Source organism: Watersipora subatra, chromosome 7, assembly GCF_963576615.1.
Source record: "Watersipora subatra chromosome 7, tzWatSuba1.1, whole genome shotgun sequence".
NCBI lineage: Eukaryota > Metazoa > Bryozoa > Gymnolaemata > Cheilostomatida > Watersiporidae > Watersipora > Watersipora subatra.
This window is the reverse complement of record NC_088714.1, coordinates 56,815,485-56,887,573: the sequence shown is the minus strand read 5'-3', so window position 1 is coordinate 56,887,573 and position 72,089 is coordinate 56,815,485. Positions and strand designations below refer to the sequence as shown.

General features: G+C 32.8%; 2 protein-coding genes across 2 annotated transcripts; both read right to left on the bottom strand.

The window, feature by feature from the left end:
• Positions 1–24,268: 24,268 nt before the first annotated feature.
• Positions 24,269–24,823, bottom strand: LOC137400918 (CDKN2A-interacting protein-like). Its single transcript, XM_068087258.1, has one exon. It carries the CDS (start codon positions 24,821–24,823, stop codon positions 24,269–24,271), a length of 555 nt encoding a protein of 184 aa, XP_067943359.1.
• Positions 24,824–40,012: 15,189 nt separating this feature from the next.
• LOC137400917 (A disintegrin and metalloproteinase with thrombospondin motifs like) lies at positions 40,013–64,052 on the bottom strand. Its single transcript, XM_068087257.1, has 13 exons — positions 63,980–64,052; positions 54,396–54,601; positions 54,216–54,293; positions 53,295–53,454; positions 52,834–52,969; positions 51,830–51,914; positions 50,478–50,555; positions 49,699–49,835; positions 48,008–48,142; positions 45,161–45,334; positions 44,502–44,637; positions 42,899–43,009; positions 40,013–40,069 (listed from the first exon to the last, which is right to left on the bottom strand). The coding sequence occupies exons 1-13, from the start codon at positions 64,050–64,052 to the stop codon at positions 40,013–40,015; spliced, it is 1,566 nt and encodes a 521-aa protein (XP_067943358.1).
• Between the last annotated feature and the right edge of the window lie 8,037 nt (positions 64,053–72,089).

Genomic DNA, 72,089 nt, shown 5'->3' with positions numbered 1-72,089 from the left:
ACAGTTCGATATCCCATGTTTATATTTATACCAGTATCAAAAGGTACCAGTATCATGTTATTTAAAGTTTTGATGGGTAGCTTCTGGTAGAACAGTAACCTTTTTTATACTCACACATACACTTCTATGCAAGAATTTTTATTATTAATCCAACAGATTTAAGGTTTTTATTTTGTTTTCTCAGTTCGTATTAATTGTATTATTACCGAGTCGTCTTTTATTGCAGTTGTAGCAAAAAAACTGACTAAATTTAGCTATTGCTTGTTAATTATTTCCCATTTACATTTAAAGCCTGTTATAGTAGTTTTATTTTTCTACTATTTATTTGACCCACACAAAAACTTTTCCTCATGATATTTAAGTTTGAAATTTACAGTTGTTTGACAAAGTTTGAAAGCCTTTACAGTTGTTTTTATAACTATCTGAATTTATTTCAACTAATCAAAACACTTTTCTCCTAATACATGGTTTGAAAGTTCGAATGGCAAATATTGTTATATGTGAAATCCAAATCAATTTTTTGTCCAAATACTTATTTTATTACCTAGGCAATGCTAGGTAATACAGCTAGTATACCCATATATATGATATTTATATATGTACCTATATATAAACTTATATATATTAATTATATATCTATAAATATACAAAGAAAAGTTTGGTAAATTATTCAAAATATTGATTTAGGCCGGTCGACATAGATTTCTATAAAGTTGCTGATAGATCTTAAAAACCTTCGATACAATCTATGTATAAAAGTTTTGTAATTGTACTTGGAACATTTTACATATGTGAATCAACTTTTAAAATATTTAGTCTGATTACCTTTTTTAACATGGCAGCTGTTTATGCTTTTGTATTTGATCTATTTTACTTAGCTTTTTACAAATTTAAGAATAAATTTAGCAGTTGAATTTTAAAAGCCGGCCGAGACTAGTTTTATTGCTTTTTAGCATATTACTTTACTTTTTTAGACGAGTTGTTGTTGCTATCAGAACTTTCTACCAACTGGACAAACCACATAACAAACACGAAAACCATCAAAGCTGACTGGAAAGGTGACATCCTTACTATGATAGAACACCCACAAGATCCTACTCAGATGTTGGCTGCTACTCGTAATCAACTTGTTGAGATAAATGAGAATGGTGTGAGTAATACGTTGCATGAGATTAGTTTTCAGAGAGTGTCAGATATGATTCTTATCAACTCAAGCCTACTAAAACCTTCACAGATTGTAGTGGCTGTCTCCGACTATAATAATGACTGTGTTAAATTTCTGGAGTTTCTAACTGATTCTACAAACCTTGGTATGACAGTTGGAGATTGTGGTAAAGGTGAATTTGGGCAAGTTACCTGGACGAAAACAGTGCTTGATGACATTCGATTTGCTAAGCCAAAAATTTTAGCGGTTGCACATTTCGAAGACCATTTTAAGTTGATAGTTAATTGTAAAGAAAATAGCATCTTTGTTATCAGTTTCTATGCTAACGAAGTGTTTGGTTTTGTGTATGAGTCACCAACGCAATCAATGATCATTTCTTTGTCGGCTCCAAATGGTATTTTACAAGCAACGAGTAGGGATAATTTATGGACAGAATTAGCTTGGCAAGAAAACACCGCTTGCATTTTGCTCGATTCAAATGAGCTGCCGCGATCTATTCAAATAAATGGTTTAGTTTTCACAATAAACGACACTTTGGTATATTACTTTGACTCCACAGCTCTAAAAACTATCAGTCTAAAAGTGAATGATCAAACAAGCTCATTCGATGCCATCGCAGCATCATCTGTTGTTCAAGGTGGCTTATGGGGGTATAGTAATGATAACAAAGAATTCTATCTTTTTCAACCTGGAAACGCTCCAAATAGTTGCTACAATTCACATAAGAGATTTGAGTTTGCTTTTGTTGATTACCAATGTGGAGGCAATCCTAGTGTAGAGAGTGTAGTAGTGAACATTGAGTCATGCGCTTATTATTGCTCTACGATCGAAAAATGTCAGGTGTTTTCTTTTAACTTGGCAAGTCGTGTCTGCTCATTGTACTTTAATGATATTGAGGAAAAAAGAGAACAACAACTACAAACTTTGTGCTACCACCTATTTGACTGCATTTGAATTTAACATTTGACTTAAAAAAACGTTTAGATTACAATTGTAAGACTACCTAAGTGGTAAAAATAAAAAGGATGATTTTGCTGTTTTTTTTTCTAAAACTGTAATGAGAGACTATAACATTGGTTTAAAAGTTTTATAGAGCTGCAAATTTTTCGTATTCTTACGTCGAGACAGCTGAGATATCGGTTGATTAAGTTAAATTTTGATTCATATATTGATATTATTATGTCATTATCATATATCCTTATTTATTATTTATTTTTAATTTTCATATGCCTATACTATGCTGCTTACATAACTGTGCATATTTTAGTGATAAATAACTTACCCAGTTCTCAGGCAAAACAACAAACACATAAATATCCTTTTCAAACAAGTTTGAAGTTTCGGACTAGCTACAAAGGTTTAACAGCAGTGAATGTGTTAGACTATTGCAAGAAAACATTTGTAGCTTTATAAGTGTTGTGGTTTTTATATGTTTTATACGCATGTTGTAGTTGTTTAAATGTTTTATATGTAATAAATTAAATAAAAAATATTAGCTGTGTTCTATTACAAGACACTCAACACAGCCGTAGAAGGTATAAATATATTCATTGCAAAATTCAGTTCGCTTTAAGTTTGAATATTTCATATTTATCTAAATCATTATTAATCCTTGTCAAGCATACCTGTGAGTAGGAAAAAATGAAGTGCAACTAAACTCAGAAATTTGATTTACTTTCAGAAAACATAAAAGTTGTTTAGAATTTCAAATTTACTCTAAAATATTAAAACTGTTTAGCTATGCGACTTGAATCTTTGTTTGAATCAATGAACTGCTTAACAGCAGAAATCAGCATAACAATATTACAAATGTGAGAAATTTTGAGCAAAATGTGAATTTTATTGTGAAGTATTGAGTATAGTGTGATGAGATAAGTGAGATGAACAATGGAGTAAGGTTTGAACTGTGTCATGAGAATTGATGAGTATGCCTGAAAAGCTATAGCAGCAATAAAATATCACATTTTGCAAAGCTGTATACTCAAACCTCATACAATCTAGTTTTATGGTTTTACAGAATGCACTTGTGTGATTACTGCATTTATTTACCATACATATCTGTCGCCAGATCTCAGACACAGTAAAAAACTTAAACAAAATACAATGAGTTTTCAATTAAATAATTGGTCTTTCCTATCACCCTTTAAAGGCAATGAAAATGCTACACCCAAATAAAAAAAACTTAAGCAAAATGCGTGACCCTAAAGATTGGGATAGAATGGGCAAACAATTCTGGTGAACACCTGCTTTGGGATCAAAGTCCGTGAAAAAGGAAAATCATTGGGCAATGTCAACTTACTCAGGTGTATTTAAGCATGCTCAGAAACAAAAAGTATAATAGATTAAATTGTCGAACTATTCCAATTGCATAAAAATCAGTATAAAAACACAACTGATAAATTGAAGACAAACAAAAGTACGACCTTTTAAACAAACTTTGCATTGGTAATAGTAGTATGTAGAGAGCAGATCTACACAAAAAAGTGACGGATCCAGCGGGGGGATAGAAAAAAGGGTTGCGAATTAAATTGGCTAGGGGTGTAGATTGAATTGCGTGGAGTTGAATGAGATGTTGGGGTTTGGGGGGAAATTGTGGTGTAGAGTAGTGGGTTGAATTCGAGGGGGTATGGATCCGCTCCTGGCGTAATCGGCGGATTATCTGTGGATGAGTCATCCGATTAGTGGGGGATGAGTCATCCGATTAAACATGGATTATCGCGGGATTAGTCGGGGGAATCGTTGCGGATTAGTCGGCCGAATCGTCGCGGATTATCGGTGGATTAGTGGGGGTGAATATCTGGGACATCGAGGGCTGGTTGGTTTTCCGGAGTGGATCTCGCGGATTATCGAGGAGAGCGAGAGATTACCGGATGAGTGAGGGGGTTAATATCTGGGACACCGAGGGGTTGATTTTCCGGAGAATATTATATATTTGGTTGAATGAGAGATAAGTTTTTATTATAAAATATAAACTATAAATGTTACAAAAAATTCAAAATCATTCTGTCATTCGTTTTAAAAAGGAAAGTTTTGGAATACATCTTTCATCAATTTCTGTGTCACATCGAAGAACTAAAATAAGGCGAAATTCAATTTCGCGAAATTCACTTTCGCGAAATTCAATTTCGCGAAAGTTGACTATATAATGTGTAATTTCGCGAAATTGAATTTCGCAAAATTCACTTTCCCGAAATTGAATTTCGCGAAATTCACTTTCGCGAAATTCAATTTCGCGAAAGTTGACTATATAATATATATATAATGTGTAATTTCGCGAAATTCACTTTCGCGAAATTCAATTTCGCGAAAATCTGTTTACTATTTTCGCTTCATTGATTCTGTTGGATACGCCACTATTCTTCAATACCCTGTATAAGAAGCTTGCTCAGTGTAATTTTCCTTTTCATCACTTAGTCCTGCTCCTGATGCCTACTTATATACAGATTGAGATTTTGGGGCAATCGAGCGTTGATACCATAAGGCTTGAATGCTTCAGCTAGAATTCTGTTAGCCGGCTACTCGCGATTAAGTTCGTTGAGTGTCGCTGTGTTCAGGCTGTCGTGTGGACAAGCGCCTTGGCATTCGACCTGACTGTTTTCCTAGGCTTGCCTATGGAATTCTCCTGTTTGGTTTGGCTTAACCATTCCATAACAGTCTCTTGCCCAGTAAATAGAGGGATGAGCAAAAAAAAAGAAGGCCCAATGGACAGATGGAGGAATTGTACTAAGGTAGGTATAGGTAAGTATTCGTTTTGAAGAGAATATAAAGAAAATGAATATATGTATTGTTTTGAATAAATGTAGTATGTATCATTTATTCTCTCAAAGATTGATGAATGATAACAGGGTTCTCTTTACCAAAAGTAATTTGTCATGATTTTATCGAAAGATTGTGTGTTATATATCACTTCACAGTCTTTTCCATATTTTCAAGATATCAGTTAGAATGTGATGCGAGTAGATTCTGGTGTTATTTGGATTAGTTGGGGGAATATTTGAATGAGTGAATTTTTTTTTGTAATTATTCGAAATATTCAATTCGTTTGTCGTTCAGCTTTTGTCATTGGTTACATCATATAGATAGCAACTGAGAAGTTTTTCAAGTTTTGGATTCCATTTTAAGATTCGTCTCTTCTTGATGAACAGGAAAATTACATCAACCCAATTAGATAGATAGGGTAGAGGCGATACGTACATTCTCTGTTATTAACTAATGACGACTCGAGCAGTCCACCGTATTGTTGTAGTCAAAACGTAAACAAAAGCACGTGCTCTACCATTGTTGATGTATAGGATGCAGCTAATGATTGGATCAGCAAGCGTACGCACCTACTTCTGTTTACGTAATGGCTTTGCCTTTACAACCATAACTGAACTCTCGTCCTACCTCAAGTCACGTGATGTCGCCTATAGTCTGTCTATCTTATTGCGCAAATCTACCTTCATTTTATGAATAGTGAATCATAATCTGTAACTTCGACTTATAACCGAATAGAGCATTTGCAAAATCTCGAACACCACTTCAAGATATACTTATTTCAGAGTTTTATCAATTGGATTTGTTATCAGCTCTGACTCATTTAGTCTCCCAAGTAGTTCAGTGTCTTGTGCTCTGCATGGAATCGACTCAGATATTCTGCTTGGAGCGAGTGCAAGTACAATTCTTCATGCGACTTTATTGTTTCATACGGATGTCTCAGAATAATGTTAAATGAAACCGAATGATTGAATAATACCGAGAATGAGAATAAACAGTGCATGATGTAATGGTGTTCCAAAGAACTCAATATTCCTATGTGTAAAGAATTAACTACTACAACATTGTTGAAGTCAAATCAATATTTTTGAAAAAAAACATGTGATGTCTGACCAATTCCGAAGTAACAATAAAATAAACTTTTTTAGTTTCCAGTTCTACAACAATCGATTCCCATTCAAGACTATATTGATAGATATCGCTCCGAAGAGTTAGTTAATATTCCAGCTTCAATGAGTCAACAAGTGTAATCTTCAAAAATGATTCAGATAATCACAAGGAAAGGAAATGACAAATTTTGTTGTTTCTCCAAGACCTCATAGGAAAATTAAAGAACCAACTTCTTACCATAATATGGCTGTAATAATTACAAAAATTGAGTTACTTAGCTTTTCTAATATTGAATTTTTCATGAGTAATAGAGGATTTGAAAGAATTGACCACAGGTTATGAGTAACATAATTAGAAGAGCTGACTCAGATATGGGAGTTCTATGTGGAGATGAATAATTCCTGAATCCGAAGTAAAAGTGCAGAGGAAACAAATTAAGAATTCATCGCATGTAGGATTATGACTCAGATAAGCCACTAATCTTTTTGGGTTCACTATAAAAAGTATTCTTCAGTTCGTGATATTCATAATTCTACTATCGTCAAAATCTTGATTTTGAGATCACATTTCCAAAAGAAAGAAAATGGATAAACAACAACGATCTTTGCTGTAAGTACACTTTATAAATTCACATATCGATATCATATATTCATATTTTACATTGTTCTATTAATTATATTCTCAAAAATTACATAATTTTGATTTAGAGAGATTTCCACTGAGAACATGCTAAGAGCTGTACATGGAAGGGACGAGAGTGCTAATGACTTTCGAGAACTCCAAGACTTATCCACTCCGTCCATTTCCAAAGCGACATCGCATCCAAGATCTATATTCGATTCATTCGTGGAGCTGGAGAGAGTTAATTCTCCAGGAAAGTTCTTCGAACCTGAAACAGAGAACAAAATCATAGGTAAGTTTAAATGGGTTACTTTATGTAGTCATCAATAACTCCATCTAGTCAACTGATCTTGGAAAGGAAATATATTGTACAAGGAAATGTAAAACTAGAAGTCTCACCACTAATTTTTAATTTGTAAGTCAAACTTATATTAATACGATTTTAGGAACCAATATCTCCCAATTTATACCATCTAATCAAGTAGTTTTGGATGATGTATAGATTGTACAGGAAAATGTAAAACTGGCAGTCTCATCGCTAATATTCGAATTGTAGAAAAAGGGGATGATGAGATGTCTACACCATCCAGACAATTCTTTTGATACATGGTTCTTTGATATACTTTCTATATAGTTTTTATAGCAGTACTCTTGAGTACAAATGTTTTTCTGTCTGCCGGTGTGCTGGTACAACTATGAACTGTTGCTTAAACTTGTTTTAGAGTAAAGTTAGATCAATATTCAGAGCGTCTATTTAATAAAGTAGCAACTGTACCAAAACTAGATAGCAGTTTATTTTCTTTTTTTACTGACATTGTTCTCTATGACAAGAAACTTTCTGTATACTAACAGTTGAGTAGCAAGGAAGTATTTTAAAAGGTGGATGTTGGAATTCAATACAATACCAATACAATTGCAACAGTAAGTCCTTCAATAGAAAGATGTTTGTGGAGGATTGAGTATCTGTGTTCTCTATGACAATATTTTCTGTGTATTAACAGTTGAGAAACAAGGAAGTATTTTAAGAGCTGGATGTTAGAATTTAATACATGTTGACGATCGTGAATTTGTTAGTACATAAGCCGATATAAAAACTATGAAGCAACTCTGTGATTTGCAATAATTACAAAGATTAAGGTAATGCTTGCGAATATCCAAGAATTAATAAAGATGTTTGCTTTTTAAAAACCATTTTCTGGTGAGGATAATGTTTTTTCATATCTTAATCTAACAGGTAACATATTCTCAAATGCTTGTTTTGTAGCATTACCAATAAACTTTTTATTGAGATATTGATAAAAAATTGTAGTTGTTGCTGGGTTATTACACAGCAAAGACTACAATATTAACAGGACAATATAATAATATCACCATAGCGATATTTTTGTTATGCTGCGACCTATAACCTGTTTTACTAATGTATAACAAATTATAAACTAAATTATAATTAAAGCTGTAATAATCACCAAAGGACTTGGAAAGTTGACTTGTTAAAGTTCTTTTAAATACCGAGATGTAGCATCTGATTTGTTATCTTTTTCTATGTAAAAAATCATAACTAACCCAGAAAGATTGAAAATATTCTGCAGAAGGCTAAATAAAAAATATTAAAAACAATTTATGCAATCAGATTAACCTAATTTTCACTTTTAAGGCAACTGAAATGAACTACTGAATAATAAAACTACTATCATAAGTAACTGCTGATTCAGAGTTGGAGTTTTAGAAATAAAACTTCCTGCATCAAGAGGAAATCAAACAGATGAACTGAGTGATAGCAAAAAGGTCTAATTTCTAGTAGGTGAGAGCACAGCATTAATCAATCATAGCTCAGAGACAATAATAAAGATTTGTTAGCAAAACACTGCAGTAATATGTAATATTGTAGTATATAATAACCTTTAATCTACAGTAATTGTTTATATATTAAATATTAGTAGTACAGTAAGAACAACTAATATATGCAGTTAGCTATGATGTACGTATATACATTTAACCTACTTAACAAATATCTCTTAGAGCAACTTTCATATTATAACTCCTGTTACCTCATGCAAGGAAGTGCAACGAAGTTGTGAAATGTTTGCTCATTGAGTTTTCTGTTATAAATAGAGTAAATATAACTGCAGATTATGACCTTTATATGTTGATCTAAAATATAATCTACTATGCAAGTAAATAAAACAATGTTAGTCAAAATGGGTACTTTAATATCAGCTATCACTACGTTATTGAATATTAATGAGGTTTATGTGGTCATTTTTTCCTCGTCTCTCATTGCATAAGTTGGTTGATGATGAACAAGTTATTGGTGTTTTAAATTAGATAGTTACAGGGAAAGATGGACAGATACGACCCTTAATATAGTAAAGATTATTATCATTCTAAAAACTGCCTTCTCAATCAAGTGGTTGGTTGTAAGTGAGCCCAGGTCTTAGCTGAAAGTCAAAGGGTTATCACTTTAATGATTATTTCTACTGAAAAGTCTTCCTGAGGATCAAGGCAGTTCCTAGCAGCTCTGTTTTTTGCTTGTTTCAATAGACAGTTAAGCGCTGACCATAGCAGAATATAATATCAGCTAGCTAGATGTTGCTTTTAGCACTACAATCACTATTAGGTATCACTTTTGGTTAAACATTCCACACTCTTCAAATATCCCATCAAAGTTCTTTATACTTCTCTTTTTTATTATCATTTCTGATCCTGTTCAAATAGCAATTGTCAGCCATGCTACATACATTAATTAGGTCATAGCATAATGTCAATCACTTTAATCTGATCATCAGCTTATCCATTTAATGATGCTTTCCAATGAAGGGTCTTCCATAAAATCTGGGCAGTTTTTAGTAGTGCTGTTTTCTGCATTGTTCAGCCCGACTTCAGCAAGATATAAAATAAGCTGGATATTTTTTAAGTGTTCCAATCACTATAGGTAGCACTTTTGGTTGGACATTCCACAGTCATAGAAGCTCAAATTCTAGCTCCTTATACTTTTCCATCTATTTATCATTATTATTATTATTACTAGTATTATCATTTATATTATTTTTGATGATTATTCAAATAGTAATTGTTAGCCTTATACATACTTTAATGCTGCAAACAGTATAATCACATAACAATTTATTTGCAATGAACTTTAAATTTAACTAATTTGATGGAGGAAATCAAAAAAATATGTTTTTATTCAGACTTTTTGGCTGGATATGACCAAACGAGTTGATTCACACGTCCACGGGTTCTTCAACATTGGAAGTACATGAAACCATTAAAATACACTGATAACTTGGTAATTGTGACTTTGCGAAATAGCCTGTCTTTTACTCACAGGCTATATACGAGTATTATTCTATACTCCAAAGCCTAAAAACACTTTTAAAAGTACACATTAATCTTATTAGTAATGGCTCGTTTACAGAATTTCTTACTTCATACTCATTTGAACTAACAAAAAACTCCAGCAATAATAACATCAGCAAATATACTATGATTATAGAGAAAGTATACACATTGAAGTTGTTGATGATTACATGTGATAGTTTATACAATAATATGATTATGTAGTATATGTACTGTATATAAATGTGTATACAATTCGTAGTAGAAGAAATCTCAACAAAAAATCTATCAAAGGGAGACAATATGTAATACATTACAAAGTACTAGTGTGCTAGCAGTCCGTGCGCCGTGAGAGATCATCATATGTAATAAATATGAGCATAATTATTCCGAGAGACTGCAAAGTGCTTGAGTAGTGCAGCTGGTAGGGCACTTGGCTATTAAGCTGAATATGTGAGTTCAATACCTGTGTAATGCAATTTTTCCTATACCTCTGAGAGCAGATTTGGACATATGCACAGACATGGCTTATATTAGGCCTATAAAAAGTATTAAAATAGAAGTTTACAGTAAGTCCTGAAACAATACTACTGTACATGTATATATATATACATATTAAACATGGTGAGTTGTATAATTTATACATTTACAGAAAACTTTGAGTGAAAATGATCCCAATGATCATTGATAATACCTAATGTTGGTCAATACTAAACAACTGTTCATGTTGTTCAATCTCCTTTTCTAACTATGCGTCATGAAAAGCTAAACTATTAATTTTATCATTAAAGAAAAGTCTTCTTTTTATAACTGAGAATCAAAGCAACTAGTTTACAAATTATCTAATATTTTGTTTGTGTTTAAGTACCAAAGCTCATCTGATTCCTCCATTACACAAGTTGTTGAAAATGAAACAGGAAAGAAAGCAGGCCAGTACAGACTTCAAATTAAGTTTTGATCGGAGAAAAAACAAGAAACAATTTAATTGATTAAAATGCAATATTTTTGTTAACCACCGATCTCACCAATAAAAAATGATGTTATGGAAATATCAAGGATCCAAACCCCTTTACTTTTTATATACAAAACTTGTTTTCTGTACAATGTTTTCTGTCTAATGTTGTTACGATGTTTGTCAGTTTATCTTTTAAACCTTATTTATTGGAGCACACAGTTTAATTCATTTTAGGAGGTTTCTACTATCAATAACATTGCTTTGTATGATAAAATTGGTTTATTTGTAGATCTTACATTTTTTCAGTGCTCCAATTTTGGGTTTGTTTTACATCCACATTGCGCTATTATATCTTGTAGGACAAGTAAAAATATAACTAGTTCCATTGATTCCGAAGCAGCAGAACATATCTTTCAGGATTCTGACTCAGAACACTCTGAGATGTGAGTGAAAGTGACGACACCAATGACTGAGATGACGGTAACTCGGCATCATCTGGTCTGCTGTAAGGTCATCCAAAGTCTAGTTATGCTAGTCATATTCTATTGCTGAAAAGGTTGTAATGATATAGCAGTTGTTGGGGCTAACAAGAACATGCAATAACAAAGCAAGAGCAAACAACTGACACATTTTTGAGTAAAAATGCACGAGATGAAGATACACAAACGAACTTACACAAAGTTTAGGAGACATACTAGATTTTATCAGGAAGTGTTGATATTTTTCTATCATTGGCAATAGTTTTTGATGTTGGAGATGATTTGACTGATCCATAACAGTGGTGGATAATTTCAGAATTTATGAAGTTTACAATCGAAGTGAATAATAAGAGGTTCTTACTTTAACCGAATTATCTAATCCGTCTGTAAACCCTATCGAGATTATCGAGCTCCAACTGACTTTATATACCATCCCTTCCGTAGCTCATCTCCTATATCATACTACCACTCAATATATATTCGAGTTCTAAAAATAACGTATAATTCCATTGCAGACACGTCATTCTCATTCGGGAACGGCAAAGAAAGAGAAGACGTACGAACGCCAATGCTCTCGCAAACCGTTCGCCAACCCGCCGCCACCGAGCTCCCCATCAACCCCTAAAACGGCCCGGAAGAGCGACCTCTACCGGAACCCCACAAGTTCCCGTAAATCAAAAACAACCGTGACTCACCTCACACCGCGTGACTCACCTCACCTCATCACACCATGACTCAGCATGACTCAGCGAGCACTTCATAACCTTAGCTCCCAACACTCACACACCTAGCCCCCCCAAACTTTCCATCAGACAACACCATGCCCCCAGCTTCTCGGGCTAAAATGTACCCAAAATCTCACTTTAAGTGCAAACGTGTGTAGATCTGCTCTCTACATACTACTGGTAATGCAGCAGCCATTTAGTGATCATCCCTTTAAAGAGATTTAGATTCAAGAAAAATTATGATGGTATATATTTATGCTTTAACATGCACTACATTGTAAATCAATATAGTGGTGCATCCCCAAAATTCCTCAACAAACATAGAACTATTGATTGATATGCTTGATGTTTCATAGGTTTATTTTGAAAAAATAGCTCAATTTTATTAATTTTGAATCTTGATATTGATTTGATCTTAAGACTCAAATAATTTTTGTTTTTTTGCAGTTATGATTCATAAAGATTTAATAGTAAAGTAAAGAGCTACTTTAAAAAAATAAAGCAAGGAGTGACAAGGTAGAAATAAAATGCAGGCGAAGGTCGGCTAACTAGTGATGCTTAATAGTTTCAAAAAGACATTAATTATATAATAACACATTTTAAGGGATTTTAGCAAGTTTAGCATACGGTTACTTGGCACAAACAGTTCTTTCAAAAAGCTACTGCTTCTAAACACAGTCTTCTTTCTGTTGCTGACCCACTGAGGCAGCAACTTTAGTTCACTCAGAGCTGGGAGAATCTGAGTCGGAGTCTGGAACATGGAAAACCACAAACTGCAACGAAAAGAGAAAACTATTTTGATCTTTTCAAAACCCAACTTAAACATTTGATAATCAATTATTTATGTTATAGTTGCTCAAATTATATAAATAAACAATGGTGGATGCTAGTACAAAAATATAGTGAGTAATGAAAAACCTTTAGTTTATTTTTACTATCCCCTGATTGGCTGACAGAGAAATAATTATTTTTCTCTAATTAAACTGTCAGTTTTTTTTTATAATTATTTGCTTTAGTTTTTTACAATCTTTGACTAATACCAAAACCTTGATAAACACTTAAATGAACATGAGTTAACTTATACCAAGGAGTGCTACTGTTTCAAACAATGAAAATAATTTTGAAATAAAATTGTTAACCCTAAATCAAGTTTGTATGCTTCACAATTTCCTTTAAAGTGTTTGGTTTGGTAAAAGATGATACTGACAACAAGACTTGCTTACATGGTCAAAACATAGGCCTTTTTTATTAATCTTCGGAAACCCCAAAATGCATCTTACTCATTGCAATGTTTCCAGTAAACAAAAATGAATAAGTTTCTTAAGACCTAATGAATATTTGTAGTAATTTTTAGCGCATTGCTGATATTGCAAAACTGAGATTTGTTACAAAGTCTTATTCTTCCATATATTTTGACCTCTCCACTAAGAAATGAAATAACTAGTGAGTCTGCTTTCTGGCTGTGAGAGTCGCTCACTAAGTTCGCTATTTATGAATTGGAGTAAAAGCTCACAACTCCCTATTACCTGGCTTCAATTGCAGGTTATAAAGCCAGGAATATGCCCATATAAAAACCTTTCCCAATAATCTACATTTTATCAAAAATAATTAATTATTTATTTTTGATGAAATGTAATCTTATTGATTAATTATTTACTAGTTTTTAAAAATTTGACATTGATGGTGGTTGATTTTTTCCCAAAACTCATAGTCATGAAAATATGATATGATTTAATCCTGCTACCTAGCATTTGCGTGATTCTGCGGACTAAGATATAAACAAGCGATTTTTTACCACTTCAAGGAATGGTTTAGTTAAAATTGCTTAAGATCTTACAGTGCTTCGAGTAAGAAAATAACATACCACCTTTTCAGCAAAGTTACAAAGCTAATTTACTGGAACAAAAAGTACAATGGTACAGAGTACAATGATACAGAGTACTAGAGTACAACGCGATACTTATAAGTGCTAACTATATCAGTATTAAGACAGTAATGAAAAAGTTGGAAAGATATCTACTATATAAACGGCAATCGTTTGTTTGTTTGTTTTATTTCATCAAAAAGTATGAAAACAGAAAAAAAAGAAAAAGAAAAGAAATAATGATGAGGCCCAAACTGCGCAGTAGCATTGCTAGTCAAGGCGCTGGGCCACAAGTTAACAGCAAGCAGCCAGAAACTATTTATTCACCGCTCAACAGGTACAGCTTGAGGGCACGTCTAAAAGTGGACATACTCACAACCCTACGCAGTTCATCAGGCAGGGCGTTCCATTGTGCTGACTGCTGGTATGACATTCTGCGATGACCCGAAGCAGATTTAGAGGGAGGTAGCTTTAGATTTAAGGAAGAGCAGCGAGTGGGATATTGATGAATGCGATGTGATTTAAGGCTGTAGAATAATTGATGAGACGCGATGAGAGTTCGAAATTTATAGAGTTTATTCACAGTCAGTATTGAAGATTTTTGAAAAAGTGGGCGGGTGTGTTCTAATTTAGGTTTATTATGTAAAATCCTGAGAACTCGTTTTGTAGAAGTTGAAGTTTGTTTAAGTATTTACCTGGAGCGTTCCCCCAAGCCTCAATACAGTAACTGAATTTGGAATGAATCAATGCGTTGTAAATTAAAACCAAAATTTTGTGGGGTAAATACCTTGAGCATTTATATAAGAGTCCTAACAAAGGTCTAACACTATTAAAAAGTTTTTCTATGTGAACCTTCCATGATAAATTTGTATCAATGTGAACACCCAGAAATTTTACACTTTCGACTTGGTTTAAAATTTTACCATGCAAAGTTAAAGCGGTCTTCGGGAATTCATATTTATTTTGATTGTTTTCTAATATCATAAAGTTTATTTTGTCTACATTTAATGTTAGTTTGTTCATAGTACACCATTTTTGGATTTCATTCAGTTCATTATTTACTGCAGAAATTTGCTCATCTAAGTCTTTGGATTCTAAAAATAAGTTTGTATCATTGGCATACAAAATGGGAGTAAAAACTGTTAAAATGTTTGGTAAATCGTTAATATAAATTAAAAAAAGTGTAGGGCCAAGTATGGATCCCTGGGGTACACCACATGTAATGCTTAGTTCATCAGAGACAGATTGTCCAATAATGGTGACTTGCTTTCGTTGAGAAAGAAAGTTTTCCACCCATTTAATAGAATTTGAACTAAACTTTAGCTGTTTCAGCTTATATAAAAGAGTTTGGTGATCAAGGGTATCAAAGGCTGTACTAAAATCAAGATAGACTCCAAGTACGGATTTCCCATCATTAAATGCTTTTAAAATTTGATTTGTGAATTGAGTAAGAGCTAGTGTAGTGTTTTTATTTTTCCGAAATCCAAACTGGTTTTCATGAATCAAATTATTACTTTCTAAATATTGCATTATTTGTGTGTTCACAATCGTTGTCTGTCTGCGTGTTTGATTGATTGTCCGCCTTATAGAGTACCGTACGTTTTCGACTATTAGCCGTTACTAAGTATCTAGGGCGCATTAACGAGAATCTCCGGTTATTGCGCCTCATAACCTATTCATCGTTTGCCGTTTTCAAGACAAAATGACGTAATAATGACAACTCTACGGCTTTCTTTTAGCTACATGACACGCGATGCTTTTTTGTCCTCGACGTATTAGGGCTAATTTGTTTTCGGCAAAACGATATCGACAATAGACTCTCTCGATATTAGAATTTGGCGACTAAATTTTATTAATTCTATGAAACACGATGCCGTTTTTGTGAACCTCTATTTCTGGATTTTCTTAAGGTTCAATTGCTAAATCGCTGTTAAGGTCACTACTTTTCACGCGGACAATAATGTATTATCTCGAGTAGGAGTAACATCTATATTCTCTCACCTTCGATCAGACAAAGACACTACAATAATTTACTTTTACATAACATATCGTTGTAGCAGTATCGTCGTATTCAGAGTTTTGGTGGATATCTGTTGGTGGAACAGTAACTTTTTTATACACACTTATGTAAGAATTGTTATTATTAATTCAACATATTCACGAATGTTATTTTGTTTTCTCAGTTTGTATTAATTGTATCATTACTGAATCATATCATATTGTAATCGTAGCAAAACAGACTCGATTTAGCTATTACTTGCTAATTATTTCACTGTTACATCTAAACCCTTTATAGTCGTTTTATTTTTAAAGATTATTTGACCTGCACGAAACCTTTTTTGTCATTATATGAAGTTTATATGAAGTTTAAAAGTAGTTTGACAAAGTAAATTTGAAACCCTTCACAGTTGTTTTAGGTAAAATGGCAAATGTTGTTATATGTTAAATACAAATCAATTTTCTGTTCAGTGTTTTTTTATTACCCGGGCAACGCTGGGTTGTACAGCTAGATGTATTAGCTTACACACCTTTCCTGTTAAATCTAACCAGTTGGTTTTTCGTAATGATTTTCACATTTTACAACAAACATTTGTAAGATTGCGGTAAGATTTATCGTGTAAGATTGCAAGTATCAGTTATTCTCCACTATCTTATATTTACATACATTTACATATAGTAGATATTTAAATTCTCTTATCTCCACTACTTAATAACGTTGGATTTGCCGCTGTTCGTGATAGTGGGTCATGTTCATTTCCTTCAGCAGCCGAGTTACTAACTTTTTTCCAGCTACGAGTAGGCCTACTGTAACTTACTATGACAGAACTTTCACGAGTACTCCGAGCGTTGTGATATGCTATTGTGAAAAGAGAGCAGCTGCTATCGACTTACTGTCACCCTGCATCAGCCATGACTAGCTATACGTCGCCTGCTCAAAAGTAGGCACACGCCGAAAACTGTTTCTTCATACGCCCGACAGAAAAACCAAAAATGTTGTCTATCAGCATGTGTTGTGTTGAACTAAGGGAGAGAGAGGGAGAGAAAGGGAGAGAGAGGGAGAGCGAGGAGGGGAGGGGGGGGAGAGAGAGGGGGGAGAGGGAGAGAAGGAGAGCGAGGAGGAGAGGGGGGGAGAGAGAGAGGGAGAGAGAGAGAGGGAGAGAAAGAGGGAGAGAGAGAGAGGGGAGGGAGGGAGAGAGAGAGGGAGAGAGAGAGGGAGAGAAAGAGGGAGAGAGAGGGGAGGGAGGGAGAGAGAGAGGGGAGGGAGAGACGGAGAGGAGAGAGAGAGAGAAGGAGAGGGAAGGGGGGGGGGGGGAGAGAGAGAGGGGAGAGAGAGTGGAGAGAGGGAGAGAGAGGGGAGAGACGGAGAGAGGGAGAGAGAGGGAGAGGGTGAAGAGGGAGGGAGGGAGAGAGGGGAGAGACGGAGAGAGGGGAAAGAGGGAGAGAAGGAGAGAGAGAGGGAGAGCGAGGAGGAGAGAGGGAGAGAGGGAGGGAGAGAGAGAGAGGAGAGAGAGGGAGAAGGAGAGAGGGGAAAGAGGGAGAGATGGAGATGTAACTGCATATTTGGAGTTGTTTTACAGTATGAAAGACAACTCTCAATAAACCTTATGCTGCGCGTGAATCTATTCCTGTAGACGGGTAATGCAGCTAGTATATATATATATATATATATATATATATATATATATATATATCTACTATATAAACGGCAATCGTTGTCTGTCTGCGTGTTTGATTGACTGCCCGCCTTATAGAGTACCGTACTCTTCCGACCATTAGCCGTTACTAAGTATCTAGGGCGCATTAACGAGAATCTCCGGTTAGTACACGCCTCTATTATAAAACGTAACCTGCTATTCATCGTAGGTATGAACGATGAATACTGATATGCTAATAGTATGAGTTGTCTTCTCGATATATTGAGTCACCGATAACTCCTAAATATGAGCAGTATAAATAAATTACCGTATATGGCGGTCTTTTCGATTCGATCGTTAGTTAGTTAGTAATCTTTTATTTTGCTGATAACAAAATAACAAAAAGCCTCTATTTGCAGGCATATTATCCAATAAAACGGAAACTGTAGAAGAATCCTGAATGTAAGATAGTAGTGAACAATTCATATTTAGTTTGAGATTATTTGTGTAAAAGTTAAAATAAAATTTACATGAGAGGATGACTTCTAATAAGTAATGCAGGATAACTTGTACAAAGATAAATTGATTGATATCTCCTCTACTTAATAACGTTGGATTTGCCGCTGTTCGCGATAGTGGGTCATGTTCATTTCCTTCAGCAGCTGAGTTACTAATTTTTTTCCAGCTACGAGTAGGCCTACTGTAACTTACTATTACAGAACTTTCACGAGTACTCCGAGGGTTGCGATATGCTATTGTGAAAAGAAAGAGAGCAGCTGCTATCAACTTACTGTCACCCTGCATCAGCCATGACCAGCTATACGTTGCCTGCTCAAAAGTAGGCACACGCCGAAAACTGTTTCTTCATACACCCGACAGAAAAACCAAAAATGTTGTCTATCCGCATGTGTTGCGTTGAACTAAGGGAGAAAGAGAGGGAGAGAGAGAGAAAGGGAGAGGGAGAGAGAGCGAAGAGGAGAGGGGGAGAGAGAGAGAGGGAGAGAAGGGGGGAGAGAGAGGGAGAGCGAGGAGGAGAGGGGGGGGGGGAGAGAGAGGGAGAGAGAGGGAGAGAGAGGGAGAGGGAGAAGAGGGAGAGAGAGGGAGAGAGGGGAAAGAGGGAGCGAGGAGGAGAGGGAGAGAGAGAGGGATAGAAAGGGAGAGAAAGAGGGAGAAGAGAGAGGGGAGAACGGGAGAGAGAGGGGAGAAAGGGAGAGAGAGAGAGAGGGAGAAAAGGGGAGAGAGAGGGAGAGCGAGGAGGAGAGGGAGGAGAGAGAGAGAGGGAGAGAAAGAGGGAGAAAGAGAAAGGGGGAAGAGGGAGGGAGAGAGGGGAGAGAGAGGGGAGAGAAGGGGAGAGAGAGGGAGAGGGGGAAGAGGGAGGGAGAGGGGAGAGAGGGGAGAGACGGAGAGAGAGAGAGGGAGAGAAAGAGGGAGAGAGAGAGAGAGAGAAAGAGGGAGGGAGAGAGAGGGGAAAGAGTGGGAGAAAAGGGGAGAAGGAGAGAAAGAGGGAGAGAGAGAGAGGGGGAAGAGGGAGGGAGAGAGAGGAGAAAGACGGAGAGAGGGAGAGAGGGGAAAGAGGGAGAGGAGAGAGAGGGGAGAAACGGAGAGAGGGGAAAGAGGGAGAGAAGGAGAGAGAGAGGGAGAGCGAGGAGGAGAGAGGGAGAGAGAGGGAGAGAAAGAGGGAGAAGAGGGAGAGAGAGAGAGAGAGGGAGAGATAGGAAAGGGGGAGAGATGGAGAGAGGGAGATGTAACTGCATATTTGGAGTTGTTTTACGGTATGAAAGCCAACTCTCAATAAACCTTATGCTGCCCGTGAATCTGCTCCTGTAGACGGGTAATGCAGCTAGTATATATATATATCTTTCAAAGTATGTGTGTATGTCGCTCCAGCTATAGTTATTAAAAACTTGATAGTGAAATTTTGCATTTTGAACTCGCGACAATTACCACGAATGCATTGAAGTTTTTTATCTGGACGCTCTACCACTGAGCTAGAACGGCATAGTGATCAAAGGCGTTTTCATATACAGCATGCACCATGCACGTGTTAATTATTTTAGCCTTGCGTTTACGAGTTACGATGCCTCTGTTTAAAAATATTTTGGTACCTAAGTGTATGCAACGCAAAGCTTCTTCGTTTTTTCGTTAAGGCTAAATTTTATCTCGAATTAATATTTATTTCGAATTTAAAATTTTGGAACTCGTGTGTTTATTATATAGAGCAAAACTTCATTTCTTGACCAACTCAGTTTTCAACCAAAGCTTTCAAGATTTGTTTTTTCAAGATCTCAAACATTAATTCGGAACAAACTAGAGCATTAACATTGAAATTGGTGGAGATTGAAAACATTTTTTAACAAACGGAGAAGCAATTCACGCTTCATAAGTCCTTACAAAAAGGGAAAACCATCTGCGACGACATCTCCTCTAACGAAGAGATTTTTTAGAGAACTAACCCTTCCAGTCAAGTTACTCTAAATTGCTCTTGAAGAGGATTCTCCTTTAAAGATGTGAAGTAAACATGCCATTGCTGTTTATATTTTCCTTTTTTTGCGATTTTTAATGTAACTGATCTGTTGCATTTTTTTGCTGTTTCATTATCAACTTCTGCAATTTTTGTCATTTTATCATTTTATCTCGACTGTTGTAACTCTAATGTTTATGATAATTTAAGAGCAAAACATACAAAATATTCACTTTTGTTGTCTTTTCCCGTCATTGTAAATAGAAAACTTTTTATTAAATTTAAACACGACCCATATCTACCCGCTTTAATTTTTAGTATGCGGTATACGGTACAGTTTATTGTGTAAAATTTAAAATACTTTACCGAAGTTGTTTTCTCGCCTTGGAATGGATTGAAATGTACTTTCACTCATTCGAATTGAAACAAATTGTTTCGGATCTCGAAAAAATTTTGGAACAGATTATGTTCAAGAACCGAGGTTTCACTGTACCTTATTAAAATAAATACGTCACTGAAAGTTATGAAATTTTAAATATACAGTGGTTTTTAAACCTTTACAGAAGTTTTATTTATTTTTAATTTAGTTTTCTTGCACAAAACCTTTAGTTACAGTTATTTGACAAAGTTGGAAAAGCTTTACAATTATTTTTATTTTCTTTTTTAATTTATTTCAACTACACAGACCGCTTCGAATGTAATTTGAGAGTTAGTATAACAAATTTTGTTATATGTTAAATACAAATCAATTTGCTGTTCAAGGAACTTTTTATTACCTGCGCAACACCGGGTAGCACAGCTAGTGTTAAACTAAAAGATGAAGATGTTCGATGTCTCATATGTTGTCAACAACACAAGTTGTGTATGTCAAAGCACATCACATACCCTGCAGATCACCTGTTTGTGCATTGAGACAAGCTAATATTTGACATATCCACTCCCCTAGAATCCTACAGTACATATACACATTTTTTTGTAGTAAATATTGACGGCTTGACTATTAACAGCACAGTTACATGTATCGGTCTGAGCCAATTCCTGATATTGGCTAACTAATGTATTTGTTTCACATACACTAACCATAGCATTATATTTTAGCCTAATGATTGTTAAGGGCAAATTTTTAAATAAGCAACAAAAACGAATCCTATTTATATTCACCTATAAATGTTTAAAAAAAGCATAAATAAAGTGTTCTAGAATAGTAAATCTTACTACTAACTTGCCAAAAACTTGTTAAAGTACATCTGCAGCAGCATGCAGCTAGAATAATACAAGCAACTTATTTGTTTTTACCACTGTTCATGTTGAAATACTTTTAAATTTCATCATCGCCAAAAGCTTGAAGTTTTTAATCTTAAAGTTTAAATCTTAGTAAAAAACAATTTATTAAACAACTTATTGCTTCTATTATTTCCTGTTTTTCCGTCAGTGCAACATTTCACTAATTTTATCAAAATAAAAGAATTGAAACAAAAACACAATTAAAATGAAGCTTCAAAAACCTGACACAAACTTTCAAGTTTTTAAATTTCCAAGTTTTATTGACAAAATTGTAAAACGCTTGATAAATTAACATAAATTTGCATTATCGTGTTTATACATAACTTTACATTTTAGTGGTTTATGGGTTATAAAAAGCCTTAATCTTTTAAGACCAAAGTACGTAAACTTTAGGGAATAACAACAATTTTAGTTAGAAATGATACTGGCTAAGTTTAATTTTGACAAGAAATTGATTGGTAGTGCCATATCTTTAAGCTGACAGACCAATATATGAACTGACATACTGATACATGTAAGTATGCAATCGAATTTTTATCATAATATACAACGTTCGAAGCCTAGTTTATTTTACATTTTTTTGTATTGCAAAAAATCAACATGCATTCTCTTTGCTTATGATACTCGCCATTCAGATTATATAACTGGAGTTGTTATATCTATTTATTAAGTATAGGCTATTCAGAAGACAAAGCTAGATTGCTAGCTCAATTTTGAAAGCCAAGCTACATACTTCACTACTATGATTAAAAATTTATTTGAATAACGCTTGCAACAACTCAATGCCTTCAAGGTTTACTTGCAACAAAATCCACATTAAAGTAGTTACTTGGTACCAAAAGATTCACCATGTCTTACTCTGTTGTGTTGTAGGTGCAAAATATGTGGAAATGTAATTACAAGCTCTTGAAAGCTAAAAAACAAACAGTTAATCGCAGTCATCACAAAAAGTCCGTAGTTTGGAATCTCTTTATTTTTATGACGTTCTCAAACATTGTGTTATATTTTTGACACGGGATGTTATCACGTATAATTAAAGGCCAACAAAAGGCTCAATAAAAGACACCTCGTAGCACTAGTTTATGACAAACACTTTGGGTTTTACCAAAAAGCCATTATCAATTATAGATGCTCGATACTTTACAGTTTTTTCTTGGCTTGGTCTAATCATCTGGTCGTAAACTGATCATGTGACTCATACTTCCTGCCAAACTGTGCGAAAAAGTTCTGCAGCAATTTTTGACTGTCACAGGTGAGCAACAAGCTCGTCATTCTTGTCAGAAAATGATATGCACTCCTTCGAGCAAAGGTTAAAAAAATTATCTAAATTTTTATGGTCGGTTTGAGATATCAGTGCTCCAATTGACAGCATTATGATGATGATGAAATAGAAGCGTAATGACAATGGACATGGTTTTATTGAATGTATGAAATATACTTTTAGAAATATTTTGACGAATTAGGTAGCATGAAAGTATAAACAGAAGCTATTATGTTCAACTATGTCCCAATTGAGCTGTTTTGGGAAGAGATTCCAATCTAGGGAGTTTTTGTAATGACTGTTTTGCAATTAACTGTTATTTTTTGAGCTTTAAAGAGCTTATAATTATGTTTCTACATATTTTGAACCTACAACACAGCAGAGTAAGACATAGTAAATATTTTGATATCAAACATCTGTAGTGTAAATTTTGTTGCAGGTAAACTTTTAATAAAAAGTGAGACAATTTTACTGAAAAAATAATCTATGGGGCCCTTTTCTAAGCCTGGTTTTGTAATCGTTACCATATTTTACATTATTATAGATCCATTTGAGTTTAACTCACTTTAAAATTCAGAAAATAATCCCTATTCTAAATAAGCTCGCTTTATAAAAAAAATCTACATATATGTAGAAACAGGTAAACTAGTAATTTTGATAAATTCTACATGCCAGGCAAAATGATAGCTAACATGGTTCAGTTATAAAGTTGGGTGATAAATATTGATGCTTGCTGAGTTTCTTCAACTAATAAAGCCTTCTGAACTTTTGCTTTAACTAAAAATAAACTGGACAGTAGGCCACATTCTTTTAAGAACTAAATATTAAATATTCTGAAATAGAAAACCGCTGTTTTAAACATACGATCTGAATCCAAATTATTAAAGTTTAACTCACAAAGAAGGTCTTAGTAAGTAACTCTGTTATACAAAATTACTACTGATAAGTCTTTGTGGAAATTTTGTAGAAAATTCAAGGAAAAATTTTCAGCGTAATTCCAAAAGAGTTGAAATCCTTCTCATATTTTCTAGCTATAATTTTCTTGTGTAGGAAGTTTATGAACTGATCTATAAATGAACAAGATATTTAGCAATAAAGCATTTCAAAAAGACTGAGACTTACAAAGAAGGCATATTTTAGCCAACAAAATACAACACATTGCTCACTCAATGAGAGACTTTTGCCAACGGGTGTTGGATCAAATCCTGGCCAATGAAGATCAATTAGTACAGGGTTTTGTAAGTAATTTAGTCCCAAACCGAAACATACTTGTATATTTTTTGTAGAAAGGAGCATTACAAAAACAAGCCATAAACTACAAGCAGTAAAATATTTTGAACAATTACTATTACAATAGAAGTTTTTGAATATAAATACTACAATAGCACTCAAAAGCCAACATACGTCTGCACAGATAAATAATTACAGAAGCAGTTACAATGTTTTCAAACCAACATCTCTCTGAAAGTCAACAAGGTCGGAAACTACAACACTAATATTAGACAAGCGTGATTCTTTTTAGTCATAAAAGTTTAGTAGTTTTAGGAAAATTGCATGCCTTGACCGAAAAAAATTTCGAAAAAATTATGACAAAAACTTAGATTAGTCATTTATTACAATCTTATAAGACTGATACTACCATCAGACAGCCTGGTCAGCATGGTAAGACTGATACTATCATCAGACCTCCTGATGGGCATAGTAAGACTGATACTACTATCAGACCTCTTGGTCAGCATGGTCAGACTTACACTACTATCATACATCCTGGTGAGCATGGTAACACTGATACTATCATCAGACCTCATGGTGAGCATGGTAACACTGATGGTACCATCGGATCTCTTGGTCAGCATGGCAAGACTGATACTATCACCAGACCTCCTGATGGGCATAGTAAGACTGATACTACCATCAGACCTCTTGGTCAGCATGGCAAGGCTTATACTACTATCAGACATCCTGGTGAGCATGGTAACACTGATACTATCATCAGACTTCCTGGTCAGCATGGTGAGGCTGATACTACCATCATACCTCTTAGTCAGCATGTTAAGACTGATACTACCATCAGACATCGTGGTAAGCATAGTAAGACTGATACTACCATCATACCTCTTGGTCAGCATTGTAAGACTAATATTACCACGAGACTGCTTAGTTGCCATAGCTAACTGACTGCACAGGTCATTTCACAAAGGTTTTGAAATTTGTCGTTTCACACTAACGTAAAATATATTGAATAAAATATGTAACTGCTATAGTTTTGCAAAACAATAACATACCTATTTGCAAAGTCAATGTAGCTGTAAATTGCATCAACAGAACACAGTGAAAAAATCCAATTGTTTTGTTTTGTGCATGCAGTTGTAATGCCTCCCGAAAGAGTCATCACGTTTTTTCCTCATTTGACCAAATACTTGTAAATATTTGTCTCTAAACAGTGAGTACAAGTGTGAAAGCAGTCCTGTGACATTAATTGTGTCATTAGGTCACCGCTTCAATGACAAATGTTGTACATGAAGTTTATTCCTTCCAGTATTTGCTTCATATGTAACATTGATTGCTTCAGAGGGCATTATTAAGTTCAGGGTTTAGAATTTCAGTGCAATTTTGCTTCAAAACTCTCAACCTCAAGTCAGAAAAGCAAACATTACCAAAACGCTAGCAAACAGATAAGTTGAGTAAAAAATGTCAGCAAAAATAGAATTACTTCTAAAGTAATTGATGTCGATACGCTATCACCAAGACTGGGATAAGACCAATGATTTTTGACACTTTGTGACTGTACAGTTTGCATTGTCTGTCGTTTCCTCAAATATTTCTTTAATGATTGTCTTTAGTGATAAAAGGCATGCATAGTACTACAGCTGCCAGGGTGTGGGGACAAATGTCGGCAAAGACTTTCAATATGGCTGGTTGATTTCATTATAAAATATAAATATGATCATTAATGTGTTAATCAGCATAGCAGTTTGTAAAATTGTTGCATTTTGTATTCAGCACATTAGCATTAAGGTTCACACCTGCTTGCGGTGTGCAACTCCAACACTCACACTATCCAAGCTCTGAGTGAACTACAGTAACTGTTGGTGTTTCAATGAGTCAGCAACCAAAAGACGACTGTGTTTAGAGTTAGTAACTTTCATGAAAGAACTGAACTGTGCCAACTTAGAAGTCTCTACATCTACATCTTAAACATGTACATCTAAATCACTTGTTTCTATATTTCTGAGCAAACTTAAACACATCAGAGTGAGTTGAAATTAGCCAAAAGTATTTTAACAAGAGAAAGAAGCAGGCTCTCATCTGGGTGTTAGCCTATTCTATCCCAGTGTTTAGGGCCAACCACTTTGATAGAAGTGTTTGTTTATTTAGTACAATCCCTTAATTTTAAATAGGGATAAAAAATTTACATGTGAACACATTTTAATTCAGTCAAGTCTTTTACCATATCATACACTTGGCAACAGATAAATAAATAACCGTGGTATTAAAACAAATGCATTAAATAAAACCTTATGAAGAATCATACTGCACATTTGACTGCAATGACCATACAAAACTTGATAGTTTTTGTGTTGCTGTATTATACTTATATATACACGAAACATTATACTTTATATACATTTAAGTTCTAGTACTACAGTTGATATTTTATTCCATAATTATTCTAATATATATCACACATCAATAATTCACAGTAAAGTTCCAGTGTTGCACAACATTTTGCTCCTCTGATTAATGTGAGATGACTCCATACTACAGTTCACATTTTCACTATAGTTCACACTACTGCTTATACAGCTATTAAAAATTAACACTTGGTACTAATGCCCAATGGATCATACAACACACCCTGACACTAAAATCTTGGCAATGAATTTGCTTTACATAGCGAGCGTAGTAATAGGAGACTACGATTTGTGACTCACACTAAAGTTCGCTGCTCAGATACTTCTTTCAAGCTGAAATTATATAAAAAATTTATACTCTGGATCAATTTTGTAACACGGGTAGGCCAGCCAATTTCTATGGCTGATTATACAAGAGGGAAATAGGCTATGCAGCTATCTGTTGTACAATGTAGTAGGAAGGTTTATCTAATCACTATAAACAGGCTGGCCAGTTACATCTTGCAATAAATAAGCTGTAAACGGACTATTCTCTAGGGCATAACATTTTTATTACAACCATTTACCAGTAGTTTCATTGTAGGTATTGTTAATACTTGAGGGCAGGTATACCAGGAAAGTTGGATTCAAGTGAACTTGAGCAGGCACATTTTAATTTTATATGTATATACAGGCTACATTGACAGTTGATATGCTAGCCCATTATATGATTTCTCTATATAAATATAGTCATTGATTGACATGCTAAGTTTAAATATATACATGTATATATTTTGATCCTTGATCATGAATTGATATTGAATTCAAATAATGTTTGTTTGCTCTTTTTAATGATGTTCATCAAATACTTAAATAAGCAGTTGTATGTAGTTTAAATTCTAGCTGTTCAACTTATTTCAGTACATGTACTTGTAAATATTGTTTTCTGTAATAGAGCAAGTTAGCTTCAAGGGTTCAAACCATATTTAAAACAAAGTAACACAATATATATATTTTTTCATTATACAGTATGTCAAGCAAGAAAGGTTGTAAAAATGTAAATAAAGTTGAAAGTATTATTTACTAAGTAATTATTTATTTTTCCAATTGTTGAGAAATTCATCTGTGTGCTTTAAGCTAACAGTGAGACTAATCTCTAATAGCTATTGATCTGTCTCTTGAAAAATTGGTATAATAATAGTGGGCGAAGAGGAGGACTCAAGAGAGCTTGAATAAAGGGCTACTACCACAATAGAATATGAAAATCTTGAATGAAGTCTTGGTACTGTTAATTGGTAAGTGTTAACTTAAAGTTCACCTTTTCAACTTCCTACAAAGAGGTATTGTGTAAGTTTAACCTTAGTATAGATGAACTCATTGTAATGATTGGGTCAGTAAATAAAAGCTACTTAAAACTTTTAACGCAAGCAGCAATGAGTCAGATTAAAACTGTAAAATGGTTAAACAACGAACTATGCAGATGTACCAATGAAACTCTATTTCTCAATTATAAGGAGTATGCAAAGCATTCGGTGTAGTTACACACTAGCAGCATTAATAACTAGGTATTGCCATTGTATGCAATCAGTTAATTACGAATTTTGGTCAAATTATAGTAGTCTGAATAGAGGTTTAGTTGGCATCCATTCTGTTTTACAGTTTTGTACAATGAAGTAAGTACATCAAAGTACATGGGATGTTGGAAAGATGACCAAAATGACCGAGCAATGAGCGATAAGACTACCTCTTCAGATATGACAATAGAGATGTGCTTAGCCTATTGTATCACCAGAGGTAAACCTGGCTTACCCAACTTACATCTGTAAATTAATGTTTTGCTATATTATAAAGTTGATTTTAAAAAATCTGCATATGCATTTTTTTAATCAGAATACTTACTTGCACAAAGAAAATATTAAAAGACATTTTGTATTGTAATGTTCAGCAATGCATTAAGCTTAAACACTATTTAACTCTGAAAGCTCATTTTGTCTTTTCTCAGATTTGAGAAGGTCGGATTTATGCAGCAAAACATGTTTTAGGATGAACATTGCGAAATGAATTATTGTAAAACCTTTTATTTAAATGCCATGGTACTCTACTATTCAACTCATCCCTTAGAGCGACGTTTATTAGAGACTAAGTTCAAATAAGGGTTAAGTTGTATTTTTCAAACCCTTTGGCAAGATGTTGAAAAGGCAACTTAAACCCTTTTGGATAAATAAAAATCAAATGTTGCTTAAATTTTCTACCCCCCTTTGCGCGGTATTACATTAACCCTTTTAGACACAAGAAAATTGATAGTTCATCTCCAACTTGTAAATTTTTCTAATAAATATGTACAAGGAAGATGATACAAGTTTTTCCAATTGATATCTATTTTTTGAAAATAACCAATAGTGTTCTTATAGCCTGCATTGCAATTTGTTGGAGCTTTTGAGTTTTTTATTCAATTTCAAATTTGAAGGCATATTTCCATTTAATAAGTATACTCGCCAAGTTCCAGGCGTTGCATAGGAAATAAAAACAGTTAATAAAAAGTGGCAGGTGATGTAGTTAGCCAATAGCCTGGCACATTTTCAATAGCTAAACTAAGTAAGCTGCATGTAGTATCTGTATTACTAGATTTATTACTAGACTATTTTTACTGAGATAACAACTCATATCACCCAATGAATCTATTGCATCTCAAATATCCTAATGCAATAGTTCATGGCCTGGAGCACGGGCGATTTCGAGATCAAATCTTCTATGATACGAACCCTTCATTTCTAGATGCTAAACGCTATAGCTGGACAAACTGGCTGACAGATGACAAACTTTGAGATTTGTATACGGTATATAGATTTAACAAAGTTGCACAAAAGCTCATTGCACTCATCGACATTTGTTACAGTTTGCAGCCAAAGCTGGCTTTTTGTGTGCAAGAGAACATGAGTTCTGAGCTTCGATCCATTGTAGGCTGAGTTCACATATCTACAATCATGCTATCAAATTACAAGCTATGAATGAGCAAATTTATGTTTAAATTAATCATAATTTACCAAATGCTACAAATACATATTGATGAATAAACGATCAAAAAATAGTATTTCTAATATGAACAGCAAAAGAATTTATCATTATGAAACAAATAACCACATTTTTTAAACAAAAATAATAGCATCGTTTACTGGCTAGCTGTTTTCTGATTGTTTTATTCTTTTGAAACCATTTCATATTTTTCTGGCAGTTCAATACCTTCCACAGTGTCGTTTGCCCTCAACTCATTTTCTGTATAGCTGAGCCAGTCGATATGAGCTTTTTTTGTTAGCATGGCACCAAACTGTTTTTTAGCATTGCAAAACTTTTTACATGAGACCATTTTGAATTAATTTTTCTAGCATGAATAAAGAAACATTGCTCATAATCAAAATAGCCTAAAATTTTTAGCCTCAAATTATGTTGTAGAACATTTTCCAATGTAAATGAGAAACTTATTTTCTATATACACTATACTGTACATCGAAGTATCAAAGCTGCATTGAAAAAGGAACTAGACGTACTATTATCCTGATACAGTTACTAGTTATTTATACAGTGCTGCATTCAAAGTTTCCAACAAATTAACCTAAAGACTTGGAGTTTGAAAATGGACTACGATACAGAGAGAGATCCAATAAACAAATTAATGGTTATTGATGAAATCTAGTCATAATTAGTACAGTTCTATGGACACTTTTTACTGATCACTTGCTATTTTGGATTTGTGAAGATTAAAAACGTCAAATATTATTGGAAAAATAAATGTGGCCTTCAAATATAGGATGGTGCTATAACTTTCTACCTTTCTGCCATAGTTATGCTCAAATAGAGGTTGCATTTTAAATAAAAGTAGCGTTCAAATAAAGGTGTTGCGGTAACTAAAACTCTCTGTCCTTGTGTGAGAAGCTGAGAGACATTGCTGATTTAATATGCACTCAAATAAGGCATACATAAAACATATAAATAAATATTAATAACTTAAGTGTGTTGCATTCAAAATGCCTAAAATACAGCAGCTTTTACTTTCATTGAAAAAAAGAAAAAAATTATCTTGACAATGAAATTATCTATATTAATTGATGTTCTCTGGTAGATAGCTACATCAAATGTAACACTTTCACTTTAATTTTAAAACATCAATTAGGAAATTTATTTAGTATTTGATATTAGATTACTATTTTTATGCATAGGGAAGAGTTATGGAGGTCTGCAATATAGCAAGGAATGCTACTGTGGAAACAGTTATATCAGACATGGGCCCGGAGAAGAATCAGACTGTACCTATGTTTGCTCTGGAAATGCTAATCAACTCTGTGGTGGTTATAAGTTTATAAGTGTCTACCAGACTTTTCCTGGTGAGTTTGAATATGAAAGACTTATTTTATTACCTCAAACTTGTGCCATTATTGTTAAACCTCAGAAAATTGTGAGAATACCTGTTCTTTTCTAAAACACAGTGTGTAAACATTTGTTCAAAACAGACGAGTAAATCGTTTTGTAACGACCTCGCACAAAAACAACATACTTTCAAATATGGTAATTTTCTTGCTTTTAAATCAGCACAAAATAAAGTATTAGCAAGATTTTATAAAATGTTTTGCATTATTTTATAAAATGCATGCAAATCTAATAACAAATTAAGACTATATGAGTTCTTCAGGGCTTTCACTCTTAGTTTTTTCAAGTTAACAATACAAAACCTTTTTGAAATTAAAATTGAAGTACCACCTCCTCTTGCAAAAGCAGAACTCAGTCTGTGTTAGCAAGTCAAATATTTACTTATGTATTTAAGCTGTCTTCCGACTAGATACAGTAGCTGACCAAAAACTTTTCTGTCAGTTCTGTCTAAATTGAAAGTAGTTTGTTGTATTTAAAAAGAAAAGTAAAATGGTGTGTGCGTGTTTTGTTTTAGAATATACTCATATTCAAAACCGTTTTAGGGCAAGACTAGAAAGAGTCGCTTTTAATTGCACCAACTATTTCTTGAAAATTGAAACAAACATAAAATTTTTTGAAAATCTACAAATATTTTTGGCTTGATGAGTGCTTGTTGTTAAATTTTAAGTTTATTGTTTGAGAACTTTTACAAAATATGTACAGATATGGTCACAAATAATACTTCACCTTCAAGTTGCTAGCTTTCATTATGTGTTCATAAAATTTCACTGTCAAATTTTTAGCTAACAATTTATGACATAATAAATATACAAATTTAATAATAACAAATATATATATATTTATAAATATATATTTACATAAAACATATTATGTAAATATATGTTTATAAATATATATATATATAAACATATATATATATATATTTATATATATATTTATATATATATATATATTTATATATATATATATTTGTATAACTAACTAACTAGAGTGTTGGAATTGGTTAATGTTACTTATCTTTCTTCCAGTTTTACTCTGGGGTCACTAACAAACAATTTAATACCAAGGCAATGCCGGGTAGCACACTTAGTTTTATATAAATGCTCTATTTTAATATTGAGCACTCTGTTTGTAGTGAACTCCAAACTTCTTCTTTAACAGTATATACCTATATATATATAGTTATATATCTATACACCTAAATACAACTATATATATATAGGGATATACTGATGAAGAATAAGGTATATACATATACCTATATATATATATATATAGGTCAACGTAGATTTCTATCAAAATTACTCATATATCTCAAAAACCTTCAATACCATTTATGTATACAAATATTGTAATTGTATTTAGAAAACATTAATTATTTGAAGCATTTTTTAAAAATTTGGTATCTTTACTTTTTTAATACTGCGGTTTTTGCTTTTGTACCCACTGTATTTTACTTGTTTTTATTATAAATTTAAGGGTAAATTGAGCAGTTAGGTTTTTAAAACAGGCTCACACCAGTTTGATCGCATTTGCAACATCTAACGTTATTTTTTTAGATGAGTTGTCAATGCTAACAGAAGTTTTTACCAACTGGACAAACCACATGACAAACACCAAAATCATCAAAGCTGACTGGCAAATTAACATCATTACTATGATAGAACATCCGCAAGATCCTACTCAGCTTTTGGTTGCCACTCGTAACCAACTTATTGAGATAAATGAAAATGGTGTGAGCAGTGCGTTGCAAGAGTTTAGTTTTCAATTGGTGTCAGATATGATTCTTATCAACTCAGACCTACTAGTGCCCTCTCAGATTGTAGTGGCTGTCTCTGACTATAATTATGACTGTGTCAAATTTTTGGAGTTTCTAACCAATTCTACTAACAATGGTATATCTTTTGGAGATTGTGGTAGAGGTGAATTTGGGCAAGTTACTCGGACAAAAACAATACTTGATGACATACGTTTTGCTAGGCCAAAAATTTTAGTTTTTTCACATTTCGAAGACCATTTTAAGTTGATAGTTAATTGTGAAGAAAATACCATCTTGATTATCAGTTTCTATAGTAACGAGGTGTTTGGTTTTATGTATGAGTCACCATCACAATCAATGGTCATTTCTTTATCGGCTCCAAATGGTATTCTACAAGCAACGAGCAAAGATGAAAATTGGACAGAATTGGCTTGGCAAGAAAATACGGCTCGTGTGTTGCTTTATCCAAATGACCTCCTGCAAGCTATTCAAGTAAATGGACTAACTTTCATTATAAATGACACTTTAGGACAGTATATTGACTCCACAGCTCTAAAAACTGTCTGTTTAAAAGTCAAAGGTCAAGCAAGGTCATTTAAGGCTATCGCATCATCATCGGTCATTCAAGGTGGCTTATGGGCATATAATGATGATGACAAAGAGTTTTATTTTTTTCAACCTGAAAATGTTCAAATTAATTGCTATAGTTCGCATAAGAAAATTGAGCTTGCTTTTGTTGATTACAAATGCGAAAGCAATGCTAGTGTAGAAAGTGTGGTTGTAAACATTGAGTCATGTGCTTATTTTTGCTCTAAGATCAGAAAATGTCAAGCGTTGTCTTTTAACTTTGCAAGTCATATCTGCTCATTGTACTTTGATGACTTTAAGGGAAAAGGAGCACATCAACTAGAAACTATGTGCTACCACCTAATTGACTGCATTTAAATTTAACATATTATTTAAAAACATTTAGATTACAATCTGTAAGAATAACTAAGATGTAGAAATAAGAATGACGGTTTTGAGAGTTTTTTTAAAAAATTTAATGGGCAGACTATAAAATTAGTTTCAAAGTTTCATAGAGCTGCAAATTTTGTGTATTCTTACGTCAAAACAGTTGACATATTAATCAAGTAACTTAAACTTTAGTTTGTCTATCGATATTGTCCCACGACCAAACAGAGCGAAGCGATTAGTTGGGAGATTTATGATAAATGCACATGTGCACACAACTCCTGAAAACTATTCATCAACAATGAGACGAACCCTTGAATAAAAATTTCATCAGCAAATTTAACCATCGTTTTGTAGAGTAATTAAAGTATAATAACAATACAAAACACATACAAACCTATTTAAATATGTTACCAAGTCTTTGTAAACCGTCGTTATTATCTTAAAACTTACCCATCTGATCGGATTATACACAAATAGACAGATTTATTTGGACGAAAATCGTTATTAAAACTTGTCAAGCCTCACTTTTATAAAAGTTAAGACCGGAAATTGAAACGCTGAGCGACAAAGAATAGAACGATTAAATCGTGCGCGTTTCACGAAAAAATAACGTGCACTTTTCACCAGTCTATAGCATTGTCGAAGGTTTCGGTGATTAACGTAGGAGTGCTGAAATCGTTTCATTTTTGCCGATTTCAAATTAACTGACATTTCAGACACATTTGAGTACTTTGGTATTTTAACTGATGTCCAACACAGTGTAAGTAAAGGATATGACGATGATATTTTTTTTTAACGATTTTTATGAGATTACGATATTTAATTATAAGTTTGGATATTCTTCTTGATACTTCTTGATATTGTTAGCTATGACGTTTTGAAATGTAAACAAAATTGGGCATTGGTTTTCTATTATTACTGTATTACTATTACTAAGTTTGGATATTCTTTTTGATACTTCTTGATATTGTTAGCTATGACGTTTTTAAATGTAAAGAAAATTGTTCATTTGTTTTGTATTATTACTGTATTACTATATTAATAATATTGGTTATTCTAATAATATCAGTGCATTCTACTTCTAATATTGCATTTCTCCTATTGCAGGGGGAGAGATATAAACATATAATCTTTTCCTTTCATTATCGCTGTTTGTCATGACCAAACACTTTTTTAAATAGATTTTCTAAAAATCTATATAATAAATATCACTTTTTGATGTTGTTAGCTATGAAATTTTGAAATGTAAACAAAATTGTGCATTAGTTTTATATTATTACTATATTAATAATTTTGGTTATTCTAATAATATCAGTGCATTCTACTTCTAATATTGGCCAATATTGCATTCCTCCTATTGCAGGAGGAGAGATATAAACATATAATCTTTTCTTTCATTATTGCTGTCTGTTGTATATAATAACACCCACACCCAGTACATTACAGCTACCATTGCAGTTATCCTATTGCACTGCAGTGTCATTTGAGTGCTAATATTGCATTTCTCAACCATCAGTACTCTTTCTTTTTTCCAATATCACTTTGGTCGTGGGCTGTATGACAGTGGAATTTCTAGTACTATTATACGTTATAATCCCACGACCACACGAGCGGAGCGAAGTGTGGGAGTTTTTATGATAAATGCATGTGCACACAACTTACGAAAATTATTCATCAACAATGAGACGAGCCCTCATCAAGAAATTTCATCAAAAAAATTAAGCATCGGAATGTAAAGTCATTAAAGTATAATAACGATACAAAACACATTTAAACCTATTTAAATATGTTACCAAGTCTTTGTAAACCGCCGATATTATCTTTAAACTTACCCATCTGATCGGATTATAAACAAATAGACAGATTAATTTGAACGAAAATTGCCAAAGTTAAGACCGAAAATTGAAACGCCAATAAAGCCGTGCGGCAGATTGTAGAACTATTTAGCAATGCGCATTTCACGAGAAAACCGTGCTCATTTCATCAGTCTATGGCCGTTTTTACTTGTATTCGAATTTATTCGAAAGTTTCTGTAATAAACGTAGACCGTTTGAGGCGTAGACCGATTTACAGGTACGAAATTGTAGTACACAGTTTATCAGCCTGTGTTTTTTGTCCAATCACCGAAGGTTTCATTATTTGAAACGTTAGCCGAAATTCTTTACAACTTATGTACAAGCTAGGGCCGAACTACAACGCCCCTTCATGACGAGAACATTTTTTATTTTGCTACATTTTTATACGCGTGAATGCTCCTACGCGCTTTCTGTTAAAGATCGCTTATCAAAACCATTCTACATTCAACGCTACCAACTTTCAAACTGTGTATAGTACACAGTAGCTTGCCATTTTACTTCTAATTTTGCATTTCAGAGTTATAATAAACATATTTCTTTATTGTTGTTGAATTACATACATTACAGTAAATTAGGCCTACAGCTTTATAACACTTTTGTAACAGCTTTTATTTTGCTGCAGTTTGCAGAAATCTTCGAGACGCATGAACGCTCATAGGTTTTCTATTATTGCTGTATTACTATATTAACAATATTAGTTATTTTAATAATATCAGTGCATTTTACTTATAATATTGGCCAACATTGCATTTCTCCTATTGCAAGGGAGAGATATAAACATGTAATATTTTCCTTTCATTGTTGGTGTTTGTCATGACCAAACACTTTTTAAATAAATTTTCTAAAAACCTATATAAATACCACAACTTCTCGATATTGCTACCTATGACGTTTTGAAATGTAAACAAAATTGTGTATTGGTTTTCTATTATTACTATATTAATAAAATTGATTATTCTAAAAATATCAGTGCATTTTACTTCTAATATTGGCCAATATTGCATTTCTCCTATTGCAGGGGGAAAATATAAACATCTTTTCCATTCATTATTGCTTATTGTTGTATATAACAACACCCACACCCAGTACATTACAGCTACCATTGCAGTTATCCTATTGCACTGCAGAGCCATTTGATTGCTAATATTGCATTTCTCAACCATCAGTACCCTTTATTTTTTTGCCAATATCTCTGGCCATCTCTTTGGTGGTTGGCTGTATGACAGTGGAATTTCTAGTCTAATATTTATTTTTACATTTACTATGCTTAAACTATGCTGCTTGCATAACTGTGTATATTTTTTCAATAAAAACCTAATAAATTTTATAACAAAATAATAAAAACCTAAACATCTTTTTCAACAGGCTTTTAAGTTTGGGACTAACTAAAAAGGTTGAACAGTGTTGAACACTTTACATTATTGAAAGGAAACATCTGTAGCTTTATAGGTGTTGTGATTATTCATGTTTTATATACATGTTGTATATGTTTATAATTTACCTGTGTTTTATTACAAGACACTCAACAAAGCTGTAGAGATTATAAATATATTCATTGGAAATACTAGTTCTTTTCGCGTTTGAATACTTCATATTTGTCTAAATCATTATGAACCCTTGTCAAGCATGCCTATGATTAGTAAGAAGTGAGTGAAACTGTAATCCTCGTCATGTTGGTCTATAATTGACTAGAAATGAAGGAAAACTAAACTCAGCAGTTTTGATTATTTTCTAAAACTATAAAATTTGTTTAGAATCATAATTTTACTCTAAAGTATTGAAAAGTTTAGCTATGTGGCTCTTTGTTCAAAATAATGAACTGTTTATCAGCGGCAATCAACAGACATACATCTATCTGTTGTTAGATTACCGACATAGCGAAAGACTTAAATTAAGTACAATGTTTTCTCATTTAAATAATTGATCTTTTTCATACCAACATCAAGTCAATGAAGAAACAACACCTATATAAAAAAACACTCCAGCAAAGTGAGTGACCCTAAAAAACTGAGATAGAAAGGAAAAAATGTGATGGACACCTGCTTCGGGACTAAAGCCTTTGGAAAAACCATCTTGGACAATTTAAACTTACTCTAGTTTATATAAGTATAGTAAGAAGCATAAAACCAAACAACTGAGTTATAGAATTATTCCAGTAGAATAAAAATCAGTCTATAAATACAGGTTATATTTAAATATAAAGATGTGTATGAGCTTTTACACAAAACTTGTACTGTTATTGCAGCAGCCATTTAGTAATCATCGCCTAGAAAGGTATTTCAATTCAAGAAAGATTGTGCTGATACATATTCATGTTTTTATATACACCATATTGTAAAGCGATATGGTTTTGCGTCACAAAATTTTAAAACAAACATAGCACTATTGATTGAAATGTTTGATGCTTTGGAGGTTTATTTAAAAGAAGCTCTATTCTATTTATTTTGAATCTTGATGTTGATTTGATCTTAATACTCAAATAATGTTTGTTTGGTGCGATTTTGAATTATAAAAGCCTAAAAGTAGAATAGAGAGCTGCCGCAAGAAAATAGAGCAAAGAGTGACAAAGTAGAAAGAACATGCAGGCTTTGGTCAGTTAATTAGTGATGCTTAATAGTTTCAAAAAACAATAATTATGAATAACACATTTCAAGGATATTTATCAACTTTAGTATACGGGTACTTGGCACATACAGAGTTCTTTCAAAGAAGCTACTACTTCTAAACACAGTCAGTTTTTGGTTGCTGACTCATAGATGCAGCGAATTTAGTTCACCAAGAGTTTGGAGAATCTGAGGATGAGTCCGCATTGGAACACAATTTACATGTGGTGTAACATTTTTTTAGAATATACTGCCAGATTGTTGTTTGTTAATTCAGTTGTTTTTGAAACTATTATTCAACTAAATGTTACGTATCCTATTGAGTGAGTACAACTGTAGTAATATCATAGGCTAAGGGAGAAGTTATCTTCTGTAGGCTATACGCTTTATCAATTTGAATTACTGATATAACCATCTACTGGTTGACAACTAACCTTCTGGTATTACAGTCTATTTTAGAAAGAAGAAATAAGTAAGGTCATCTCTGGTGTACTTTAGGAAAGGCTGCATGAAATTTACTAACACTTTTCAAAAGCTTAAAATTAAGCATGAATACAACATAGCTTATTCAACCAGTTTGCTAAAGTCATGAGCTGGAACTTACTAGGGACTACAGTGGTTATTACTAATAACCGCAGGTGTTGTTACCAGTGACTACAGTTGTTATTACTGATATCTACAGTTGTTATTATTAGTGACTACAATTGTTATTTTTAGTGACTGCAACTGCTATTACTAGTGACTACAGTAGTATTTACTGATGACAACAGTTGTTAGTACTAGTGACTTCAGTTGTTATTACTAGTGACTACAATTTTTGTTACTAGTGACCACAGTTGTTATAACTAGTGACTAAAGTGGTTATTACTAGTGACTACAGTGGTTATCACTGATGACTACAGTTGTTTTACTAGTAATTACAGTTGCCATCACTAGTGACTACAGTTGTTGTTACTATTGATTGCAGTCTTTATTACTATTGGCTAAATGTATTATTACTAACAATTACAAATTTTGTTACTATTGAGTACTTTGGTTAGTAATAGTGGTTACAGTCGTTACCACTAAAGACTTGATTTGTTATTACTAGCGGCTCCTGTTGTTATTACTAGTGACCACAATGTTTATTAATAATGAATACAGCTGTTCTTACGAGTGATTACAGTAAATATTACTAATGACTACAGCTGTTATTACTAGTAGACACAATTCTTATTATTAGTTACCACAATGGCTAATACTAGTGACTACACAAGTCATCACTAGTGACTAAATTTATCATTACTAGCGACTGCAGTTATTATTGCTTGTGCCCACATTGATTTTACCGATATCTATTATAGTAGTACTTGCTAGTTGCTACTAGTAAACCCAACAATGTTAGGATTTTCTTTCATTTCGACGCATTAGATCATGGCTGTTTAACAAAAATGTTTTCATGAGTCAAACAAACTTCTGAAACTAAGTTTTCTAACATTTTGGCAGTTTGTACAAAGCATATACATGAAAAGTTAAGACAAAGTTAGCAAAAAACTTTGAATGTGCAAAATATTCTTTTAGTCTAATCGGTACACACATGTATAGACTTATTATTACACACATATGCTCACACATGCCAACATGGATACACACGCATGCACACAAGTACACACTCATTGAAATGCACACATAGGTACACACTTGCACGCATGCACTCATGCACATAAATGCTCATGAGCCTACACGCACACACACTCACACACACATGCACGCACTCACACATGCACACGCACGCGCACACGCACACACACACAATGAAATAGTGGCGTTTATTAAGAAAGATAGCAGTTGCTATTACTGGGGATTTTAAACTATCCCTTCATAATTTTAGATTGGTGCTATGGATTTAGTAGGTAAAGTAGCAAAACTTGTGAGTTGTGCATAAACAAGTTTTATTCCCTCCTGATTGCCTACTAAAACTTTTAAAAAAGGTTTGTGATACTAAAACCTTTTAATGCCAAAGAAATACAATTTAGGCGCATTTCACAAATTCCATCACACTTTTCTTGAATGTCTTCACATCAAAGATAAGCATTACAGATGTTGCAACAGGTTTCTTTGATGATAGGACAACTCTCACACTGTTCCTTGGTCACTTGAGTACACCTTATACGAGGGCCTTCACCACATTGACGAGTTCTCCTCGGGTCGGGTCCATCACAATCTATCAATAAAAGTTTACATTTAATACTAAAGTCAGACTAATATTCATATTTATTTGCACAGTGAGAATTGTATATATTGTCGCCAAAATAATTTTTCTACTAATAATGATGTGCCTTTCCACATCCGATTCCTAAATAATTATTAGGCCAGTATTGTTTCATTTAACATTCTAGTTTTAGTTGCATTTTTAATTGATCAGTTAACTTTTTATTTTCTCAAAATTACAAACTAGCCTGATGATGCCCTACATAAGTTGCGACTTGCTCGTTATTTTTCATTTGTTGATGTAAATTGGCAGCTGGTTATTATGACAATCACTCAATATGGGAAATCAAATTTTTTTTTACATTAGAATAAGCCAAATTGTTTTTTTAAAAAACAGAATATAAAAATTTAATAATCAATAATATATGCTATAGTGGTTGAAAATATTTAAATCAAAAACTGGGGGTATTAGTACAACAATATGATGAGTAATAAAATTTTTTTTGTTTATTTTTACTATCCCCTCATTGCCTAACAGAGGACTAATTCTTTTTATGTAATTGCATTGTCACTTTTTAAAAAATTGTGTTTTTAATTAAAGATAATCTTTGATTATTATTGGAACTTTTATAAAAGTTTAAATCAACATGAGTTGACTTATAGCAATGAGTCCTACTGCTTCAGACAATATAATACTTTTAAAGCTAAATACTTTTTGCCCGAAATCAATTTTGTATGCTACACAATTTACTTTAAAGTTTGTGGTTTGATAAACGATGATACTCACAACAGGATTCACTTGCATGGTCAAATTTATAAAACACTTTCAAGGATTGAAAATGACCAGCCTTTAATAAAAAAGGTAATTATAACCAAATATAGTGTAAAGTAATGCACAGTAATTTGACGCTCACTGCGGATCCAGAAAATAAATATTCAAGTTATTACACTTTAGAGAGAACACATCAAACCTGAAATAATGTAAAATAGTATGACATTATTGTGTCAACACTTTCTGTAAAGCTGTCTTGAAATCTCCAAGTTTTCTGGTATGGTAACCCTTTTATACTACCCTGCACAGAGTTTAATGGGCCCCCTGAAGAACAAAGGAACATTTAAACTAGTTTATAACAAAATTGTCAGAAAGAAATATTATTACCACTGCCTTCTTTTGACATGGAATTAGCAAAAAGCTGTATGTATGCGCTTTAACTCAATTTTTTAACATATTCTAATTATCATATAGATATAAACACCAAGAATTTTTGAGTTTATAAATGAAACTTTCTTTCTGCTTTAAAAATCTAATCAAACACCATTTTAGTAAATGCCTACTTGCGCAGGCAGAAGCAAAATATCTACAGGTTATAATGGGAAGTAGAAGTTAGAGAGTCAAAAGAGAAAGTCAAACATTGTAGATGTTACCTTGTAGAAGAGTAGTAGTTGGCTCTGGTATATCAACACATTGTTCAAACAAACACCACTGTAAAAATCCCAAAAGGTAAGTTAAACTCTTCTTCTCTGTTATGATCATCAAATCATTTATAATTATTTGACTCCTTAAAAGCTATTTGAATATCTTTTTAAACTAAAACATGGAGCTCTTTTATTAATCAATGGAACTTCAAAAATGCATCTTTCAGCATTTTTTTAGTTTAAAAAAATGAATAAGCTTTTTGAGGCATTGGGATTTTTTTAGAAGTAAATGTTTTATTTCATTACTTATATCTGATTTGTTGTAAAGAATGTACAGCATGGCTTATCAAGGGTCAGTTTAAAGTGTAATTTATTATAACAGGTGAATGTAAAGGAACAAGCTTCATTCATTTTAGTAAATCAAAATAAACCATAGCCTAAGACGCTGAAACTACCAAGTCTAGTTTATTTATAAATCTGAGAAACAACTCAGTGTGCTATTTATGAATAGTCAATTATGCTACTGAAGCAGCGGTGAACAAAATTTTATTTTTTACAAACAGAATTAAGGACTGAAAGCGAGTTGGTATAAGTAACTTTTAGGGAAAAGGTAATTTATTATTTGATTTGCCCATTTTTGAAGAACAACTAGTGTTGCAAGCAATATTGAGAATCTTTCAAAAAATTTAGTGCACTATTGATACTGCTAAACTGTGTTTAGTTATAAAATTATCATTCTAAATATTTTGACCTCTCCACTAGTGATAAATAACTAATGAGTCTGTTTCCTGGCTGTGAGAGTCATCTACTAAGTTTGGTATTTATGGATTGGAGTAGAAACTCACAACTTGCTAAGACATGGTTGAAATTGCTAGTAATTAGGCCAAGAGTATTGCCTACATAAAAACCTTTCTTGATAATTTACATTCCATCAAAAATAAATAATCTGTTAAGCAGTTATTGAAAAGTTGTCAAAGATGTCTTGGCTAATTTTACCCAGAAAGTGCAACTATTTCATTAATTTGCAGCTGTATTACGAGTTTTCGATCATTTGACATTGATTTCAACATTCAAAATATGTCTTTATTTAATCCTGCTATCCAGCATTTGTATCAAGCAGTCATTAGCATGGCTCAGCAGATGTAAAATAAACAAGCGATTTTTTGCCACTTTAATGAGTGGTTTAGTTAAAATTGCCTAAGATTTTACAGTGATCCCTGCAAGACAAAGACTTACCATTCGTTCAGCAGTGCTACAAAGCTAATTTAGTAAGATAAAGGAGTACAAGAGTACAAAGTTCAAGAGTACAGAATACAAAAGTACCACGCGATACTTATAAGTGCTTACCATATCAGCATTAAGACAGTAACGAAACAATTGGAAATGTTAAACTTTGTGAAATATGAAGATGTACAATGCCTCATACCTTATCAACACCACAGGTTGTGTAAGCAAAAGCACTGCTTCTGTCTTGTATAGCACCTGTTTGTGCACTGCGACAAACTAAACTTTGACATATCTGTTCTCCAACAGAATCCTACAGTACATATTCACATATGTTTATAGTAAATATTGACAGCTTGGTTATTAACAGCCTAGTTATATACATGGTTATGTGAATAATAACAATTTTATTTTTGTGTTTTTTTCAACAGTGTTGAATTTGATAAAAATAATTTATTATACAACTTATTGATTCTATTATTTTCGGTTTTTCCCACAATGCAGCATTTTACCATTCCTATCAAAAAAGAAAAAGTGAAACAAGACACACAATTAAAATTAAATCTTTAATAGTCTGACAGACACTTTTAAGTCTTTTAGATGTTAAGTGTTGATCAAAAATTTTTAAGGTGCTTGATAAATTAATGTACATACCTTTTCATTATCCTGTTTTTAAATAGTGTAGGTAACTGTACATTTTAATGGTTTGCAAGTTAAAAAGCCCAGGTTTTTGTTAAATATTTTAATCAACTTGTTAAGGGGTCTTTAGGGAAAATGGCACTTTTAACTAGAGATGATACAGGCTAAGCCTAAATTTGACAAATAGTTGATCAATAGGCTCACATATGTAAGCTGACAGACCAATATATAAGCTTACACACTGATAAAAATGCAATAGATTTATTATCATAATATACCAAGTTTAAAGCCTTGATTATTTTACATTAAATTTTATGGCAGGAATTTATTGCTATTCAGATTAATTATAACTGGAGTTGTTATATCTATTTAATAAGCATTGACTGTTTAGAAGACAAAGCTATACTCCTTGCACAAATTTAAAAGCGAAGCTAGATTTTTCAATAATATGAGTCAGACAATTTATTTAAGTCAAACTTACCGCAACTCAGTGCTTTAATAAAAAGTGAGATTATTTTGTTGGAAGTAATAAAATAATCATTGGTGTCTTTCCTTAGGCATGGTTTTGTAATTGGTGCCACATTTCATATTATGATAGGTCCATTTGATTTCAATCGACCTTGAAATACTTCAGCTAATAATAACTGTTTTAAACAAGCTTGTTCTATAGAAAAATCTCCTTGTATATAGAAACATGTATGTTAGTGATTTTGATAAATATAATGTGCCAGGTGAAATGATGCTGATCATGGTTTAGTTGAATAGTTAAAAGACAAGTATGCATGCTCGCTGAATTTCTTTAATTAATGAAGCCTTCTGAATTTTTGCTTAAATGAAATTAAAATATATACCAAGTCAGATTAATTTAACAAATAGGATCCTGAAAACAATAACCGCTGTTGCAAATTTACAAATGCTAGTTTTTAAAATTCAACTAACAAAGAAGGTCTCAGAAAGTAACTTTACTTGTGAAAAAGTCATGCTGATAAGTTTTGGTAAAAATTACTTTAGAAATTTCAAGTAAAATTTTTCAAAGCATTTAAAAAAAAATTGAAGACATTCAAGTAATTTTAAACTTTGGCTTTTTTGTGCAGGGAGTTTACAAAATGATCTACAATTGAGCAACATATGTTTAGCGTGAACGCTTTTAAATAAATGATACCTACAAGGAAGGCATATCCTGGCCCATAAAATAGAACACATTGCTCACTCAAGGTCAGAGTTCGACCAATGGGTGTTGGATCAAATCCTGGCCATCGAGGATCAACCATCCCTGGGTCTTTCAAGCAATTCTGTCCTAAACTGAAACATATATTTTTGTAAAGAAATGCAAACAAGCAATTAACTACATGCAGTAAAATACTTTTGACATTTAAAAAGAACCTGCTGAATTCAAATACTATAATAATAGTACTCAGTAGCTAGCATGTGTCTACAAACATACTGAATTTAGAAAAGTAGTTATCATGCTTTCAAACAAACATATTTGTGAAAGTCATCAAAGTCAGAAATTTTAACATTGATATTAGACTATCATTATTCTTTTTAGACCCATAAACTTTTGTGTTATTTTATAAATAACAGCACGCTTGAAATAGAAACAAACAAAAATATTACAATTGCAAAAATTACAGGAAAAACTTAGATTCATATATTACAATCTTATAAGACTGATACTACCATCAGACATCCTGGTCAGCATAGTTAACTGGCTACACAAGTAATTTAAATAATGTTAAAAAATTTGTTATTTAGACACCACTGCAGAATACCGTGGATAAATAACGTAATTAATATAGAGTAGGTTCACAAAACAATAACATACGTATCTAAAATGTTAATATAGCTGTCGAATGCATCAATAGAACACTGCGAAAAAAACCAATTGTGTCCTCTTGTAAATGCAGTTGTAGGGCTTCCCGAGGGAGTCATCACATTTTGTTCCTCCTTTGGACAGGATGCTGTCTCTGGATGGGTCCCATCATGTCGCGCTCCCAAGCTGTAATGACAAGCAAAGCTATTTGTGTTGTGAAAGTGAAATTTATCGGCTTTTGCAGCGGCTGAAGCACTTTCTTCATCAAGCTTTTGTAATGCATGTCCTAGTTTGTTCTTTGTTTTTTTTTAGCTTTAGCTTTTTAACTGCACTGCTGCCAGCATTGAAAGTGTTCTTTCTTAAACATGTAAACCAAAATCCAACTACTAATAAATTATGCAGCCACTTTTGCTAAATGATAAGCGAGTTAGAGCTTTCCATCGACAGTTTTTGAATCACTAAAAATTTTGTTTAAAAAAATACTCGCAGCCCTCAGTTTCGAGTTTTTTAACAAAACATTTTCACAGGACTGAAAATTTTGTTGTAAGGTTCCTGTTTCTTTTTGCTAATAAGCTAAAGTTCTGTGTCAAAATATAGCAAATACTTTATAATGGTAATACAGCAAAGACTTTCAATTTTTCAGTGTAACTAGCTGTATTTTTAAAACAAATATTAAAATTATTTTAGAGTCTGCCATGTAAGGTTTCACATAACTCATCACTTTGTCTACTTAGTTTGTGTTTTTTTGTCTACAATACGCACTTTTTAAAAAGCCTAAAATATTTACACGTAGCCAATACTAACTTATAAGATATGGACTCTTTGTTTTGAAATGGTTTCTCATGTTTTAAAAAAGGTTTGAAATGAATTTAAAATGAAGAACAAATTTGTTGTTAACAGTAAATTTGACATTTAGGGATTATTTTGATTAACTTAGAAAATCTCTTTGCAGTGTGTACTTTTATATATTCATTTTGGTGTGTAAATTTTATCAGCCGCAGGTATTGATAATTATGTTTATAGCTCAATTTTTGCGTTATTCTTTAGCTTCATTTAAACTTATACATTCTTCGCTAATTAAGATTGTGGAAAGTAATCGTGCACTATAAAAATAAATATTTTTACACCCAAAGTTTCACAATATGAAATACTTGTACGTTGTTCATCAGAAAAAATGTTTAAAGCTGTTTTGAAATGAGTTGAGCGCACAACTACTTTTCACTTATATTGAGAAAAATAAAATTAGCATAACATATACTGTACATAATACAAAAGTACAAAGAGAACAAGCAAAGGAAAACTATGAAGCGAAACAGCCTAATTTCTTAAAACACTGGATTATGTGTTAAAATCAATCTACTGTTGACCTAAACCAAATAATTAGTCAGTTCCTATTAATATTTAGTTATCTCAGCTTCTTCTGGAGTTTTGATTAAACTAAGAAAAAATCTCTATTCTAGATTTTTTTAGTTTCAATTTCGTTTTTGTTCCATTGAACATTTTTGTAAAAGAATATGCTATGCCTATTTATCAAATATATAAATTACCTAATTTTTCTATTTGTTATACTACTAATATAGTAGCTACAACTCTAAAGTTGTTTCCAAAAAAGATAATCAAAATATGATAAGAACCGACTTTGCTAGGCAAACAAAGATACCTCATTATCACAGTAGAAAAACTCAAAGTATTTTTTCATGTTGTGAAAACCTGAAATAATGATTTTGGGTGCAAAAACAAAGCCAATACAACCTGTATAATTAGACACTTGAGTTCCTCTGCCGGTGATATAACTTTCCAATACAATTACTGTTTGGTTATAAAAGCATGATGAAAAATGTTACAAATTTCTTTTAAGAAAAACTAAATGCAGACAGTTTCTGTTTACTATTATATTTAAAACATTTTTGTGCTCTTTAATTTTGCAAAAGGTTTACATAAAAAAATCTTAGTTAAGTTTTTTATTACACTGTTATGTTAATCTACTTTGTAAAAACTTTTCTAAACAGCTTATTGCTTAAAAGATTACATCTTATGCTGTCAACGTTATTCCCGACAGCTAATCATAAAATAAAATAGATAATCATGAAATGAATTATTCAACTATCTGCAGATTAATAAGTTGTAAAGGATTTGCCAGCTTTTACCCAGGCATGATCTAGATTGTATTAAATGTTTCATAAATGTAAAAGAAATGAGTGTGGTTTTTCCACCAGTCTGGAAATTCCATTAGTTGTGGATCTGCGACAACTCTGACTTCTTATCAAAAGCACTCCCTTATATATGCATGTATTTCTCCCAGAATGTATAATAAAGCCGGATTGAAAACCGTACAAGCATAACGATTAATAGAGTCACTAACTGTTTAGTTCACTAAACTAGTTGGTTTAGTTACAGCCAAGCTAACCAAGTATTAGCGATAATAATAATAATAAAGAAGCAATAATAATAATAATAAGGCACATAATAAAGACAAACACAGTATGCGATATACATGTACATATAATTGTAATTAATGCAAGTATGTAAAACATTAAGAGTAAATTTGTGGTCTGGAGTCCTCAACAGAGTGACTAATTAATAAGCGTTGAGTTAGCCAGCTAAATTTTAAACATGCGACTCTCCTAATTGAGCTCAGATTTATCTATTGAAAGTTTGTTTTAGACAACAATTTTTTTAAAGCTGTTTAGTAGTTTAACATTGTATTCTAACAATGAAGAACAGCTCTTTTTCTGTTATATTTGTATGACAGTTTTACATTGGGCTGTAGATCATAGGACACCAGGTATATAGAAAACAGGTGTTGAACTATACAGGTATCTAAATAAGTTGATTTTGTAAGAGTGTTTCAACACTTACTTATGCCCTATCTCATGAGCATAGACATTTGAGCTTGGTCGGTATTCAATAATTGATGATCTGTCACATCTGCAGGCAGTACCAAAATTTGCCAGTCCAACTGCACCGCTACCCCTAGGACCCAGAAGATCAAGGCTAAAAATAAAAAGTTTATTTTAGATCAGTGGTATAAAAGAGTGGAGTACGCATGGATTATTAATCTTCTAAAGTTAGTGACAAGATTTTGATCTTGCGTAATTTCTTAGATAGCAGATAAAAACAAGGATAAATAAAAGCAAGATTTTGTAACCTTTAATTTCATGTCAAGGGAAGGTTTCAAAATTTTTTGTGGTTTGTATACACATATATATATATATACACACACTTTATATGAAACCTACAGGTTTTCAACAAGTTTCACCCTACGTGATTGATATAAACAAATTGCATACAACATCTAACAGCTATTTTGAAAACATTACTGCTACGTGTGGCTACTTTTATGTTTTTTATTTAATATTTGCTTTCTTAGCAGCGAAAGGTATTTTAAATGCTAAATATTAGAAAGTTGTATTTGATTGGTTAGCTGTTGCCTTTTTCCATTATTTATGATTTCGGCATGGTAAATTTTGACAAATATTACAACTTAAAATAAAACGATTGCTAGTAAAATATACATATCAGAACTATATGTCTATTCACTGATTCCTGTAAGAAATTATAAATCAAATATATTATTTGCAAGAGCCAAAAGTTTTTAAGAGTAACAATAAACATTTAATATTTCAGTCTGGAATAGTTGATTGTTTTTAAAATCATGCTGATACTAAAACTTGTCTTATTCAAAAAAACTAGTTTATGAAAGCTACATACTCTTTTATATTTTGAAGTTGTTGTAGCAAATAGCTCACGACTTGCTCTGATGAAATAATCATTGCTTTTCAAATCGAAAAATGTTCAACTTTGCAAAGATTGTATAGAAAACGTTATAAAATTCATGAGAATGTGCTACTTTTAAAAATTGATTTGTTATGCAAGAATACATTTTTGAATTTGTAAATGGACCACTAGTTAAAATACACATGAAATGTGGAACTTTTTTTTATTTATATTTGTACTTATTACTCAATCGTAAACAATAACAAAATTCATAAGTCACATTCATGAATTCATAAAATTCAACTATCCTTTAAAATTCAACTTTAAAATTTAAAATTCAACTTGAGGTGTTGATTTATTTAGAAAAGTAATATTGAAAAAAAATCATAAATTTAAACTGTTTAGCTTTTTACCTTGTGTGATTTTAGGATCTGATTCATCACAGATTTGTGTACTGTCAAATTTCAGCATCGTTTGATTTTAAATTAACAATATGCAAACTGAACTTTCAAGTTTTTAAAATCCATCGTTTTTTAAAGCCATAGTTTGCATCAATTGATAAAACAGCGCCAGAGGAAAGGAGTGCGCATAAAAAGTGTCACAAAGTTAGTGCTCTGACTGCAGTCACATAGTACTTCAACATGCTGAATCCGCAGACTTATAGTTTTAAATCATTTATCACATAATTTGTTTAGAATTTCATCATACACAAATTTCTCAGTTTAATATCTCTCTAAAACTGTGGCATGCAAATTAAATTATTTGGCACTTGCACTGGTAAACTTGCTGCAATAACATGATTTTATTATAGTTGAACAAATTCAGTGGCATACCCAGTAACAAGCAAGAATATATCACTTCGTATTTGACTATTGTTTTCAATCCAAGTGTCAAAGCGATTCAGAGCATGCGGTGCTATGACAGATCTTCCTCTTTGAATTGGAGCAGTCCAAATAGAATCTGATTCAATCTGTAAAATATTTTTCAGAGTGATGAGGTCACACCTATCAGGTTCCACTAAATACAGAAGTATCATAATTAACTTTTTTTGAGTTATTTTTAGTTAATCATGTGATAAAAACATATAATACAAACACAGTGAATTTTGTATTTCAAAACGAATAATAAACTCAAATAACTAAATTTTACTCTGTTAGCCTCAAATATCAAATAAATATTATACTAGTGTATAGTTATATAAAGCCCACAGAATTATCTTCTTGAAAACTGTTTTCTATATTCTAAGTGCCACTGTTATGATGGCTAACAACTGTGCTCCGTAACTTGAGAAGTTAAAGATTCATGATGAGAATAACTACTTAAGTTGCCTACTGAGTTTGGAAAGAATTTTCCAATAAGTGAGCAAGCCAACAAGCCACCACAGGTCCTAAATCTTTATAAAAAAAACAAAATATTTTAGGCAATAAGAGGTTAAGTGTTTCTGCACCAGATTAAGGAATATCAAAATGTTAGCATAAATTACCAATATTTTTTTCTGACATGTTTTGCTTGAGGTGCTCTTATTCCGCTATTGTTAAAATCATTGACATATTGCATCTTTGAAATTAATTAAAATGTTGAAAGTTTCAAAGTAGTAATAGCTTCAACTAACCATAGCAACATTGACACCAATTAACAGGGTGCTCATCGTCCAATCAGCAGTTTGAATGTTTCTATACCTTAGGTCAACCTGCAAAAACAGACCATTACAACTTTATAAATGCTGATTTAGGATTTTAATTGCTTTAATGTTTAGTGGTAATATTGATAATTTGCTAAAATCACACCATTATATCCTAGCAGAGTTTAGCATAATTGGTTTCTGTGCTATCAAAAACATATTTATTCGAAATTGATACTTGATTTGTCACAAATGTGAGGGTCAAAAACTTTGCAGTACTTCTTTAATAGCAAGGTACATATAATACTAGCTAGATGTAAAACATGGATAGTTTTAATTACAAAAACATGAAAAGGGAAGTTGAGGCAAAATTTAGTGTTTTACGCATTTTATTTTTAGCTGAATCTATTTGGCCCGCAATATTAATGACTCAATTAAAAGTGTTTGTTTTCCTGATCTTTCAAGTTTTTTTTAACAAAAAAACTAAAAAGGTTAAATTTCATTGATATAAACAATAGTTAGATGTACGGCATTGCAGGGGTATTAAAAACAACTTATAAACAGTGGCAGGTAATGCAGTTACCCGCTACTTGCCATTAGCCTGACACATTTCCATTGGCTCATTTGAGTAAGCTAGTAGTGCTAAAGTTACTAATACGAGCCATGAGGGCAAGTATCTTAGAGTGCTATGCAAGCTTTAGCCTAGATAACCACTCATATTGCCCAATGAATCAATTGCACCTCACATAGTTCAATAGGTTAGTTTATTGCATGATGAATAGGAGGTTTTGCAATCTAATCTCCTGCGATACGGGTTCTTCAATGTTAGATACTAATAGCTATAGCTAGACAGACCAAATCACAGATGATATATAAACACTGATATTTGTATATAAAAATGAATTTGAAAATTAAAATCGAAGAAAATTTTTTAAAAGTCTTGTTTGAATAATTTAAAACTACTTGGCTAGACCACATAAACAGTCTACAGAGTTTTTGATTGGCTACTTGAAACTTAGTCTGAGAAAACCTCTCATGAAAGAACGAGCTGTAAAACATGGTATACTCATAATTGAATACCATGTATTTTTAAAACAAAATAATATTTCTCAGCTTACGAAAACATATTTATTAGCTTCCAAACAAACACCGGCTCACTTTGCAAATAATCAAAAAGTTTTACAAAGTAATATAGGTACCTTGCCAGAACCACTCAAACTATAGGGTGGTTATTAATTGCACATTTTAAAAGACCAATATTGTCCCATTTCAAACAAGGCACAGAAACATATGTTACATTATGTAATCCATAGTTATGAGTAACTGATTTTAAGATATCATACCTCATTCATTTGATGTCCTAGTACATATACGGCAAACTCAACGTAAGAGCCTGGATATGAAATAGCGTCTTTTGATTGCTGCAGACTAAAAAAAATTATTAATACATGTCCTATGCTTTTTTTTAAGCTAGAGTATCAATGAACTTCTTTGCAAGTCTAACTAAACTATGCACATTAATAATAAAGCAGCAGTCATTCTTCTTTTGGCAGGTGTTTGTATAACATAACAACAGGCGTTTGTGTAAATTTAAAACACTCATTGTGGAAACTTGGAAACAAATGCAAAAACCTTTTTAACCAGAGGTTTTTAGCTCAATTCTTTAGTGCTGAATTCTTTCAATGCTCTAATGCTTTTCATAGTTTTCTTCTTTGCATTTCTTTGTTACTGCAACTAATTATCAACCACTTTGTGCTCTGTTTTTTATATTTATCATATTAAAACTTTAGAATCGCCTATCCACCATTGAAATTTTCCACATCTTCTCTTTCACTTGTACTTTTCTTATTAAGTCTTTGATAGTTCTTTTCAGCAATTATCTGATTTCTTCTTCCGCTATTCAAAACATTTTATTCCTTTTACCGCTCAAACTTTTTATCTACTCAACTATTTTTATCACGCCTTCCTTTATTTTTCATATTTGCCAAAGTTTCTATATTTTCACAATACAGCCTTAGTGCCTCCACTCAAATCATCACTTTCCAAATTTTCACTTTCCTTTTACTCACTCTCTTTGGCTTCATTCATCTCACTTCCTCTTTCTAAATTTAACACATTTTTAAAAGTTCAAATCTGTTTAGTAATTAATTTGTTTTAGCCTGAATGCACCTGACAACAATATAAAAATGTCTCTAAAATGTATAACAATAAAATTACATAATGAAGCTTGGTTTATATAATATGATCTTGTGACAGAATTTAAATATCTGATTAGATTGTTTTGAGAATTACTAGTAGCTGATTCATAAACTAGATTAGTGAGTATAGAAATTAAAGATCTACATACTTAGCGTAGGCATAGTAGTCTATCGCAAGATACATTTCTATTGTGTAATGGACTCCAACTCGCTCAGATGTATGCCCACTCATTTGCTCTTCTGATGCTTCAAACTGTCTAAACTGCTCAGCGTCTTCTGGTGAAACTAAAATGAATAACAATCGACTCAGGCAATAATATTTTCCTACAGATTTAAAGATTACATAGCACAACCCAGTTTTTTACAAACTGGTTTACACATTGTTTCATCACCTACCTATGTACCTTACATACTTATGTACTTATGTACCTTACATACTTATGTACTCATTACCTACATTTGCTCTTTTGATGCTTCAAACTGTCTAAACTGCTCAGCATCTTCTGGTAAAACTGAAATGATAGACGATTGACAAAAAATATAGTGTTTTTGTGCAGCTTCAACCAGCAATACAAAGTGAATCAATTGACTTATAAATCTTTTCTCTTACTTATGTAATCCATTACGTTCTCTTTTCCTTCTTCCCCTTCTTTAGCTTCCCTCTTTTTCACCACATGATCACCCTGATTAGCACCTAAACTTCGTTTGTGGATGTTAGAGTGGTATGGTTCAACATCATAGATGGTGTCTTTTCCAAGAAAACTTCCTCGCTGTAACAGAACACGATTTGGTGTTTAGAGCTGATTCCAGCAACTTATAAAGTACCAATCACAAACCCACAAGGGTGATACCTACGTGATTATGTAGCATGAGTGACACAATACATGCAAGTTTTGCATCTTCCAAAAAAACTTTAGAGATTTTACTTGTAAAACTATAACTACTATTTTTATCCTTGTTTATCGTCAACGTCTTCACCAATCATCTTCACTGAAGTTTTCATGAGCCATTAAACCGTAGCTAGCAACACAGATTATTAAATTCTTTAACATTAGTAAATGCATTTACTGTTCTACTTACCATCGAGTTTTGGTATAAAAAAGCGGTTTTGCATATTTTGAGGCTAGAATTTTAATATATCTGTCCGCTACATATTGCCGGCAAATACTATAGAGCTTTATTGCATTATACATATATACTGCATAAGTAATCTTCTTGCCTGTAGAAAAACCGAAAAACTTTTGTTCATCATTTGGTAAATACGATTTAATAAAATCAATTATGCAGGAATGTGTAACTACTAACCACTCTTTTAAAAAATATGTTTTCATAACATTTCAAACATTTTCTTGTACTACCATGCTAAGAGCCCATTTTTATTTGTCCAACAAATTTTTTTAAAACTTTTTTTCTTTTAATTTTTGAGTTACGAGACACACAGAACTACAATCCAAACTTTAGAAAAAGTTACCGAAACAGTAAAATAGCTGTTTATAAGTTATAGATAAAATTCAGAGGTTTTTATATTTACCATTGAATAATCTTCACCATCAAAGCTTGTAAGGGAGATGGATGCTCCGTTTTCAACATCTTGGTAGAATGTAGTATGCTGAAAAAATTAAACCATAACATTAGATCATAACATTTTGCTCTAACAGTAAACTTATATGAGTTTACTAGTATGTATAAATCGGTCAAGGTATGTAGATACTTTTAAGGTAGAGAAGTGAATGAGCCTCTGACTCCCATCATCCAGCTGCTGAAAAACTGGTAGTTTAGAAGCCATTGAATTGCTTTTAGTTAAAGTAAACTCTTTCCTCTCTTCAGCATCATCAGAGTCTACACTCAGACTGAGTTTAAAAGAACTGGGACTTTCTGAAGAGTAGGCCGGCAGTTTTGAGTGTTTTAGCAGCTCCTCTAAAATATCAAAAAGTGCCTAGAGCTAAGTTATTTATATTTGTATTGCTAGAAAAAAACATCTCCCAAAATCTTTTACATTTTCACACTATACAGTTATACCAAACCAGTTGAAATGATTGCTATATGTCATAAGTACCTGAACGAGCTGCTTGAATTATTAGTAAACTCCAAACAAGCATTAGAGCACACATTGTGGTAGTTTTTTGGCTCCTAAATGGCAACTACAAACAAAGAAAAATAAGGTTTGAAAATAACTGTTGCAAAGTCAGAAAACCTATGCTCTACTATTTAGCCTGCATATATAATTGAGTAGTTAAGTTTTACTTTAAGTTCACCAAGTTTGTGTTCAGTTATTGATTTCACAGATTAAACTAGTGTCTCTAGTTGTAGCTACAAATAGTTAAAGCATACATATGACTACATATGAGCATTAACTAAGTAAAAGGATCTTCCTCACTTTGATCAGAATAAAGTATCGGTTACCTTTATATTAGTGGACAAAAGTTTCAATTTTAACAACAAAACTTTAAAAAAATACACAAGTATCTAATTGTATAAAACTTATTTAAAAGTGATGAAAGATTTTAGCTGAGTGGATTTGAGGAATATGCAGTGTCTCATTGTTTCCATAAAAGCTTATCAAGTTTATTGGATAATATATAATATTATCCAATAATATATAATAATGGGTTTTACGCATAGCTTAACTTACTCAACTTTTACATGTGTTTAAAACGCTTACAATTTTAACTTACATTTTGACGAATAGTTTTACTACCAAGTAAAATAAATGAGCAAAACTTATTAGTATATTATACCATATTATATATTTATATTCTATCTAGCATATTATCTCAAATATGTTATAGAGATTTAAATAAATTTCAAATCGCTTGTTTTCAACTTACCAATTGTTGCAGCGTAAAATGATTACTTTTGCTTTTTACAAAGTAACTTATTTGGTGCTTACTAACATCTGTTCCCTTAGCCAATATTGGTTGACTACTAGAAAAAGGCTAAATGCGATGTTTTATAGCTATCCACACTCGAATACACATCTAAAGAAATTGCTAGGCGTTTCCACAGCTTATTTTTAGCTGGCAAAACTTCTTTTTGGGCTTATCAGCCTATGGCAAAATAGCTGCCAGCATGACCAAAATGAGTTGAAAGCTGACAAGATATACAGGCTGACACAAAATTGCTTTGCAACAATTTAAAAATTGTGCAACTTAAAAAAACTTTTTGTAGCTTTTAAACCAGTCTTAACAGTTTAAAATTTAGGTACCACAAATTTAAAAATTATTTTCAAAAATATTACTGTGCGAATATTTCTGTACAATGAATTAAATAGTTAATTATATCTGCTTGAATGCCAATGGATATACTATATAAATACTAGTAGTCCTTGCTTTTATTTTTGAAAATATTTTTTTATTCACTTATAGGAAGGACTTTACTACAGTTAATGTACGAGTTTAGTAGAATAAACTTAGTGGATGTGCTTTCAACTAAGTAAATTAATGCGCATTCTAAAAAATTAAGATTACGGTAAACATACTAAAATCTAATAGCAATAGTTTGTAGTAGATAACTCTTTCAAAAGAAGATGCTTTTCGTTCACTAGTTTTTTACACAGATAATTAACTCACGCAGCTGTTATGTCACATGTCACTCTAACTATACAGATATCAATCCTAGCTAATTTATTTGCAGAATAAAATATTTTACAACTTATTTTGCAATGAAAAGAAACCAAACTTTAAATACATGGATAGAATTTAAGCTTGAACAAAAACATGCCTAAGACCTAAAGAAATATCAAATAGTTACCCATTAAAATCATCATATAGTGTTTTCACAAAGTTACCCTTAAATTTTCTACATGTAATTCATAAATTTTACCAAGAGATAAAAACTATATCTCTACTCACAATAGGGTATGGAAAAGTATTTCTTGTAAGTAGTAAAATTGCTTCAGTAAAATCAAGTGAACAACTAAACTTACATGTAAGAGTTGTAACTTTTTGCCACAAAATGTTTTAACCTATTTATATTAAAACTTAAATGACATATAAATAATATATACTGAATTATACAAATATATTAACTGAGATTGTGTGCATTTAAATACACCGTAAAACCATTTTTATGATGCTAACATCTACATGTATTTGCATGCTACAGTGCTAAATAGAAAGAGTTTACTTAGGCCTACTTATTAACATATTGGTGCATATCATATCTGTGCAGAGGATATATGTTAACCATTTTACAGTCACACAAACTACACCTGTATTTTACCAAGCTGATTCTTATAATATTCTTAATGGACCATTTTACTATAATATATATAATATAAAAAAAATAATATACTAATAATAGTTTGTTTACTATAATAACAACTGTGTTGCAGTTATAGATGCTTTCAACCAAATTATAGCCAAAATAGTTGGACAATCTATGAACCTGTCATGCTTCTAGGAATAAATGTTGTGGCTTCATGATAAAAAGACCAGCGTTAAAATGGAATGTATAATAAGTTAAATGATTTGTTATGTTTCCAATATTATTTACTGAGTCATGCAGGCTCATCAAAGCAATTAGCCAAAACGCATCTGACACTGTCATGAACATGATAACTTGAAACTTAGCAACAGGTTTGAAAGCCTGTCAGTTATATAACTCAAACAGATTTCTTGGTGTGCGAAGAATAGTTTCAAATTTACCCTTTAGCAAGCTAATATGTGGGCATACTTTGAGCCTGCACAATACACATGTTAAGAAATATGCAATCAAACTACAGTGAAAACTTCAAAAATATTTTGCTAGCTTGTGCAATTTTTTATACAAGAAAAAGCAAAATATTTGAAAGTTAATATGTTATATCTCCTTTCTGACAGAGAAGCAGATTACTTGGTAACACTATTTTGCCCAATAAAATCCACATTTTCAATAATATTCATACAAAAATAACTTTCTATTTCATTACTTTACTGAGCTAGTGTACTTTGCGGTAGCATTTTGTCTTCATGTTTTGTGAAAGCATAGATACTTTGATATAATGCTTAACTGTTCGTGTTGGTGACGGAATTTTGAATGTAAGATTTTGGTTCACAAAGTCTTATAAGTACGAACTGTAGGTCATGCCAAATGTTTTTCTGAGCTGATATACTCCTAACCAGTTAGTAATACGTGTATATTGAGAAAACTGATAAAATATTGCATAAGAAGTTATTGAATAATTAAAGAAGACAAATCAGTTTATAGTACAGGTTAGTAAACAGAAAAAACTTTGGTGTATCTAACTGTTCTTAAAACTTTTCCTGGTTAAACATTTTCAAGGCACAAGACTAGATCTTTTTTAGTATTACGGATCTTTGAGAGTTTTAATAAACGACCCAATCTATCCTTCTTATATTTTATTCTCTTTTAACAGATCCCTGTATGAGGTAAACATAGGGTGTTAATCTGTACCACTATTTTGGACAAACAACATGTCATGGTTGAATGTTATACTTGTTAGAACTACTGACTCTTTTAGGAAACTAACAAAAACTGTGTTCCTTAGTCTTTATCATCATTGTAGTGTCACTTTTGGTGCTACATACTCAATACCATTGCTAATGTAGTGACAAGGCAAATTTCTCAAATAACTAATATTTTTTTAAATCTAGAGCATGTGTTTTTTGAGCTTTTACTAGCCGGAGTAGAAATTTCTTTAATTTTGTGGACTGACAATAAAGTCATTTTTCTACTGCAAATTATTTTACCCAAGTTTTTACTAGTACTGCAGTTGCTGGCTAACAAGTTATGAATTCTTTACTATAGTTCCAATCAGATGTGGCTGGAACGCAAGCTGCAACTAAATTTTTAATGCAAACTGTTTTTGGTAACTTTCTAACTTCTAGTTTAGACAGATATACAAGGCATTAACGTAATAATTTCTAAAATGGTAATTCATTAACTGTGAAAGAAGCCATTTACATGTATTTGACAACTTTTTTTAGTTTCACAGTTTTATTTACAAAAATATTTCACAAACATGAAACTTCCAAGCATAATGCTAACTTTTTTGTGCATAACTGCTGCTGTAAAGTATATTGTAATAAATATGAAAGTAAATTTTACGATTTAAATGTTGGATTATTAGCTTGTATAAATAAGACATAAAAAACAGCCTAAAATAATAACAAAGTTTTACATGTCAAGGTCAAAAATGATTAGATATCATAGGCACAATGTCATGTTCTACTACCACAAAAACTGCATTGTAAGTCACTAAAGCGACACATGAAACTGCTTGCTTTAGACCTTTTATAAATAACATCACATTTTGTTGTGGATGTTTTAAAACAAAACAACACAAATTGATTAGATTAAACGACTCGAAAACTGGTACTAAACAAATTGACAAAAAAAATTGTTCTACAACTATTTCCAACTAAAACAGTTGCATTAAAAAAGCTTAAATCCCACGCATAGGCTTTTAGTTCATCTTGCTTCATGATTAAAAAAACACCTCTTCTAAAATAATGTGGATAATTGGTTGCATAACCTTGTAGGCCTTTCCTATGACTCTGGTCAAGCTGACTCACTGAAGCAGCAAGCTAAAACTTGTCTGACGCTTTCATGACCATGGAACCTTGTAATGTCACCAGAACGGTCGAATGGACATCAGTTATATAACTCGGACAGATTCTTTGATGCATGACAAAGACATGCACCAAAGTTTCATGATGGCTTTGTAGTGCATGTGCTGTTCAACCTGACTAATAACCAGCTACTTTTAAGGTATTCACTGAGCCTATATGATAGATACTTTTAGTTTTCATGATAAATCTGCAGTAAACAAACTCCCAACACTTTTTCTGTTAGTTTTGGTAACCTTTTATTTGTAAACAAGCACAAAACTTAAAATTTAATATTTTATATAACACTTGCTTTCTGACTGAGAAGTAGACTATTTTGTAACATTATTTTGGTCGACAAACCAGTATTCTCAATAATATTGGCACAACAAGTTGTTGTCTATTCCATTACTTTACTGATCTGGTGTTCCCTGTTGTTGGCAATCTGCATTCATTTTTTGTGAAAGCTTAGCTACTTTGATATAGTGCTTAACTGTCTGTTTCGGTAGTTGAGTTTTAGTGTATGACTTTGGTTCAAAAAGTCTACCAAGTAGACTGTACCAAGTAGCTGATCTACTTCTGACTAGTAAACGTGTTGTGCTGCAATAACTTAGCTAATAAAACTTAACTGTGGTTAGTTTAATTGTAAACATTAACAGTCCTTCAACATTTTAAGTGAAGAAAACATTTTACGGCGCTAACAGGAAAAATAAATGACTCTTTGCACCTAATGTATGCTTATGAATTTTATGTTTTCACTCTATCTAGCATTAAAATATTAATTTGAGTTCTGTAGAATGATTTGTGGCAAATAATAGTGGTGCCCCGGGGCATAGTAAAGAATTACAACGGGGCCAACAGACTCAGCCTTTCCGAGCTGCTAGAGAAATATGTTAGACTCTGCTAGATTCGAATAAGTTCTGCTGGACTGAGACAGAGACAGACCGGCCAGCCTGCAACCTGCTTAAAAAGTACAGCCAATCAACTGTATGTTAGAAAGGACAGCCAGGCGGACCACCGAGCTGGCAGACATGAAGACCAATTTACTACCAATTTGGCAAATAAAAACCAATCCGCTCTTGTGTTAGCAGATAAAAGACCGACTTGCTAGCAAACCAGCTCCTAAAGGGGCCAACTTGCCACTAGTTGGCCTTCACGGCAAAAGGGCGAAGCCTGCCAATGCCGCGCTATAAAAATACCAAGCCGAGTTTGGAAGAGTATGGGTAAGGTCCATTGCATGCAGTTGTCGGTTGAGCATGTGTGCACCGTGCTTATTTATTTATGTATCTCTGTCTTAATACTATAGAAGAACATAACAGTCAAACCTCTGAGGTAGAGCACTGCAATCCACTAAAAGAAAGAACTCAATCTATACATCAACTTTCCTACTGGATCGAATCGAAGGAGGCCGAGGCGAAATGCAAATGCTCTTCTGCAGTTGACTCATTGAGCCTGCTAGAAGTGCCAGGAGTTCTCCGATGGTTTGGTCTAAAAGAACAATAGTGAGTGCTAATGCTGTTTGGACTACCTTTGGCTAAAAGCGATCACAGAGCAGGATGCCTACAACCATCATCGGATGGACGATAGCCTCGATGCTCTCTCCAGCGGCAAGTTTTTTTAAACTGGTAGACCTTTCCTGTGACTATTGGCAAGTGGCCTCAATACCGATGCATATGAGAAGCCTGAATTTGCAATCCGCTCTGGTTTGTGAAAGTAGAAAATTCTGTAATTGAGAGTCCCTTCTGCACCAGAATTTTCAAGAGGCTAATCAGCAGATGCTGCTTGGCCCTTATTGGCAAAAGCTACTACTCTACCTGGACGACTTACATGTAATAGTCATTGCACCAGATTTCAGCACTGCAAACACTAGTTAGAGGTGTTCCAGTTACTGAAAGAAACCAAGCTATAACTCAAGCCAGTCAAGTTTAATCATTTCCAGTGACCAGTGCGCTACCTAGGCCATGTGGTAAGTAAAGAAAGGGTGACTATTAACTGTGAGGAAACTAAGGCAACCATGGAATTAGTGACCCCGAAGGAGTTCAGATAGTTGCAGAGCTTCAGGGGCTACTAGTAGTACTATATGTACTAGCAGTAGTAAGATACTACTGTCAGTACATCTTGGGCTTTGCTACCTCGGCACTACCTCTGCACAGATTGACAGGAAAAAAAGAATAGCGGACATGGGACAAGCATCTGGCCGACTGTAGGGCGGTAAGGACAGCCGGACCGATCACTGAGCCAAAGTAGATGAAAACTGACCTACTACCGAGCAGGTCTCTAGAAAAACCAACCTGCCATCATGTCGGCTTTCCGAACAAAGAAGAGGAGCATGACAATGCTATGATATATTAGGAGCCCACCAATCAGGGTTGGCAGAGCAAAGCAAAGTCTCAACTAATGCAGTTGTCTGTTGAGCTTACATACTCTACACTATATATACATATATATTTATATGTATATATATGTATGTGTATATATAATAATTATAATAAGATACAAGCATTATATGTATAATATATATTATTATAAAATTTGTTATGTAATAAAAACATAATTATTATTTATATAATATACTATTTATATTATATATAACTATATATAAGAACATAATATATAATCATATATATGATAATCATCTATAATAACATTAAATAGATAAGATATATATATATATATATATACATGTATAATATTTATACTAACTATGCTATCCGGCATTGCCCGGGTACTAAAAAGGTTTTCGGACAGAAAATTGATTCGTATTTAACATATAAAAGCGCTTGCCATTCTAACTTTCAAACTACATTTTATGAGAGAAGTGTTTTGTTTAGTTGAAAGAAAAGAGAGGAAATAGAAAGAACTAAAGGTTTTCAAACTTTTTCAAACAGTTGTAACTTTCAAACTTCATATCATGAGGAAAAGGTTTTGTGCTGAACATCTAAATTGAAAATAAATAAAACAACTGTACAGGTTTTAAAACCAATGTAAATTTAAAATTTCATAACTTTTAGGAACACTTATCCTTCATTAATGTACAGCGGAACCTTGGTTCTTGAACAAAATCCACTCCAGAAGGTTGTACAAAAGCCGAGTTGCTTGAAATCTGAAACAATTTTTCCCATTAGAATAAATTTATGTAAGTTTTAATCCATTCCAAGGCAAGAAAATCACTTCAAGTGTTTTTTCAATATCATACATCATAAACTGTACTGTATACTGCATACTATTAAATAAAAACGGGTAGATATAAATCGTGTTTAATTTTAATAAAAGGTTTTATATTTATGATGATAAAAAAAGTAAGCGTTTCGTATGTTTGGCTCTTAAATCAACAAAAACATTAGAGGTTAAAATACAATACTAAGACTGCAGAAATTGATAATAAAACAGCAAAAAATGCAACAGATCAGTTACATCAAATTCGTAGAAAAAAGAAAATATAAACAGCAATGGCATGTTTACTTTAAGTCTTTGATGTAGAATCTTTCTCCAAAGCAATTTAGAGTAACTCAACTGAAGCGGTTATCTCCTTAGCAAATTTCTTCGGTAGAGGAGACATTATCCCAGATGGTTCTTTCCTTTTTGTAAATAATTTATGAACGTTAAAGTTCTTCTCAGTTTGCTAACGGATGTTTTATGCTGTTTTCGGAGCTGCTCCAATTTCAATGCGCTTACTCGCAAATTTATGTTTGACATCTAAGACAAACAAATTTCAACATCCTTGGTTGATGGCCAAGTTGGTTGAGAACCAAAACGTCCAAGAGCCAAAGTTTTAGTGTATATAATCAGTACAACAATAGCCAAATTTTAAGTTTGAGATAAATCATTGTTGATATCGTAGGGTCGAATAATATAGCTCTAATGAAAAAAACAAATAAGCATCGCGTCGCATATATTTAGGGCCCAAAAGATTTTTGAACAGAAGCGTCATAACTCGTGAACACAAGGCTAAAATAATTAGCACGCGCATGGTGTATCCGTTATATAAAGACCTTCTTGATCACTATGGCATTCTAGCTCAGTGATAGAGCATTTGGATTAGAAACTTTTCGATGCATTTGTCGTGAGTTTAAATCCATCAAAATGTGGATTTTCAAGATCAAGATTTCAAGATCTACAGCCAGAATGCAGACAGGTGACATAAGACAGACAACACATTTTAAGAAATATATATAGACAAATAAATGTGTGTAGATTATGTTTGCTCAACAGACAGCTGCTTTAAATGAGTCTTCTCTTTGCTCTGCCAACTCTGATTGATGGGATATATAATATATAAATATATATATATATTTATATATATATATTTATTTATAAATACTAGTATATAAATATATATATATATATATATATATATATATATATATATATATATATATACTAGCTGCATTACTCGCCTAAAGGAAAAGATTCACGTGCAGCATAAGGTTTATCGAGAGTTGTTTTTCATACTGTATAACAACTCCAAATATGCAGTCAACTGAAATTGTTGCCCTGATGTATTATGTAAATTGTCTACTGAAGTTGTTGTCCTGAATACGCATACATATACATATCCATGTCAATAATGTTGAGAACAATGGAAATCTGTGATGTGTTTTACACCTAGATGCGTGTAAAATCTAGTAAATATTCTAGATTTATGTGTCTAGATTCATGCATCCGTTCATACCCGTCTATATTTGCAGTTGACGATCGCGAACTTCTGCTACCGAGCCCCCGCCTTGGCTGACCAGTCTTTACCCACCGAGCAGTTGACAATCGCGCTCTTGCACTCGCCTCGCAATCAATCGCCTTGCACTCGCCTCGCAATCAGTCATCTCGCAATAAATTGCCTCGCAATTAATCCCCTCACAATAAATCGCTTTGCACTCAATCGCCTTGCACTCGCCTCGCAATCAAATGCCTCGCACTCGCCTTGCAATCAATCGCCTCGCAGTCGCAACCAATTGCCTCACACTTGCAATCAATCGCCTCACACTCGCCAACTCATTAATCTGGAAAGCCGTGCCTGGATACTCTCTCTGCACTTCGAGCAAAAAAAAGTCTCCCGCGCATCCCCGAGTGATGCCACTGCCCGAAACCGCTAGCTGCATTACCCGTCCACAAAAACAGATTCATGTACAGCAAGAGGTTTATTGAGAGTTGTCTTTCATACGGTAAAACAACTCCAAATATACAGTTCACTGAAATATTTTGCCCTGATAACACTATGCATACACATATGCAGTCATATATGTCAATAATGTTGGGGAGAACAATGGAAATCTGCAATACGTTTTACAGCTAGTCTACAATGCATCAGTTTTAAACCACTCAAATCGGACTTGCCCTACTTGTGTACAGATAACTGATAATGAAATTGACATTGCTAAGCAAACATCAGTTCTTCAAACTGGGAGTATTGAAAAGTTTTGCATCTTTTAAAAAATTATACAAAATATTCCGCTATTGCCAGGATTTATTTATTGAATGAAGACTTCTACATGCTTAAAACACTAATCTTAGCTCACCAGTTTTTTGTCTATAGCCTGTGTTTTGACATGATATATACAAACCGTAATGAGGTTGTGTCGATAAAATTTATATGTATAACAGCACAGACAGTATGATGTCAATGTAGATACAGCTTTAACACCTTACAATAATAAAACATAACGCCCACATGATAGCCTTTTTATGAGATACAAAAAGGATAACGAATGCATGAAAATATATATATATACTGAAAAATTTGTTAGAAAATGCTGCATGTGGTATAGCAGAACAGGAAGAACATAGCATGATGTAACAATAACACAATGTTAGTTCAATGCAACATTTGCGGGTAGACAACATTTTTTGTTTTTTTGTTGGGTGTATGAACAAACAGTTTTCGGTTTGTGCCTACTTTTGAGCAGGCGACGTATAGCTAGTCATGGCTAAAGCAGGGTGACAATAAATCGATGCCAGCTGCTCTCTTTCTATGCACCATCTCCTATCGCAACCCTCAAAGTACTCATGCAAGTTCTGTAGTAGTAAATTACAGTAGGCCTACTCGTAACCGGAAAAAAAATTAGTAACTCAGCTGCAGAAGGGAATGAACTTGTCCCACTATCACGAACAGTGGCAAATCCAACGTTATTAAGTAGTTGAGGTGTGCCAATTCATAGAAAATACAATACAACATTGAATAGGAAGTACTTACCTTTTTGAAGTAGAAATTTAGTAGGTAAAACGTAGTAGCATAACCCGTGCAAATTCTGCAGTAGCTGTAGTTCTGCAGCCCTCGTAGCTGAAAAAAAGTAAAAGTAACTCGGCTGCGGAAGGAAATGAAAATGTTTACTATCACAAACAGTGGCAAAGCCAACGTTTTAAACCCTTTTACTGAAGTAGACTCATTTATGCGTTTTCTATGGTAGACCGCGTATACGCATTTTTGAGACTTCACCAGCACTTGCTAGCAACTGAATTTTATTATTCGTTGATAACATAATCAACGATCTTTAGGACTTTTATGGTAGTGACAGTGTTGTCCTAAGATTTCTCTATAAAATTAGCCTAAAGTTAAATATTTTAATCTTTGTTTGGGAATTTCCAACTTAAAAACGAACATTTTTGTGTAAGTTCATCAAAGGCGTCTGAGTTAGAAAACAATTACTTACATGTATGTTGATGACATTATAGCCGATTCAGATTTTTGTGATTACGCAGATAATTAAAATAGCAATAGCAGTGTCGACTCTGATGGTAGTGGAAGTAATGGCTTTGGAAGAATAAAGAATATTGTTGAGGATCGTTTTAGCTTCGGAGCTCCACATCGCTTTATCAATGTACAAAGTATAGATACAGTGAATTTTTTGCATAACAGTGCGCGTTAACATGTTGGCAAAATGAAATTTATAACCAAAACAAACATTCTAGATGGAGTTTGAAATTGAAAAAATATTGTATACATATGAAGCAATATTGGCAAAATGGCTGACAGTAAGCCGATAGGTAAATTTGTACACGGACGCAAGTGAAAGGGTTATGTAGTGGAAGCGTGGCAATTCATAGACAATACAGCATTGAATAAAAAGTACTTACTTTTTTGATGTAGAAATTTAGTATGTGAGAACTTCGTTTTTTCCCATGACCACAAGAAACAAACGTTTACGTGACCTTCTCGGTACACGTTGGCAGTAAATATTAATTGCATGTAAATTACTACTCATTAATTTATTTCATTTCATGGGTAGTACATTTGTATAGCTGTATGGGCACCTTTGTATAGGCCGCAGAACTCATGATGGTGCTTTTTAACATGGCAGCAACTTTACTGTTTAAAACGGAACATTGCCGTTGGGCACTGTAAAGAGGCGCGCTAACCAGCGCCCACGTGTTTTTGTGTAAAAATGATGAATAGGTTATGTATAAAGTCGCATTAACCGCAGATTCCCGTTAAAGCGCTCTAGCAGTGAAATGAAAAACCATAGAATAGCAGCACCTTTATTTAAGCTGCATGGTTCACAAACCATCAGAAAATGTAGAGGCTAATAGTCCGAAAACTACGGTACTCTATAATGCGGACAGACAACGATTGTCATTCATAGAGTAGATGTTTACTAATGTATATATATTATATATTTATTTGTAAAACTGTAAATAAAAAAATATATGTTGCTTTACATACTCAAAGTGGTGTGGTTCCTTGTAAACTAGTAAAGTGTCAAGCCAGTTTTGATTACACATTAACGGAAAAAATTTCCAAATATATAAGAAAATTTTCAGAGTAAAAAAGTCGGCGTGCCATTTTTTTTACATTTTTAGTTTATTTCAAATTACTTGCAAATCAGAAGTTGATTTCCTACTTTAACTAGTGGTTTACAGAATTATGTGTAATATATGGAGTGCCATTTGTAAAATTTTGTGATATTCACACTATAAAAACATTTTCAGTATATCAGTTTACATGTTTAATATGTGAAGATTCAAGTTTAGTATGCTAACTTACATATTTAGTATGCCAATTTACATGTTTAGTATTTGAAGATTCGTGTTTAGTATGTCAGTTCACAGGTTTTATATGGCAAGGTTCATGTTTAGTATGCTAATTTACATGTTTAGTATGTGAAGATTGTTGTTTAGTATGTCAAAATTCATCTTTGGTATGCTAACTTTAATGTTTTGTATTGCGAAACGCGCATGTTCGCTATTCCGTTGCGATCCTGTTTGATATGCCAATACACATGTTTGTTATTCAACTTTTATTTTATATGCGATCTCCTTTTTATTACATTTCGATGAAATGCTCCTAAGTCAATCGCGCCCTTTTTTACACGTAGCCCGCGGCCCATCGCTAAATAGTTGGCAAACTTGGAAAATTTCGATCGATGACCCTGGAGAGCGAAGACTAGCGAGATTTCCTCACCGCGTGCATCCGAAGCTAGCTTTGCCACATTCGTTCGTTTAATAGAAAATTCTTTCAAATTCAAGTTACTTGGACTTTGAAAAAAGGTAAGGCAAGATTCTATTAAGACTCAACTTTCTATATCTGATTTTCTTTACCTCAGCAAGTGAGTATTGTAGGTTGCTGTTCTGTTTTGTAGTAACAACGACGTGGATTTCTTCATCGGCCTTTTTATTTCTAATATATTGAGGAAGTTATCCGTCGACTTACTGAGTTACGACTACTGACTACTTACGCTAAATAGTTTGCCAACTATTTAGCGATGGGCCGCGGGCTACGTGTAAAAAGGGCGCGATTGACTTAGGAGCATTTCTTCGAAATGTAGTAAAAAGGAGATCGCATATAAAATAAAAGTTGAATAACAAACATGTGTATTGGCATATCAAACAGGATCGCAACGGAATAGCGAACATGCGCGTTTCGCAATACAAAACATTAAAGTTAGCATACCAAACATGAATTTTGACATACTAAACAACAATTTTCACATACTAAACATGTAAATTAGCAAACTAAACATGAACCTTGCCATATAAAACATGTGAACTGACATACTAAACACGAATCTTCAAATACTAAACATGTAAGTTGGCATACTAAATATGTAAGTTAGCATACTAAACACGAATCTTCACATATTAAACATGTAAACTGATATACTAAAAATGTTTTTATAGTGTGAATATCACAAAATTTTACAAATGGCACTCCATAGTAATAGAGTAAGTGTGTAATACACAGTTAATACTATGATAGTTAATTAGTAACTTTAATATTAATTAGTACATTTAATTCACTGACTCTTCAAACTTAAATATCATTAAACATTAACAGTATTATACGGATTCATTTAAATATATATAAACATTAGATAGATGCATATATATGTTTCTATACATACGTGTATATCATATACACAACATATTTTATTTGTATGGAAAATAAATGAAAATGGAAATAAAAATTTAATTAAGGAACTCTTCAAATCCAAGTGTTATTATTGTTCTGTCTTAAATGATTCACATCTTTTGCAGCACTTTGCTTTTACTGATCCTATTGATAATATCAAAATGTATTTTATATTGATACATGGTTCTCCTTGCATGTATAGATTTTTTAAGCTTGCTTTGTACAGCCGCTACAAGGTGCTTATTAATACTAGATTGTAATTTGATGTTTGTACAGGAAATAATGATATGTTATGTCTGAAACATGTTTTTAAGATGGGACACTGATTTATATTATTTATAGTGTTGATGAGAAATAAATTTAAACACGTGTAAAAGTGACTGACAAGAAAAACAAGATGATTAAATTATGAATAATCTTATTCAACTAATTCTTAATTTACCAGCGCTGCCTCACCTCAGAAAATCTAGCTAAAACTATTGATAGTACAAAGAAAAGAAAGTAGAAAGAGGAAACAACAGGTTAATTTACTGAAGATGCCTTCTCTATATGCTTCCTTTTCTGGAAGTTGTTTAGCCCTAAGATTGGCCCATAGAAAATTACTGAAAAGGTAGAATAAATCCTAAGAAACTAGTTAGATCATTGATTTACTCTAGCAAAAACAAATATTGCGCATGAAGTTTGTTCTTTCCATGTTTTCCATGGTGGGTCAAAATGATGGTTTTGGAACAAGTTGAAAGTATAGGGATTTAAAAAAAATATTTTTACAATTTTTATTTTTCACAATACACAATCTCAAGTGTGAAAATATGATTTATACAAGAATTTATATATTCTGTCCTCACTTTTACTATAACATTTAGTATGCCTGGTTAAAACCTTTTTTAACCTAATTAAACAGTATAAAGGACTGGTGATGCAGTTATGAAATAGAAATTTTTAGCAGGCTAAAAGAAGCTGCTTAATCCTAGCCAAGTTTTTCGACTGATTTTAAAATAAAAAGGTTTAACACTTTTTGGTCTTAAAAAGCAGAACTGGCCAGAAAGACACATCTTTCCTGCTGGTGCAGAGAGTTCTCTAAGAAAACAAGCTAACGCATTGCAATATAAAATATAGCCTGTTGATCACTTATAAAGGATGATGCTTGCTGGTGCCCTGTAAATGGTGGTGCAATGCAGAAAATTGCTAGCTAACTAAGGCTTGTAAAAGGACCCGGAAAAAAGTTATACAATAGTTTGTCTTGTATGAAACGTGCCCGATAATCAATGTAACCATACACACAGAAGTTTGTACGGAATTATACCTTAGATGGCAGAGCTTTAGCAAGTTTTGGAAAGTAATGTGGATGCATCAATTTTCTTGGGTAGCTAGTTATATGAGTTACAGAAATGGTGATTTGTATTTACATAGTAGAAAACAAGCCTACTTGCAAAAACAAGATTAAACAAGAAAATAAAACATAAAATCAGAATGACATAAATAAAACATGAAATATAATAAAATTTGAAAAACGTGACATACAAAGAAGATAAATCAATGATATATATTATACAGACAATGTACAGTATTGTTTTTATGTACCAATCTACAACAGTAAATTGAACAGTTAAATTTTTTTCTGCCAATGTAGGTTTTTTGTCTCTTCTACTTCCCTGCCACCCTAAATGGCTGCTCCTCTTGAATGCTGATCTTGCGCATATAGCCTCAAACTCCTTCAAGTCGTCAGTCATAAGCTCTTCCTTGTGTTTGCTTTACTGGATTTCTTGTCTTTAATAACAATAATTGCAATTGTTAATTAGTTGTGACCATATTCCTTGGCAATTTTAACGATATGACTGCCTTCTTCCTATTCATTTATAACCTCCAACTTTGTTGTCATGAAAATATTTTTCTTTTGTCTTGTAACGTTTGTGTCGGTCTCAGATTCCATAGCTAACAAATTAAATGTAGATATTTGTACATATAATATAAGTACGCTAAATAAATTTTAAAAGTAAGAAGGAAAATAACACTAAAATGAATATTTGCTCTGGCTTATGCACTTTTCAAAAAATCCCCTTTGTGGAATGCTGACCTGAGCAAAGTCGATCATCGTGTCTCTTCTAATTGTTGTCAAAATGCTTTTTTGGCATCTTTGTTATTTCGACATACGTAATAAGCACACTGACTGCCAAGTTTGAACGCAGGCAACATTTTCTTGAATATGTTTAGTGAAAAAAAAGTTGTATGATGAGGTGAAAATCTCACCATGTTCAACTTCGTAAGGTGAAAAAACTTGTATATCAGAGTAATCGTATGCGAAGGGTGCACTGAACTTCTAGCTTCCTCAAATATTTACTTAGTAATAGATAGCGATCCAAGGCATAGTTTTCCAGATGTAAATATCCAAGTAAAATTTGTCCACAAAGACTCTCGGCGTGCTACATAAATTTTGAGCGTAATTATGACTGTGTCAAACAGCATAGCTGATTGCGTAATTAGAGTATTTTATAGTTGGCATGTTTGCATTAAGTTGCACACACCTGCTAGAAGTGTCAAAATGCAACTGCCAACTTTCTCTGCTCTGAGTGAGGCAAAGCCATGCCTCAATGGGTTGACAAACAAAAAAAAACTTTGTTCTAAAATGGTAATTTTGCTGAAGAAACCCAGCTGCTCCGACATGGAAGTTACATTTTATTTGCATGACGTTTTAATTCTGAGCAAACTTGAACACATCAAATCATATTGGATTTGCCAAATAGCTTTATTTTCTCCAGTGCCTTGATCCTGAAGCAAGTTTTTATTGCAAACTTTGCATCTTTTGTCTAGTTCACCAATTTTACCAAGGCTACCAGTTTTAGGAAGCTGGGTTTATATATTAGATGCATTGTATTTTATTGATTCAGTTCAAAAAGTCCAAAATGTGGGAAAAGTTAAGGGAGGCAAGTAACCATAGCATGAAAACAATAGCAGTGTTTAAAGCACATTTGGAAAATAAATTATATGGAGCTTTGCTTCCTATACAATAATGCAAAATGTGATATTTTCTGTGTTGCTATAGCTTCTCTTGCTTTCTTGTGTATATAGTCATACATAAATATATACAAACATGTATATGTTTATATATACATTTACATATACCTCCTGTACATACATAATATATATACATACTACATACCTACATATTATATATATACATACTATATACATACTATATACATACATTGTATATATATAAATATATATATACATGTATATATATATATATATATATATATATATATATATATATATATATATATATATATATATATATACGCATATGCTCACAAAACCATATGTCACAGCCGAAACCTTACCCCATGGTTAACTTCATATATTAAATCACACTTCAGTCAATACTTGAGAATAAAATTATCATGCTACACAACGTTTCACATCTCTCAATAATATGAGATGGCTCTATACTACAGTTCACAACATCTACAAAGTCCATTTCTCTGTTCATACAACAATCAATAATTGAAACATTGTCCTA

What these genes read in the sequence shown, in the direction of transcription:
- LOC137400917 (XM_068087257.1), bottom strand. Translation starts at nt 64,052, where the DNA reads ATGACTGATTGCGAGGCGAGTGCAAGGCGATTGATTGCGAGGCGAGTG. An exon ending in GCTCATGAGATAGGGCATAA is followed by an intron (nt 45,335 to 48,007) that starts GTAAGTGTTGAA and finishes TTGTCATTACAG; the next exon opens with CTTGGGAGCGCGACATGATG. An exon ending in CAACCTGTGGTGTTGATAAG is followed by an intron (nt 40,070 to 42,898) that starts GTATGAGGCATT and finishes TTTTATTGATAG; the next exon opens with ATTGTGATGGACCCGACCCG.
- LOC137400918 (XM_068087258.1), bottom strand. Translation starts at nt 24,823, where the DNA reads ATGGCAACTAAGCAGTCTCGTGGTAATATTAGTCTTACAATGCTGACC.